Source organism: Ornithodoros turicata, chromosome 1 (genome assembly GCF_037126465.1).
Source record: "Ornithodoros turicata isolate Travis chromosome 1, ASM3712646v1, whole genome shotgun sequence".
Taxonomy (NCBI): Eukaryota; Metazoa; Arthropoda; class Arachnida; order Ixodida; family Argasidae; genus Ornithodoros; species Ornithodoros turicata.
The window spans coordinates 234,718,825-234,790,346 of NC_088201.1; the positions used below are offsets into that span (position 1 = coordinate 234,718,825).

General features: G+C 48.2%; 2 protein-coding genes and 3 long non-coding RNA genes across 7 annotated transcripts; 2 read left to right on the forward strand and 3 right to left on the reverse strand.

Moving 5' to 3' along the window:
• Nucleotides 1–9,960: 9,960 nt before the first annotated feature.
• On the reverse strand, nucleotides 9,961–31,074 carry LOC135377188 (uncharacterized). Of its 3 annotated transcripts, none has more exons than XM_064609467.1 (5): nucleotides 30,911–31,074; nucleotides 25,610–25,675; nucleotides 22,955–23,029; nucleotides 16,275–16,337; nucleotides 9,961–10,139 (listed from the first exon to the last, which is right to left on the reverse strand). In XM_064609467.1, exons 1-5 carry the CDS (start codon nucleotides 30,920–30,922, stop codon nucleotides 10,050–10,052), a joined length of 306 nt encoding a protein of 101 aa, XP_064465537.1. In that variant the 5' UTR covers nucleotides 30,923–31,074; the 3' UTR covers nucleotides 9,961–10,049. The 3 variants fall into 3 exon arrangements, with proteins under 3 accessions (XP_064465537.1, XP_064465538.1, XP_064465539.1); XM_064609468.1 differs by having other exon boundaries at nucleotides 16,267–16,337; XM_064609469.1 differs by lacking the exon at nucleotides 9,961–10,139 and adding an exon at nucleotides 15,390–15,603.
• A 4,600-nt stretch (nucleotides 31,075–35,674) lies between these two features.
• Nucleotides 35,675–36,601, reverse strand: LOC135377189 (uncharacterized). Its single transcript, XR_010418091.1, has 2 exons — nucleotides 36,328–36,601; nucleotides 35,675–35,855 (listed from the first exon to the last, which is right to left on the reverse strand). It is a non-coding gene; the product is annotated as an uncharacterized LOC135377189 (long non-coding RNA).
• Nucleotides 36,602–37,521: 920 nt separating this feature from the next.
• LOC135377190 (uncharacterized) lies at nucleotides 37,522–38,972 on the reverse strand. The gene is made up of 2 exons (XM_064609470.1): nucleotides 37,652–38,972; nucleotides 37,522–37,591 (listed from the first exon to the last, which is right to left on the reverse strand). Exons 1-2 carry the CDS (start codon nucleotides 38,877–38,879, stop codon nucleotides 37,539–37,541), a joined length of 1,281 nt encoding a protein of 426 aa, XP_064465540.1. The 5' UTR covers nucleotides 38,880–38,972; the 3' UTR covers nucleotides 37,522–37,538.
• A 3,189-nt stretch (nucleotides 38,973–42,161) lies between these two features.
• LOC135377191 (uncharacterized) lies at nucleotides 42,162–42,994 on the forward strand. The gene is made up of 3 exons (XR_010418092.1): nucleotides 42,162–42,490; nucleotides 42,545–42,689; nucleotides 42,759–42,994. It is a non-coding gene; the product is annotated as an uncharacterized LOC135377191 (long non-coding RNA).
• Nucleotides 42,995–49,931: 6,937 nt separating this feature from the next.
• On the forward strand, nucleotides 49,932–50,682 carry LOC135377192 (uncharacterized). Its single transcript, XR_010418093.1, has 2 exons — nucleotides 49,932–50,029; nucleotides 50,502–50,682. It is a non-coding gene; the product is annotated as an uncharacterized LOC135377192 (long non-coding RNA).
• The last annotated feature ends 20,840 nt before the right edge of the window (nucleotides 50,683–71,522 follow it).

Sequence of the window (71,522 nt, forward strand, 5' to 3'; positions counted from 1 at the left end):
TAACTCACACCACTTTTTACACCGTATGGTCTGGAACACCCTTTTTAGAGGGTGTATTCTGTGTAAAACACCCTTTGAAGCGGTGCTTTTCCTTCAAAATGCCTTGTTTTGCACCCTTTAACACTCTTACACCCTTTCGAAAGGGTGTAAGCTCCCGCGGCAGCATGCCGAGCCATGCAGTCCGACGTTTTTGCTTGTATGGCAACAACCACCCTAGAGACGGCACAGTTCCAGCCGTGGTTCCACCGCAGAACCTAAACTGGAACGCAGCGCGTCACTGGCAACCCTCATCGTCCTAGCAATACTCTGAGTGAGCAAAAAAATTCAAATGGAATGAAAGCAAAACAGTTGGACAGGCGTAAGGGAAGAGGTGAAGATCGCAACATAGTAACGCCGTCCGTGCTCGTGAAATGAGCGGCGTTATGATGCTGACATCTTTAGACAATGCCACTAATGAGCCCGGGCACCCTCGGTAGCCTAAATTGGCGTACCAGATTGATCATATATTGAAATACAGTTCGTTGGAGTACGCTCGCTAAGCTTAGTGCGGCAAAACTCGTCTGTAACGGTGACGAAAATGTGTCTTTGCAATTGACACGTACGCCTGTAACAAGTCAAAGCTATCAGCGAGCTTCATGACATCAATCCCTGTCAAATATTGCGTTTTCAACTCAAGCTATCGCCTATAATGTGATTACCTAATAAGCGGAGCTGTCATGCCAGTGTAATTTTTCTCTCACGAATGAAAACACCATTTTCAACACCAGGTTATGAAGGGTGTATAAAACGTAATCACCTTTTTCGACACCAGTGTTACTTGGAGAGTGTAAAGACAGGTGTAAACGCATAAAAACACCCTTTTTGATACAGCACTTGGTGTAATAAAGGGCGTATTTTCTTATACACCTTTTTAGCACCCTTTTTGCGGCCTTTGGTTAACTTTGTGGAATTAAAAATGGTGTATTTGCTTAAACACATCTTTTTTTACCCAGAAAGGGTGTTTTTGAATTTACTGTGTGTTCTTTGAACACCCGAAATACCCGATGTTGTTGGGAAGTGATGTTGCCTTCTCGGTGATTTTAGAGCGCCTAACGGTTCGAATCAGTGATACATCCCTGTTTCAGGCATGGCCCTTGCGCTGTTGCAGCGGTTGCTCAGCACCAGACTTGTACGTATTTGGAGTATTCGATTTAAAAAACTGTATTTTAAATAGAATTTGCGGCATTTTGGTACTTTACTCAATACTTTTTGTTATATGTATTTGTACTCTATTTCAAAATACATTTCATGGTATTTTCTACTCAATACTCTAAGTACATATTTTCGATCTCCCTCTCAAACTTTCTGCGTCTCGATCAGTGAAAATTTTATGAGCTCTTCGGATCTGACCCGGACATTGGCCCGTCTTTGAAGTCTCCATTTAGAGATCTTGCCCGGTGTGTACTAATCCATGGAGAGCGAGGGTTCTATTATGTGTGCCATATGGACGCGGCGACTCCGAATTCTGGCCTCGACGAGCAGGGACCTGCTAGAAGTTCGCTTCCTTCTGGGCCACATACAGGGTGTTCAAAATTAAGCTTTCACTAGGACTTTATAAATAGGCAAACAAAAGAAAACTGGTGCTACTTTTTCTGTTCGTTGAGTAAGAAACAAGTGCTACATAATTAGCAGCACCTGTTTCTTACACAAGTAGCGTAAAGTTATTGTCCGGTTTCCTGTCATCGCTGGGTTTGCGTAGCGCTCGTGAAAGCTTAATTTTGAACACCCTGTATACTTAGTGGAGTTATGTGGTATCTCTTTGTCATCTTTTTGGGACTTGTGCTTAGGTGACCCCTATCGCGTTGTTTAGGTGATTCATGTCAGATAGCGGCGACCATTTTGAAATGCAATTGCTCCTGCGCGCAAATAAAGTGTATTCGCTTAGAACGCAGACCGTCTTATTTCCGAGAGGTCTTGAGTATCTTCATTGTATTTCAAATAGTTTTTGAAGTATCTTGTACTCAATCTTAATTACTTTAATTTTATACTCTATCTTAATTACATTCTAACGTTAGTATTTATTATATTATCGTAAATACATTTTTGAGTATCTTGTACATGTCTTTCAGTCAGCACCCCCTTGCTGACGCACAACCTGTTCCTCCAGCTCTCAGATCGATGCAATGACGTTGAGCTCCTGCCCGTTGCCTCTGTCCACCTCTACAGATCCACGGGTCTCAGAATGTGACCTTCTAAGGGGGACTCAGGATGCCGGCTTGAGCAGGCAAGGCTCTTCAGAGTCCCAGCTCCATCGCACGGCACTTTCCCACGTGAGGTCGCATAGAAGCGTCATGGTGTATTTATGCTGAAATCCGAGTGATGGTAACAGAGATTGACGAAACATTTTTTGTTTTTGTATTTCGCATGTGCGCCGTCCGTGGGGTGGTGAAGCTTATTAAGAGGTGGATAATCTGCTGTCATTCTGCGTGAGAGCTCTGTCTGAAAGGCAGGGTGTCGGCGCGAACCGAAAACCGAAAAAAAAAACGTATACATTTTTTTCTCTCTCTCTCTCTCTACGAAGGGGAACCGAAAAAAATTTTTTTTTTGGGTGTGCACAACAATGCAGCTTTGCATAATAAAATTTATGTACTTCAAATACGCAAAAAGGTTTCTGCGTAACTGACAAGCATACTATATCCAATAATATTATGGCTGCACCAGTGCTAACATATGACTCATTTTCATTGAACACATTGCTTATATTTATTTACAATTCAATGTATAACACATTTAGTGCACAGGCAATCAGTCTTGATTTACGTTTTTTTGCATAACTAGTTGAAGTGTAAAATTATTTACAGGTAATAACGGCTACCCGCTCCAGCCCTGGCTCATGGCACCTGTTCGTTCGCCCCCAACGCGTTAAGAACAAAGCTACAACACTGCACACAGCAGGACCCATGTGTGCATTGGGCACTACTTTGGGGTACTGAAGACGCGATTCCGGTGCCTACAGAGGTACTGGCACACTGCACTTCGCTGCTGGCCAGTACTGCAAGATAATCAATGCGTCTGCCGTCCTCCATATCATGGCTTTGTGTACAACACTCTTGAGCCGCTGAATGATGCTGGTGAGGGTGATGAATCAAGGGAGTAACAGGTGGAAGGCGGTGCCACAGGGCAGACTGAGGAGGAGAGAACAGAAGACGTTAAACCTGACCCTGTGTTCGTGAGAAACTGTGCATCACAACTGGGAAGCCAACTTATCAGACAGCGTTTCAGACGTACAGAACAGATGACTCATCTCAGACGCTCATAGGAGAGAGCAGCTGTAAACAATATACAGTGTTACTATGCAGAAACCTTGTTAATTTTTCATCCTTCCACTATAGCCTATGTTCTCTTAGAGCTTATGGACGGGAACGTGTTTGTGGCAAACACCTGTACACTGAACAGAACAAAAAAAAAGAATACATACATTCCGTTACTGGTTGGTGCGAAGTAGCACTTGAAAACTGATATGAACAGTGTATGGGGAAGTTTCTCCTTCATTGTTTGCTTGTTTACTGCTATCACTTGTATGCTCATTCATAAACACAGTGATCATTATAAATAAAGCAACATTACAAGCTTTGATCAAAGCCCGTAGAATGTATTTTACTGTGTAATGGCTGTCTGGTTATTCCAGAAGGGTATATGGCAGACCTCTATTGTTCATGAAAGGGATACTGTTGTGATCAAGCAGTGATCAAACCATCCAGTGTACTGCTGTCAAGATGGGAGGCATTCAATGCAGCGTACAAGCACCTGAAAGAAAAGTGAGAGCTTCCTCTCAGTGAAAGCAAATCAACATGCACATGGTCAGACAGCATCTACTGCATCACACGTCAAAACGGCAAAAACCTTTGTGCGCTTCAGAAGGAAAGTTTTTGCTTATGCACAGTAAGTCATTTTACACCTTTATTCGCTCAAAACAGGTGTATTGTTATAAAAACACCATTTTATATCCCGCTGATTGAAGCAAAAGGTGTAAAAAGAGCATCATTAAAGGTGTAACATCGACATACTCCACATTTTATCTCGTGTCGATCATTAAGAGTGTAAAAAGAGGTGTTGAAAAAGGCGTTAGCGTTCTATACACCCTTTTTACACCCCATTTGATCTGGGAATATGGTGTTGAAAATGGTGTTTTAAGTCGTGAAAGAAAAATTATATGGATTTGATAGCTCCTCTCATTAGGTAATCATATTATAGACGATAACTTGAGTTAAAAACACAATATTTGGCAGGGAGGGATGTCAGGAAGTTAGGTGATACCTTTGACTTTAAGACTTGACTTGACAACTTTAAGAGTGTTTTATGAGGAATACACCTAATTAAAGGGTGTTTCAGAAAACACCCACAGTTCATGGTGTAAAAAAAGGAGTGTGCCATGGGACAAGCATGTGCTTAAAAAAGGTGTAAAATGATTTACTGTTTGGCATGTACAGCACATGCTTCGAGGACTTTTCTGCAGTGCTTTCAGCTTTCCTAATGGTCCCCCGAGCCATCTCGTAAACTGTTTGTAGGCAACTTACTGAGACTTGCTGCATGTACCATGGACAGCGTAAAATCATGATATGTCACTTTACTGATAACAAACCGAAGGCACACATGAATGAACTCACTTGTTCACTTTGCTGTTCCTGGTAAGAGCGTACTCCTCGCTTTCTATGTCGTATCAACTGGAGCAACTCAGTCTTCAGACACAGTATGTCGAAGTACATATTTCTTGTAATGCAACCGCTGCGCTGCTTCATAGTAATGTCTCATTTCGCGGCAACAAAGGCATTCTTCTGCCGTCGGCATCGGCACGCATGTGGCACAAGGACACCTGAACCGAAAGAGCAATGCCATATTTCCGCTGCGAGGTTCTCAACATTTTCGTTACACATGAAGGGTGTTTCCCACGGCGGCTGGGTGACTGCAATGACCGTAATTCATCCTCCGTCGACGATTCCGCGGATGATGTCGTCTCATACTGCGTCTACCGCGTGCACTCGTGTGAACAAACGTTTTGCGGGCGTGACTGCTGCACTATCGCAAGCTCGAGGGCATTCAAGTTCGGAAAAATCAACATCACACGACGTCGTCCTCAAAACAACATTACGGCTTCGCCGCAGACCGGGACGCGACCTACTCTATACTAGAGACCTGGACAGCTGGCGATCCCCTATGGGAGAGACGGGTCATGGGTTAGTTACGTTCCCAATTGAAATTGGCCGACGGCCGACTCTCGGCAGAAAGTCGGGAACCAGTTGGTTGCCAACTAAGTCGGTCAGCTAGTCATGTTCTAATGTCTGGCCAACGTTAACTGCCAACTACGTCGGCGAGGACCTGGCCAATGACGCCGGTCCAACAGCCCGTGCCGACGGGACGCCACCGTAGCTTTCCGTCAGTCGGTTACCGAACTCATCTTCACGTAGTACCAAGGTATGTGGCCAATGATGTCTCTTGATGACGATTTCAATCAGTTCTCGGGGGTGCACATATTACCTAAGATTGAGACAGTCACGAAGACTCTGTTGTAGTCGTTGAAATTGTCACAGAAGAGCGATATACGCCATATGAAAAAAGAGAAAGGGTCCTCTAACCAGGGAAGGGTAACGGTAATGGTAACGGAAACAGAAACGGTATATTACCGAAATTGGAGATGGTAACGATAACAGAAACGGAAACGAATTTATTCTCCAGTATTGAATTCGGGTAATGGCTATTCCAGTTGTACGATGACATCTGAGTGACTTTTCATTTTTTTGTTCTTGTATTTTGATGACTCCATTCCGTGTAATCCTCTAAATACTACACGAGAGCATGGAAAGAAAGCGCAAACTGGATCTTGAGGGTTCATCCTTCACTTACCTCGCCCCAGTCCTCATAACCCCATGACGTCAACACATGACTACACTCCACCATGGTGCGAGGATGCCAGCCTATGATTTTTAGTTACTTATTTTGTACGTTTCTTTTCTTTTCGCTGTTACCATGGCAGTATTATTTACTACTGAGAGCTTCCGCTTACGAATGCGACATTGGATGAAAGTTGCGCCCATCTTGAATTGCTGGACTCCGAGTTATTGAAGACTGAAAACATGTTCCTGCATATACACTTTTTTTTATCTTGGAAGATGTGTGCATCCCAACGACGTAAAATTACTTGTGTAGTATGTACGCGTGGCACCGAAGCAGCACTTGGGCAAACCAGGGTGGTGACAGAGCCGGACGGGCTGTCTTCCCTCAGCTCTGTAACAACCGTTCCATTACCGGAAACAGTAACGGAAACGAAACGGAAACTAAATTGAAAGGCCGGTATCAGAAGCGGATAACAGAAACGAAAATCTAGCAGTAACGAAAATGGAAACGGTAACCAAAATACGTCCGTTGTCGTTCCCTACCTCTAACACCCTCTATATGTTGCATCGTGATAAGCAGAGCGAGGTTTGGCAAGCCGTCGGCCAGGGCAGATCTGTAGCAAGAAACGAGCTCGTTGGCCAAGCACGGCTCGTTTGGCCAGCCAAGCTCTTGCCAAGCTTGGTTCAATCTCGGTATGTTGCCTCGGGGAGAGTGAACGCGGAATGGTGTAGCACTGCATAACTTTCGATTGGCCAAGTGATTGTCACAAACCAAAAGCAGTAAGAAACAGAGACATTATCTTCATGGGGTGCTAATACTACAAGCAATTCCTCATTTCAGTGTTGTTTGTGTACGCATCAAATTAAACTCAGACACCTCACCCTTCATTCTGACTCACACGCGAGCAGGACTCTCGAATTTGTGGAAGCTCGCAAGACAAACCTATGTATAGTATTTGCTGTTCTTCGCAGGAAAGAAATGCAATTTCTTTTCTTTATACTACCCTGTTTGTTTTTTAGTGATCTCAGGCATATTGCGAGCTTTTACGATTCTCCCCCTACGCCGTTACCCTACCCCGCGAGAGAACTGAGTGAGTTAGGTCGTGCATTTTTTTGCAACGGGCCGTGGTTGGCCCATGCACAGGTGTTGCTCCAAGGGCCATTCTGGGGCCCATGGTTAGCAAATCAGTACCCAAGCTTGGTTCCTTATTGGCCAGACATCGGCCCTACATCTGTTCTGTCAGGTCGGCGCTGTACATTGGCCCGAGCTTGTGCCGGCTAAGTCGGCCCGAGCGAGGCCATTGTCAATCCCCAACCTTGGCCCAAGCTTTTGGGTTGAAGACAACTTTTAGGTTGGAAGCAGACGTCGGCCCAGTGTTTCGCCAATATTGCTTTCCCCCCTGGGAAGTAGCGTTGTCATGCAAAATTTCTCACTGGGCCGTGATAGGGCCATATATGGGCCAGCGTTGGCCAGGTTGGTCAGAAAGGTTGCTCCTATGTTGGTGGCCAATGGATGGCCAGTCTCAGGCCATTGTCAATCCCCAAGCTGGGCCCAACCATGTTGTCTTAGCTTGGGCAAAGGTTGGCTAAGTTGGCCAACTCCTCTCAGCCGACCTTGGACCACGCACGTTTTTTCGCTTGGGTTAGTGACCGCTGCAAGCACCACATAGCATTATTGGGGGGAGGGAATCACAATCACTCTGTCATCCTTGCCACCGTCTTTAATCTGCTACACAGGGATACACAGGCTGTTGCTAAGCATGCGCTATTCTCTCTCTTATACTGCTTCGTCGTTGGCAACACAGCCCACCATACATCGCCGCGGTTTCGACAAGTCACGTGCTAACGAATAGTGCGAGCTAGCGCCAAATCCCATAGCCGAGCGGCGATTAGAACTACTACCCCGGTGCTGGGAGCATTGCGGATGTCCGGATCTCTAGTATACAGGGTGTCCCAGAAAACGTGTCATTCAATTATAATAAAAAAACTACGCCACCTAGAATCATGCGGTCAACGGCATTTGTTCTTATTAGGTTTTTGCCACCTTGTAAAGTTAATGTCATGTACCCCAAGTTTAATTATGCAAATATTTGCGAACTGAACTCAGAAATTTGCCAAAGGGAAGATCACTTTTTTACCCCACCAATATGAAGAGCGTGCCGAATTCACCCAAATTCATGATAATTGGCAGTGATATTCACGAGCTATCCCATCGGAAAAAATAGCCGAATATCATGCTTTTCGGAGCACCGGACCATAACGCGCGATGTCTTTCTGAGCGCAATCGCTCGCAGTCCGACGAAAGGAGGTTCCGAAGCCAGCCCACAGAGTGATAGTAGAAAAAGTAACAGTTCCTAAAATTGGAGAGGGAAAGCATTATCCCAGCGAAAGTCGGACGTGATAAGCCATGCCTGCGTTATCTCTTTCTGCGATGCCGGGGTGGGCTAGGTTTCCAACCTCCTTTCGTCGGACTGACACAGATTGCGCTATTCTGTGCGACCTCCGTAGAGCATGATGTTCGGCTATTTTTCCTGATGGGATAGCTCCTGAATATCCCTGTCAATTATCATTAATTTGACTAAATTAGACACGCTCTTCACATTGGTGGGGTAAAAAAGTGACCTTTACTAGGCAAATTTCCGACTTAAGCTCGCAAAAATTTACATAATTAAACTTACGTCACACGACATTCACATGAGGAGGTGGCAAAAACCCAGTAAGAACAAATACCGTTGACCACATGACTCTAGGTGGTGTAGTTTTTTTATTATAATTCAATGACACGTTTTCTGGGACACCCTGTATAGTAGTAGTTCGTGGACCGGGAGACGAATTAGAAAGGCGAAACTAGCCGTAGCCGACACGAGCCAACCCAGTGTTGTGTCTGAGGGAGTAATGAGCTTTGCGCTCGAATGTAATCTTTGAAATTCGATTACTCAAAGAAAGAAAGGATTCATAAAGAAATATTTCGTAACTGAGATGTACTCTTCCTAGGCTTTCATAAAATCATAAGGTAACCCTGGGTTGAAATTCACTTTACAGTTCCTCTAAACGGTAGGAGCAACCTATTTATTTACACGTGGTCACAAGACTTCCGTGCACTTCTTCAGGTTAACCTGAAGAAGTGCAGTCTCTTGCACGAAAGTCTTGTGACCACGTGTAAATAAATAAGTTGCTCCTACCGTTTAATATCACTCTTTTAAAAAAAGACAGTGATTCAGGAAACCTAAGCCTCGTCATGGTCTCTCAGAAATGGCTTCAGCCGAAATGGATCTCAGGAGGGGGGGATGGGGTATATGCATTGGTAGCCCTCCTGTATTGGAAAACCCCAGGAATGTCAGGGGCTGTTGCTAAAAAAAACGGGGAGTGTACATCCCCGCTGGGTGGGGTGTAGGGACGAAATCATTTGCTCTGTGTCCTGGCCGACAGGACCCAGCGTGCAACATACAGATCTATCCTCGGACCGACAATCGGGCGCCGGCGAGCAGTAGCCGAGGTCCAATTTTCTATTTAAAAAAAAGCAACAACAACAACAACAACAACAACAACAACTTTATTTTGAGATGGAGAGTGGGGAGGTTCATCGCCAGAGGCGATACTCTACCCCATTGCTGATGGGGATGTGCGGAATAAAATAACGAGCCCCTTCACAATAACGATCGAAGTCCGATGGCGTCCAGATATGTCAAAAGAGCTTTGAGCGCAGAGCGTTGCTGGGCTGGATTGCGCCGGGGACCAAGCAATTTCGATAGGGAGAAGGGGCGAGAGTCCAGCTGACTAAGAGACTCGGAGAGTGCGGTTCGGGAAGGTTCGTAGTGAGGGCAATGAAGAAGAATGTGCTCCAGATCCTCAAGAGCACCACAGTGGCAGCAGGTGGGAGAGTCAACTTGTCTCAAGCGGTAACGCCACTGAGCTGTAAAGGCGACATCGAGTCGCATCCGGTGGATTAATGCAGCACCTTGACGAGAGGAGTCTCGTGGCATGCGGAAAGCGAGCGTTGGATCAACTCTGCTCGCATGTCGAAGCTAAAACTTCAGTTCTGGGCTCAGCAAATGTACTCGTTTAAATGAAAACAATCAAAAATCATTTCCTAATCCATTTAACCTTTATATCTCTTCCGAGTGGTATAAGGGAATTAGGTGCTCGCAGGTTTATTCGGAGTTACCCGTCATCTATGCTCTAGCGAAAGAATGTGGAACGGAACCAGCGGACAATAGCCAAGGCAATGTTCCCATCCCGAGGCACGAGGTCGTTCTTCAGAAAGCAGACCTGAAACAAGAACATCCGGTGAACCAAGGCGTGTGATCTCTTTTTTTTTAACGGACTGCAACACATAAAGAATATCGAGCGGATATGTATTAAAAAAAAAAAAAAAAAAACACGTGACAATCCACGAGGGCGTGTTTGCGAGGGCAGCTTGCATTTGGGGTACTCAATTACTTCATGCGAATGGTGCCCTCTAAGAACAAAAGGAGTAATTTTACTCCGTTTGGGGACTAAATGCATTGCGACAAAAAATAGTCCCTTTCGGCAGTAAATGCACGGGAGTAAATGAATGTCATAGTGGAGACTGCATTTCACGCTTTGTTCTTAGGGCCTGACTTTTTCGGGTTTTATTTTTGGCCAAATTCGGGGGGTAAATATCGGGTGATATTTTTCATTTGAAAATTCGGGTTAAATCCCGTTACGGCATATTCTGTCGTCAGGAATTCGGGTGTATTCGGGTGATTTTTTTATTTATTTTTTTTGTTTAATAAAAATTTGTCTTAACATGGAACTAATGTTTAGCAATGTTATCAAACTTTATTTTAATGCACGCTTACGAGTGTGCCACGCGACCCGGATGTTTTCGGGTAGATTCGGGTTAAACCCGAATTTTACAGATTTCGTTCGGGGGGTAAATATCGGGCGGGTACGGGTTTAACCCTAAAAAGTCAGGCCCTATTTGTTCTAAGAGTCCCAGATACATAATTCTTGTTCATGCATCAAAATACTTTGAACCAAACCGTCAACCGTGATATATCGAGTGATATAAAATCTTGCGCCATACATAGGGCACAGTTTGCGAGGAAAGATGCGCCAACTGTTCCTTACTCTGTGTGGCTGGAAAATTGCCATGTTGCCTGAGTTATGCAGCCTTATGCCATCAAATTTATCGAGAGCACATATTTTCGTGGACTGTTGCATTCAGGAGACCATTCGCGAAGTTCAGTGACAATTTGCAGTCCTGGGGAGTAAATATCGGGACTAAATATCGGGTTAGGGGACTCAAATGGAGAGTAATTGCAGTCTAGTTACTACTAGCAGTCTAGTCTAATTACTCCCCATTCTACTCCTTTTTTCATAGAGTGTGGGTACGTGCCATAACTGGGTAAATTACTTCTAAAATGTAATTAAATTATATTCCGCATTACTCCTGTTAGAATTAAATTAAATTACATTACTCATTACTGCAACTGAAATGTAATGAAATTACATTACAACTACTACGAACAAGTAACGACACTTCATTATTGGCACACATGTTCCCGAGTTTTGTGGAAGGCATAACCGACAAAAAACACAGAAGTTGACGAAACATGCACTTCCTCGAAACCCGGGGAAATGCATGCTGGCAATGGGCGCGTTAGTTAGGTTCGTGCTCCGGGAACGTTCGCTCTTTCGCGAGATCACTTAACACCTCAAAATTGACTTCCGGCGCACGTTCCCGGGTGCACCCTTTCGGAGCTGGCCAAGAGCGGGGTCAGTTCCGGAGCTTGACGCATGTTCCGGTGCACACTGTAAACTGAAAAACACCCTTATGGGTGTAAATCGCTTGTCCTATAATTGACTCCTCTTTTTACACCGTATGGTCTGGAACACCCTTTTTAGAGGGTGTATCCCGTGTAAAACGCCCTTTGAAAGGGTGCTTTTCCTTGAAAATGCCGTCTTTTGCAGCCTTTATACACCTTTCTAGAAGGGTGTTTAACGATCTTACACCATTCTAAAAGGGTGTTTAAAGGGTGCAAAAGAGGGCATTTTCAAGGAAAAGCGCCCTTTCCAGGGGTGATTTACACGGAATACACCATCTAAAAAGGGTGTTCCAGACCATGTACAGTGTAGAAAGAGGTGTCAGTTATAGGACAAGCCATTTACACCCATAAGGGTGTTTTCCAGTTTACAGTGCACGGACTTTCGAAATGGCGCAACCGTAGCAACACGTTGCAACCGCCCATGCCTTTTCTGTTTCCGGAGTCATTTGGATGTCGGCGGTAAATAGCGGTACGATTCCAGAGGACCGTTATGGTTTACTGCTATGTTTACTTAAAAGCAGACGACTTGAAGAAAGCTCGATAGGTGGCGCGCGCTCAGCGGCTCTGGAGCCCGGCTTTCGGATAGCCTCACAAACTCCATTAAGTGGAGACACCAAGGGTACGTTCCCCTAAGGACCCGGGATATGGCGCTCGGTATCGCCTGCCTAACGCGCCCAATGTAACAGCAGTTAGCTTGTACTCTTCTGTTTGGGGCTTCTACGTGTCAGGCTAGTGTGCCACGTATGACGTACTGTTCCACATCGTAGAGACGAAGGTGACACAATGTATCACGGCAACAGGAAGATTGTCCGGAGGATAGGGTTCGCACACGATCATTCTCCAAGGTCACAAACCGTTGACCTGAAGAACGTTTCTTTTTTTTGTTGAACCCTAACTAAGGCAACTGACTCCTCGAAGGGAACTGACCATTCACATGCCAATTGAGTGCGTCACCGTTCATAGTGGGGCGCTGGAATTCTTTTAACTTGCCAGTCGCCGACTCTCTTTCTGCCAAGTGCCCAACACAGAAGAACACACGCTGGATTCTTGTGTAAAAAGTAACGAGTAATGTCATTCAAATTACTGCCAAATGTAATTAAATTACATTATACGTTACGTAATGTCAAAAGTAACGAATTGCATTACAAATTACGAGAAAAAGTAATTAGTTACTGTAATATCATTACAGTAATGACGTTACTACCCAGGTATGGTAAGTGCGTGCAAATTGCAAAAACAAGAAGAAAAACATACCACGACAAGGATTAACGGGGGTGCGCCTATAGATCAAGAAATAGACCCCGCACGTGTCTATAGACCTCTATAGACACGGTGATACACATTAACGCCACAACTCAGCGGGGTGCCAGAAACTGGGAGGCGAGTATACTGCGTACGTGGGACTAATTGCTGAACATTATTTTTTCTTCTTTTTTGTCGCGTTGACGCGTTTTTAACGTCGTATACTCCCAAAGTCGACTCTAACGAAAAGTTGTCACCTTTAGGGCGCCCATAAATAGCGATGAGCGCGGGAGCGGGTATATCCGCGGGTACCCGCAGTTACCCGCACATCGTCACGATTTGCGGGTAAGAATTCGCGATCACTGCGGGTAGCGGGTAAAATGCGGGCGTACCCGCAGTGCGACCGCGGGTGATGAGGGTCCACCCGCATTACCCTCAATCGATGGCCAGCTAAGTGATCCCTCTCTGTCACACGCGAGCTCATCAGTGCCCTACGTCGTTGGCCGTATAAATCCATGTGCCAGACTGCAGCAGGCAAGTGCTGGCGGGTGAGTTCGATTATTAATGCAGACATATACGGCTCTCTGTTGAATCGCGGCTATATCGGCATATGATCGAAGCCGTTCGAGACACGTAGCCAACACTCAGAATTTCCATTGTTTTAAAATAGAAACAGCAGTAAACTGGGCGAGGAACACTTCCACCTGCGGGTCCCATTGCGGGTATGCGGGTATACAGACAGCACTGCGGGTACGGGCCGCCAACGCGCGGCTACTGTGCGGGTGCGGGTCCAAGTTTGCTTATCCGCACTCACCTCTACCTATAAATGGTCTCCGTGAGATCCTCTCCGGAAGACACGTTTTAAGAATAACTTTTTTTTTTTTTGCGGGTTGTCAGTCGGTGTTGGGTTTTCGCTAATGCGCCGCTTTACTCAGTGCGGTGCTTATATGGCAACCATCGGGTTTTTCGTCAAGTGCCACGGCTGTGGTCCTCGCGTGGACCACGAAGAAATGCGGGAGAAATGTATGAATGTCGAATGTACCCTCATGAATAATGTATCCAGATACATTTACGGGTAGGACCGATGTGAGAGAACTGATGTTCTGAGGCTGGAACAACATAAAAGGACAAACACATACAAGGCCTCAATTGTCTAAGAATGTGACCTGACCTAATAGCGTAACAAAACAATGTAGTAAATATTTTATCGGAAACTGTCGTACTACTTGCCGCCACAGTTTGATATGGTGAAAAATTGGAACCCAAGAAAGGGACAGAGGAAGGACGACAGGACACGTGAGGACGTGTCTTGTCGTCACTCCTCCGTCCCTTTCTCGAGTTCCAATTTTTCTTTATGTACCAGCTGGCCTGCACCCTTGCCCTTTTGCCATTACGGTTTGATATTTTGTGGCGTAAAAACAACCCTGAGCATGACGTTGCTTGTTTCTTTTCTTTTTCTTTTTCTTTTTTTCACGCTTCCATCATATTTAAATCGGGCCTTGAGTCCGCCCCGTGATTATGAGTACGCTTCCACACTAATCAATGGACGATCGACCGAAAATGCTGCCGGTGGTGTAGCAATGTACCGAAGCCTACGTAGTACGACCAGCAGTGGGTCTATGCAGGCTCTAGGCCCGGCTCGCCCATAGGCGATTGCCATAATTACGGCGTATATAGTAGGTTGTGGTTCGCCAACGCACGTCACAGCGATATACTGTAGAAGTGGTTTTTTCGGCGTGGAAAATATTTTCGCGTTTTCGAGCAAAGCTGCTTTGAGGATTGATTCGCGAGAACTTAAATTCGCGACACAGGTTTCCGGGAGTGCTTTGCTCTTGCATATCGTGCCGTCGTCAATACTCGGGCATACTTCGGCACGTACTAAGACATCCGTGGTTCACGTGGATTGCGGCATTCTAGGTCTATTCCTTTCTTCTCCTCACAGAGATTGGAGGAAAGGTCCTGTCAAATGGTCTTTAGGGACCCTGTAGGAGGCCATAGTACTGGCCGTGTGCAAGTTAGCCAGTTTATTTTAGCAGTTCGTATTAAATATCACTCGGGGCACTGACCAGTTCGGTTGAGATGTGGTACTATCATTCAAGCTGGTTTTGAGAATGCGGGGAAGGGCATGTTCTGGCTTCGTGGTATAGTGGTATATTGCATGTATAGTGCAAAGCGTTTATAGGAGTAACAAAAGCATGATGAATTTTCATTTCTTTTCATCTTGCCTGATGGGATAAAACAATGTTCTGCGCTTGCTTGAACTGCCTATACATGGAATAGAAAGTATCAGGTAGTCGCGCTATAGCGTCGAACGCCGGACGATTTTCGCCTTCATATGGCCAGAGTTATTCCCGGGAACTTAAATTCGCGATTTTGGAGGTGTGCGCGAAAAACGCGAAAAATAATCCCGCGCGAAAAAAAAAAAAACACTTCTACAGTACTCGCCTCTTCCTCTATCAATTTCTGCTACCAAAGTCAGCCGCTATAGACATTGCTCGGCCAGTCATGGGAAATTACTGATTTTCACCACCTTCCACTTGCCTCTAGGGTGCCGCACCGAGGTGAAAAATGCACAGCTCGCGTGTTCCGCAAACTTTTGTCAAGGACCCGTACCCAGCTATGACGGGAATCTGTGTATGATCCGTGAAAGTTTTCGTACTCTCTGACCTCCTCGATGCCTACGAGACGGCATCGCATTTCTGAAAGACGTTAGCAGGACCATCCGTCAACATATATGTTCTCATGAAACGTAACAACACACATACTAGGTGCAATTACCAGCAGTTACCTTGCAGCCATACCTGGGTAAATTGCTTCTCAACTGTAATTAAATTACATTACTCATTACTTCAGTTAGAATTTAATTAAATTACATTAGTCATTATTGCAATTGAAATGTAATGATTTTGCATTACAATTACTACGAAAAACTAGTGACATTGCAAAGTCATTACTGCGAGTTTAATCGTAATATTATTGATGACGTGGAAACTCATTGTCAGACAACACTATGCTGTAAAGACGAGATATATTTGATTCCGTGCCGAATGGTGCGTGCACCGTTCATAGGGGGAGGGGGGGGGTTGGAATTCTCTTAACTCGCCAGTCGCAAACTCTCTTTCTGCCAAGTGCCAGCCAAGAACACACACTCGATTCGTTTGTAAAAAAAAGTAACCAGTAATGTCATTAAAATTACTGCCCAAAACTGATTAAATTACATTACACATAACATAATGTCAAATGTAACGCATTACATTAGAAATTACCAGAAAAAGTAATTCATTCACTGTAATTTCGCTACAGTGATAACATTACTACCCAGGTATGGTTGCAGCCAGAGATTGAACGAACCTGATACTCACACACGTACCTCAATGTCGTGTATGCTACTACGGAAATTCTCCATAGTAATGTTTGCACGTTGAAGGTATTTCTGGAAAACGAGAGAAGAAAGATTGCATATAGCAATGTTGCCAAGCTCCTTTCTAGTGACGTCGAGGCCATCATAACGATAACAAGAGGTATTATGGTGTGTCGCTGGATAGCCATATTTATTTATTTATTTATTTATTTATTTATTATACGTCAAAGGCCCGTAGGCATAACATGACGGAGTCGTGGGTTGCATAGTAGCAACGTACAAAGCAAGTTATAGGTTATATAGTTAATTATATTGAGTGCTTACCGGCTAAATTGAGTGCGAATGGCAGAAAAAGGGCTCCCGAATACGATATGCAAAGCTGCTAAAGGTGTCACAACGCTCTCAATGCTATCTGGGGGGGCCGCGAGCGTGGTTCACGCAGCTCTACAACTTATGAAAATATTCTGTTCGCATGCTTCGTTGTCAACACTGCTGGTTTCAGCTTCCCTACACAAACGATGAACACTTGCGGGGATATACAGTGAACCCTCGTTATTATGACCATGGTCGTTGCCAAAGTTTTGGTCATAACGCGGAATTGTCATATTAACGGGGGGGATTTGCAGAGGTTTCACTGCGTTGTTCCACAGGAGTATGGTCGTAAAGCGCGTATGTCAGATTATCGGGGGTCATATTAAAGGGCAACCTCCATGGAGCGAATGTACAGCGAAAAAGCTGCGAACTTCGCTCAGCGTCGGACGCCCTGCGCGAGGCGTCAAAAATGTGAGCGTCCGCCGCCCATCTGCCCATGCCAGATATTTTCGCCCAGCGTCCGCGATTCCGGAAGCGCCCACTGCAGATGAACCAATCAAAGTGCTCTTCCGCTACGAATCTACGCAAGATCGCCTGCACGTGGTCGTCTGCTCTCGTGAATTATCGTCGTCGTCCTCTTCTTGCAACTGGATGCTGTCGTCTGCTCGCTGTTTCGCCAACTGCATCGTTAGAACGTGAGGCATTCTCTGCCAAGAAACATGTTTTCTTTTCGCAGTAGTGAATATGTTTTTCGGTACGTTAGTGGGCGCAACTTTTCAGACAGATGCTGGATTTAGTTGCAAAATTTGTTACATTAAATGCACTTTTTCGAGCAATTGATTTCACTAAGCTTTCACCTTATACCCTGGCAACAGTGACATCACAGCATGACTTCACGACGCCGTCCGCTGGTTTTTCACTCCATGGAGCTGGTGCCGGCGAACAACTGGCGGCAGAACGCGCGTGGCAGTCTGCCGCGCGAACTTCGTTGCAAAAATTCGCTCCATGGAGGTTGCCCTTAACGAGGGTTCACTGTATACCTATGCACCTCAATCGGCCCTGAACCTCAGATGATTATAATCATCTGAGGTTCAGGGCCGATTGACGTGCATGTTGAAGTACTCCATGAAAGCTTGGAATACCATGACGTCGTAGATGTCGACAAACGTTAAGATTCGGAAGAATGCTGAATACATTACCACGACGAATATTGTACTGACTTTTGATGAATCTACGTTACGCGACAAGTTAAGAGTAGGCGGATCCTTTGCACTGCTTCCGTTGGAAGGGATACGGATATGCGGATGATGCATGCCGGGGTGTTCCCTGATGTGCGACATGCAGTCAAGCGGGCCATGACAGTCATGACACCTCCTATTCCTCCAGACATGCAGGTTAACAAAGGTGTGAAAGATCCACCTCCACCCCACCAAACTTCTGTGGCGCCACAGTTCACAACGCCACTTCTGTGCTCACAGTCCATGGAGGTGACATCTCCCAAGCGGAAGAACAAAACTTCCCGTGGTGTGCCTGGGGATGTCTTTTCACGGACATTTGGATTTCCCTCTGAGACAGACATTATTTAGTGGCCACGGTTTGGACGTCCCACATATAATCCGACGTTTTACCTCAGAGGAAGTTACGCGGACTTTGTTGCATATGTGCTCATGCAGGGCCCTGTATTTTCTCATTATTCTTCATACTGTGTTACTGAGCTGCTCCTCAAGTGAACAGATTCTGACTATGGCTGCATCTGCGCTGCAAGCAATTCTGGCATCCGAGGCTCCTCCGCACCGTTGGTTATGGATGTGGTAACCGCTTGCAAACTTGTCTACGAAGCAGGACATAGGCTCGCTCTCCAATGGGTTCCCGCCCATTGCGATGTCGAAGGCAATGAACTAGCGGACAGCGCCGCCAAAGCAGCCCTCTCGTCCAGGGATTTCCCTACCCCCCCCCAGGGGGGCTGTACACCCTCCCTGCATTTTTGCAACACCCCCCCCTGAAATTTCTCAGGTGACCCCACCACCTACCACCAGCTCGGCCACCAACACGTTCTGGTAGTTTGTCCGGCGCAGCGAATTACATCCTGTACTGTCAAACTTGGGCTGTAGGACCACAGTCATGCAAATGATCGTACCATGCATTTCTCCAAAATCACTTGAAAGTGACTGTTCAATGCATATATTGCGCGCATATACGAACAAAAATGCGTGCAGGCACCCAAACTCAATGTGGATCATCAAGAACCATTTGTGCCCAACTCAATTAAGCGAGGTACTCTGCCTTCTTCGTCTAAGGTTTTCACCTATGGTTGCTAGATATTCATTGAGCTTCGTGAGACAAGGTGCTAGTCTTTTTTGTTTGTCAGTCGTGTGAGTATGCATCTTAATGTTGAAATGCCGTTCATAATGTACTGTGTTCTAACGTAATAACATGTACAAGTAAGACGGGAAAGATGTGCAGATGTGTCACCATTGTGCCACGATTCTTACCGTGTCTAAGAAAAATTCCGTAAGTGGTGGAACCTTCACCAAGCATAGCCCCCCCCTTGCAAGCTCGGCACCCCCCCCCCAACAGCGAATTTCTGGCGAAATCACTGCTCTCGTCTCGGACACGGAGGCGTATTGCACTGCTGAGAGGCGATCGGCGGTCCATACTTCGAAGCCTTGTGACTCATATGGCTACCCGCCAAAGAAACCTCCGACATACTACCCCAAGCCGTGCTGAGCAGAGTTGACCCAGCGCTCCCTTTCCGCGTGCCATACTCTTCCCCATTGCAGGAGGTGAAGCGGGGAATGAATGAATGGGTCCCCCCCTACACTCTTAAAAATGAACTTCACCGCATAGCACGCTGCTAGCCAACCATCATCTCGAATGATATCGTTGTCTGCCCTGATTTGTTGAAAACGGGGGGCGTACGCCTTTTTTGTGACAATTATGAACAGCATAAGTGTCACAAAAAGGCGTACGCCCCCCGTTTTCAACAAATCAGGGCAGATAACGATATCATTCGAGGTGATGGTTGGCCAGGAGCGTGCTATGTGGTGAAGTTCATTTGTAAGAGTGAGAGTCGATGAAGAGGGAAGTCCTGTGGCGTACAAAAAGGTGAAGAGAGCCTCGAGGGCAGTGTGTTGGTGAACTGGACGCGTCCAGGGGCCAAGCAATGTTGTGAGGGAGACGGAACGGGAGTCCAGCTCGTCGAGGGAGGCGGAGAGTACGGAGCGGGAAGGGTGGTAGTGTGGGCAAATGGAGAAGAATGTGTTCGGGATCTTCAACAGCACCGCAACGACTGCAGTGGGGAGAGTTCACTTGTCTCAAGCGGTAGCGCCACTGAGCCGTGACTTCCGTGCTTTCGTACGCGTACTTTTGTAACGCTGTGTACGTAGCCGGGGCTGTAGGTTAGGAGCACAACTGCTGCAGCAGAATCCTATATTCGAAAGTACACACTGGTTCGCTGTTTCAATATCGAAAAAAAAGGGTGGTGAATTCCTCTTCGAAATAGCATATCTGTCGAACACAGCCACAACAAGCGGGCGCCACGTTCCCGTCGTATTATATTTCTGTATCCTGTATTCGCTATTCTGGAACGCAAACAGTAGCTACCATCAGCTCCTTGTGAGTTCAATAACGCAGCCCCGGTAACTTGTACTCTTAGCCCGTTCTCGTACGCGCAGAAGTAAAAGATGTAGCTCCAAGAACTACCCTCAAGCTAGCGAGAGAAAAAAATACCTAAGTCACCAACGCCAAAAATTGACAATAATCAGTGGCGACCTACTAGATTAAAACGAATCAGCAACCCCTATCAGAAGCCCGTCCACACGGTCCGCTAGAGGCGCTACTCATCGGCACGCGAGATCCGCACCACGATTGGACGATGGAAATTTCAATTCTGAACGCGCAGAAGCGTACGTACGACTACCGTAGCAGACGACAGCGACAGCTCCTATGAAAACGCGTAGAATGATGATGATTATCAACCTCAGAATGAAACATCTGGGGAATATCCCCCGCTTGTACAGAAATACTAAGGCAAGGTGAAGTACAAAGTATTGTAGAAGTTCAGGAAGCAATAACTGGGACGATGAACAGCGCCACCGCTACCTTCCAAAAATGCGGCGCTGGGAAGGGGTGCTTACGACATGGTCGTTATAATCTAGTAGGTTGTGGTTGCGACTATGGTTCCCGTCGTACACGAAGTGTCTTCACAGGAGAATAGAGCGCGTTCCCTCAACGATGTGCCAGAAAAACATGTGAAAAGTGGAACTGAACTACGGGACCTTCCCTTGTAGTTAGTAGCCATTGTTTGCTGAATTATTTGCAACAAGTAACTAAAACAGGCCACATTTCAATGCGCCAACATGAAGAACGCAATCGACCCACAGATCGGAGAAGTGAACTGAAGCATAGGTCGAGAAGTAACCCGTTACACAAGAACTCGTTACGAGTTAAGTTACTGTGTGAAAAATGTAACTAAGTTAATAACGAAGTTTTTCAGTCCGAAATGCAACTCGCAGTTACGGAGTTACTTAAAAAAAGATTGAGTTACTTCCAAGTTATTTCGGACACAGAATAGCACAACACAGGAGCAGCGCGCTCAAGTAGTTGAGTTCGACCTCTAGTTGCCTGCGGAGGAGTGAAACAAGGTTCGCAGGAGGAGGAGGAGGAGGAGGAGTGTCGTTGGGAGGAACCCGAGAAGTCTGCCTGCCTGATTAGGCGGCATGTTTCTCGGGAAGGGAAAGCTGGTGGAGAGGAGGAGAGGAAAGGGTGAAGTGGAAGACCGAGCGGAATCCGCCCGGGGGGAGGATAGCTGCGTCTATGGGCCGACTTCAGGGGAACTGTGCCAGCATACGCCTATTACACATCTGAGGGAAACCCAGGAAAAACCCTAGACGGCACAGCCGGCCCGCGGATTCGAACCGCGGACCTCCCAGTCTCCAAGCGCACGCGTTACCGCTGCGCCACCGGAGCTGGTCCACACACACACAAGGTTCGCAACAATTCGAACGCTTTGCATTTTGCTCCCTCTGGGCACACAATCGTTAGCAGCTTCATTTCAATAGCAACGGTTCTTACTTCCTGAATAGAGCACCGTCATTGATTGAACATCACGCTTGATGGCATAAAATATCACGAAAGAACCGGAGAGAAAGAAAATAAGTGGACGTGAGAGAAAAGAGAATTACAAGTGACATGGAACACTGAGCTTAAGTTGCTATGGTCAAGTTCCCCAAAGAAGAAACGAGTTCCTCTGTAAGTTACCACGGCGCAAAAGTGCCGAGTTACGTTACAAGTTATCAAGAAAAGGAACTTACAGTGACGAGTTACTCCCAACTCTGAACTGAAGCATCAAAGTGACCAAACAGCAGAAGGAACGACTGGGTACCCATGACGTCAGGTACCGTAGTCACACGTCTCGATTTCCGATCAAGTTTCTGCATAGGGCAGGGGTCGGGAACCTCTACAGTTCCAAAGCCCATATTTCACCACCACCTCCGCGTCGACCCTTTTCCAGGTGCCGCAGATGAGATTCGAACCCATTCTAAAATACGTCTAAATTAGCGTGCCGAAATTATTAATATCTGTTGAATGAAAAGATGACCATTCCACTAGTACACCTAATACTGTAAGCTTGCTTATTGCGCTCACAAAATTATAGTTTACAGAATACGACGAACACTTTTTGGTCAATTTTAAACACGGGAAAGGCAACACAGAGAACGAACTTTTGCTTTAGGAATTCGCCCGGCCAAACACCGGGATTTTCGTGATACGCTCGGTCCCCGCCAGGACGCAACTGTAGCGTAACTGGGCCGCAAGCGGCCCGCGGGTTCCCGACCTCTGACATAGCGTGATCGACAGTAATGCTGACAGGTTATCAATACGGTCGGGTTCAATCCCCGATGCTGTCTGAATTTTCGGACGGCTACCATGTTTCGATAGTGCAATCTCAACAACGCTATATTCTCTGGAAGAAATCAAGAATGTTGAGCTCCTCCTCTCTGCGTTCAAAACATCCAGGAAGGCCTCCGTTCTCATAATTTTCGCTTTTGTTTAGATGCATGGGGTAACTTCGCCGGGGATCCTGGCGCGGATCGTGGTACTTGGAGCGTCCCAATGAAGACTACTGAGGCATGCTCGCATGTCTTCTGTGATGTGTAGTCCAAGAGGACTACCCTAATCCCAGAGCAAGAGGGTTAGGACACCCCTCCCTCTCCTGTGCCAGCATCATCTCTTCCCTCCCTACCTCCCTCTTTCACCCTCCCCGCTTCTCACTCCCCTCGGTGCACCGAGCTGCCACTTAAAGCAGGCTGACCGCACCTCTTCCCCCTCCATCATCTCCACCTCCTTAGCTTTTGTCTATCGCGTGCGACACTCACCTCGCCCATCTTTGCAAACATCAATATTGCGTTCCGTATGCAGTCAGCTAACTGCTTCGAAGAGGCCTCTGTGTCCTTGAAAGGGAAAAAAAATACGAGAGTTAGAAGAACAATGTCGCATTTTCCTCGGTTTCTGTTTATTTTCTAGTAAATCGGTCACATCGGAACCTCCTTCTGGCAGGCAAGCCGCACCACGACCCCAGTTGCAACGGGGACCCGCAGGGAGATCCCGCCTGCTTCACGATGGTCCTCCCCGGCACTTCTCTGGCGACAACCAGCGTCGACGCTCTCGTACGGGTCGCGGTGCTGTCGCCCACTCAGCAACGCATTCAACCCAACAACAATCATCGCTCGGCAGCGGTCACTCAACGCGCTCAGCAACTGGCCAACGCAATCAGCAGCCACTCAGCACTCACGCCTCTCCTCAGGAACCCAGAGCAGCACTCTTGATCCCGCTTGGTCCCGCTGCCACAATCACAAGCCGTATGTCCAGTTGTCCATCACCACGAGTCGTCCTCATTCTCCTCTCCATGATGTCGACGCGGACCTCTACCGCATCCACCGCCTCGTGCTATGCAAGGCCACGACTATCTGCCGACTGGGACATTGCATCATCGCCGTTCGGGATTCATGCAGGCGAACACCATCTCCACTCAGGACCGGCGAGAGCGGGGGTGGGGGGGGGGGGGTGCGAGTACGGCGACCGTCTTGGGCCCCGCACACGAAGGCCTTAAAGTGACAGTCCGGTCGAAAACATAGGTCTGGGAAACACCGCCTTATGATTTCTAATACTCCTCACAACAACTGTGCAAATATTTCAGAAGAAATCGTATCGCACGATTTATAATCGACATTTTTCTATGCCGCAGTTGGTCCCGAGTAAAGGGCGCAGGGAGCTCTCGCGTGACGTGCATAAGAGCAATGCCTGTTTGCGCGATAGTTGATTGTTGCGTGCTAGCATTTGTCCATTATGATGTTTTTGAGTAGCAATCACGCGTTATGTAGACTAAAATGCAGAGTAGCGTCAATGTAAACACAGGTATCACGACGTAGCCTTCTGTTCAGTACACTCATAGACAAAAACACCTCTCTGCATTCCCAGCAACGGCGCAGTCCTCCGCTCCACTTTGTCCATTGGGGACGTCATGCTCACGTGATGGCTGACGTACATAGAGGATCCTAGAGGCAATGAGTATGTGAGGGAGAAAAACGAAACCGGATGTCTTCAGAGGAGTATTTTTTATTCGATATCTCGAAAACCACGCCGTTTTCTGAGCTGAAACTTTCCACCCAGCATGTAAGCTTCCGTGGCAGTTGGAAAAAATCAACTTCCGGTTTTCCCGGACTGTCCCTTTAAAGGTCACACACAGATAGAACTTTATCTCTGGCAGAGTCTGTATGCCTTACTCCACGCACTCCGCACGAAAAGTCCCACCTCCTATTATTTTTTTATGCTACAGAGTTTAAAAATCTCAAATTTTTGAGGCCCCCCCCCCCCCCCGACCGTTGCGCCAAACGGTGCCGGGCAGCTCCATGAAGTTGGCGGGAAGTGACACCTTGACCAGTTGCTCTATGACTGTACGTCATAGCCCTTCCGCTCATTTCTCTTCACCGCGTCCCTGTTTACAGGCGTCGTCGTGAGGACGGGAACTCCGCACTTCCGTGGCGCGCTCGGTACTACGTCATACCGAGATCGGGCGAGGAGGAGGCGAGCCAAGAGTGAAAGGATCTCCTTATATTCGAAGCGCCACAGCTCCGTGGCGCGGGAGCGCAGCGTGAAAGGGTTTTGACGCAGATGTTTCGCACTCATAAATCTACATTTCAAAAGTGATTTTGTGTAATATTTGAATTTGGATTCACAACCCCTACAACCAGGCATTACTTTTTTTGAATATCAAGGATGCACTTAATCGTGTGAAACAGGCCCGGCGATGTGCCTTCGACTCAGGCCCTGCACACCACTAGCGTCGGCCCTGCCTCCACCGCAAGCATCGTTGTTAGCTAATGATGGGTTGGACTTCGAGCCCGATGAGTATCTTTATCGTTATTTCATAACGCGGCAAGAACGGGTCACTTTGCCGTGATTGGTCACGCTCTCCCGCACGAGCACCAATCGCGACGCTTATTCACAATCCCAGCCAACCAGGGGTGACCAGGCAAATCTCTCTCGACGGCCATCTAGAACCAAGCCATGAACGGTCTGCGCAATCTGCCCTGTCACCGCCAACTTAAAAAGTTGCAAAAGCTTATCGCTGTAAAACTATCACCTTTCTTTCTGCAATCAGCTACCTTCTCACATTGTGTCCATCAGTTCAAGACCTCACTTTAAAGCTGGCATTACAGAGTTTTTTTGTTTTTTTTTTAAGTTTGAATCTACAAGTTTCAGTTTGACTGTACACGTATGTTTTATATTTTGACTGTGTATGCTTCTCATGCAGAAGTGCTCTCTGCGTGCTTTGTTGTCTTTTGTGTTGGCCTTCCTTCTTGTTTCATGCCCTCCCACTGATATAATGCACCTTAGGGCGCCTTCAGGTGCAATAAAATGAAATGAAATGAAATGAAAAAAATCGATAAAGTGCGTCATGTGTCCGCTCGGGGTTTCGTAGCAGGTGTGTGTTGTGGGTGTGAAACGAAAAATCCTGGCGCTGAACTCACGTTTAGTTGAAATGGATACTTGTGGTAACAGAGGCGGACTGAGACGCAGCCAATGTGAAGTAGCACCTAAAGAAAAGAGAACGTATCATTTCATACACCAACTGTTTGACGGCCGTTGGAATGCTGGAAAGCGATAAAAAAAAGTGGGCTGTTTGGGGGTACATTCTAAAAGCGATAAATCCCCAGGGAACGCGCAGGGGATAAGTGCAGGGGACATGGAGAGACGACGCACTAACTTGGCAGGTACGCCGCTTAGGTACACCAACAGCACACAGCCGACCCCTAGTGGTCGCCAGGGCCATGATGCTGTAATCACAACAGTTATCACGCGAACATGATTATTGTGATTACAGAATGATGGCCTTGGCTACCACTAGGGGTCGGGAATGTGCAGTTGGTGTACATAAGCGGCGTGCACTGAACGATGTGTACTTGTGGCAATCAAGAAAAGAAAGGCTGGTTGCTTGACCCAAAGCGTTGGCTCGAACCGCGGAGGTAAGAAACTAACGAGGGGTCTATAAACACGGAGTGCCGAGGGATTCCTCTGGACGTCGCTTCTGGCAGTGCCACGCGCATGAGGTTTCCCGGCCACGTGATCCACGCCTCTCTCGGTTATGGTGGTCTGCGCTGTGGCTCCGGAGTTCACACATAGTGTATGGGGCCGGTTGGTACATATCCTTTGGCCCGGCGACGACAGACGAAGAAACGAGACAGCGACGACGCAACTTTCAACCATTTACTAACGATGAAAACAAGTGAAACATCCATTCTAACTGACACTCCCCCCCACATGACGTTATGCCACAGATAACACTTGATGCCAAACACCGATATCACCCAGACCAACAACCTTTCTTTATCACTTCTTGTTCCGGCTCCGGCTCCGGAGTTCATTTGCACAACGGTTCGAAATGTGCGGGGCATTTCAACATTTGCCGCGTAATAAATTGCAGCGAAAGTTCAGCAGAACAGAAGAGAAGCCTGGCAGGCAAAGTCACGGTGACGTACGTACGTCTTCAAACACTTTAGTGATCCGTCGCTTCAACAGTTTCATCGAGAACGATAACTTCTAGCTTCCAAGAGGCTATGAAAGCGGAAGCAAGTTGTTCGGTTGCTGGTCGTCTCCGTATTTTAGGTGAGATACGCCACGGGCATGGAGGGCGCCATCCTTGATGACGCGTTGCGGTGGCGTTTATGGACGACGTGTGAGGGCAACAAACCACAGTGCCATGCGCCGGTCAGCACGCCCGGTTTGCATTGGGAGAGGTCCTTAGGGCATCTCCTCAGTTTCTTCCCTCCAAGGCTCGCGGCACGTATAAAAATAGCAATGTGTGCACACGTAAAGGGTTTGTGCGGAGCAACCGAAGTGACGCACGGGTCTCGTTGTATAGTTGCGAGGCGTACGGCTCACGTCGAGGGGCGGATCCAAGGGGGGGGCCTGGGGGCCCGGGCCCCCCCCCCCCGAGACATACCTCTACCCCCCTTCCGGCAGATTTTCCTGCTACATAGCGACCCCCCGTCTTCTCTCTTCTTTTCAGTGGGGGCACCCCCCGAGGATCTTCCCTGGATCCGCCCCTGCTCACGTCCAAGCTAACTTGAACAGCTTGTCAGAGTTGTACACACTCGAAAAAGGTAATTGATAAACGTAATTCTATACCATTACAAATTACTTCATCAAAAATGTAATTACGTTACCGACTAAAAGTGTAACGCGTTCCTTTTAAGCTGTGGGCCATAGCAAAGCCAACAAGCCTGCATTGAATGTAACCATGCAGCTCTAGTTGCAAATTCTAATATGAGACACCATGATAAGTGAAATTCACAAATACATTTGAAATCGACGTACAAAACACATACACACGTTTACTACATCGGCTTCGTTTTGCTACCATTGTTTTGTTGAGTCCGCACACTTTATAAATACAGTAACCTATTTTACTGTTGCTCCAGTAGGTCGCGGTTGTAAGGGATTGCCATATTATTGTGGTGTACATGGAACACGTGTGTACTAGAGACGGCCGTCACAGTGATCTTTGCGTCGTTACTTCAGTCGAACTCGTGGTGGAACAGAAGAACAGATTGGCTTGTTGGCAAAGGGTTGCCGTTGTTGACAGAAGGTTAAAAAAGTAATCGATTACTCAGTAATGGATTACCGAAAATTTTAATCAGATTACTTGGAAAATTATTTGCTCACAACCTTAATTTATTACGTTAAAAAATACTGAAAAAAATTATTAACTAATGACTTAGTTACATAAGTAGCTTAGTAGCTTAATTACTTAAGTAACTTACTAGTTAGTTACTTAATTACTAGTAACGCGTTACGTACAACTCTGACAGCCCTCCAGTCTGCGAAGGGGGAAGACTGACGGCGAGAGAACAGGCAGAGAACAACGCCTTCATAACGAGGATCACTCCCGTAACTGTAAGAGAGATGACCGAAACACCCTCCACTTCTATTTCCACTAAGCACCACCAGGGTCCAAAGACCGGGATGGCGTTCAGGTTAACCCTTTAGTGCCCCCCGCCCTCCTTTCCAATAAGTCTACAATAACGAGCCGTTTATTATGTGGAGATATACGCAAATATAAATTTGCAAGGCAAAATATGCAGCCGTTGCCCAAATATGGAATGTTCCCAGCTGGGAACAATGGGCTCTCGCAACATCAAAACATTCCAACAGCAAGTCTCACTCCTGGAAAGTTTTGCGCACTGACTGTACAGATGCACTTGACAGACTTCCATTCTCGGTCCTCCATTCTTCTCAGCACTGTCTGCTGCAGCGATATATTCTTTCTGAGTCTTTGAATGCCCTTGTCGTGCTCTTGGTATTGAACAGAGTTCTCCAAGTGGACCTCTTCTTCTGAACGGACCGTCACAAGTGCGAATAGTCCCTCCACAACAAGTCTCATGCAGCGTAGCTGGTCGTGCTTAAGTTGACATCCAAGATCTTGGTGAATGAAGAAAAATAGCATACGCTCTTTGGCTGCACGTTGAACATATGTTTATAAGTCCCAAACGTCGCCACACCAGCATTGGACAGCTGTTTCGGCCTTATTGGGCCTTCATCAGCAATACGTAGGTGGGCAACGTTTGAGCGAGTGGCGTCGGAAGGTCACGTGGAACGTGATGCCCTCCCGTCAGGGTGAGTGACTCACCTCTGAAAGCCCAGTGCGAAGCCAGTAAAGTATTAAATGAAGAAAAATAGCATACGCTCTTTGGCTGCACGTTGAACATATGTTTATAAGTCCCAAACGTCGCCACACCAGCATTGGACAGCTGTTTCGGCCTTATTGGGCCTTCATCAGCAAACGTAGGTGGGTGACGTTTGAGCGAGTGGCGTTGGAAGGTCACGTGGAACGTGATGTCCTCCCGTCAGGGTGAGTGACTCACCTCTGAAAGCCCAGTGCGAAGCCAGTAAAGCATTAAATGAAGAAAAATAGCATACGCTCTTTGGCTGCACGTTGTAAGTCCCAAACGTCCCAAACGTCCCACGTCGCCCAAGTCCCAAACGTCGTCCCAAACGTATAAGTCCCAATATAAGTCCCAAACGTCGCCACACCTGCTTCGCACTGGGCTTTCAGGGGTGAGTCACTCACCCTGATGGGAGGACATCACGTTCCACGTGACCTTCCGACGCCACTCGCTCAAACGTCGCCCACCTACGTGTTGCTGATGAGGGCCCAATAAGGCCGAAACAGCTGTCCAATGCTGGTGTGGCGACGTTTGGGACTTATAAACATATTTTCAACGTGCAGCCAAAGAGCGTATGCTATTTTTCTTCATTTAATACCTTACTGGCTTCGCACTGGGCTTTCAGAAGTGAATCACTCACCCTGACGGGAGGACATCACGTTCCACGTGACCTTCCGACGCCACTCACTCAAACGTCGCCCACCTACGTATTGCTGATGAAGGCCCAATAAGGCCGAAACAGCTGTCCAATGCTGGTGTGGCGACGTTTGGGACTTATAAACATATTTTCAACGTGCAGCCAAAGAGCGTATGCTATTTTTCTTCATTTAATACCTTACTGGCTTCGCACTGGGCTTTCAGAAGTGAATCACTCACCCTGACGGGAGGACATCACGTTCCACGTGACCTTCCGACGCCACTCACTCAAACGTCGCCCACCTACGTATTGCTGACGAAGGCCCAATAAGGCCGAAACAGCTGCCCAATGCTGGTGTGGCGACGTTTGGGACTTATAAACATGAGATCTTGGTGAGGTATCCAGGCTGCGATGCGGCGTTTCTGGTGGATGTGTCTGAGTAGTTGCCTCTCCATTTCTTGCTTGTAACGACAGGACGGTAGTTATTGACAAACCTACCGAAAAATCCAATACAGTCATGAAGCTGAGCTCTCAACTTGCAGAAGAGATGGTGTTACCCTATATGTATTCCTGACTAACTATAATGGACTAGCCCAGCGCGCAGATGTGCTTAGCCTCACCCTGGGACGACGATAGTACCAGTTGAGCTGACTGGCTTGAGCAATGTATTGCGGTAGTTGTGCCGCATTGCCACCACTTACGGGCCAACACAAAGTATTCTTCGTTGTATCGGTACCATCTTGCCCTATATGCGGGGCAAGCGCAAGCAAGGGTAACCAATACACCACATGGAAGCTCGAAGCAACATGGATTTTTGACGAGCCCGTTTCTCAGACTGTGCCGCTAGAACACAGCTGGGCTGTAGTTCGTTACCGGGACCACTGCGTTTTTGTAACCAAAGAAAATAACTAGGTAAATGATATGTTTTTACCTGAAGCAGGAGCAAATTAGGAACGGAATTAAACAGGAATGACCCTCGTATATTGCGTGAAACGTATAAAAATTAAATTTTATCGCCCGTTTCTTGATAGCGCTGCGCCATCATGGCTGAGGACCTTCTCACCTAACCCGAGGCACAGTCTCGCCCGCACCGCCTACTGCGTGTCTGGGGGGGGGGGGGGGGGGCGCCCCCCTCCCCCAATCTGTAGAACCTAACCTAACTAAACCTCACTATAGCGAGGCGATTTAGCCAATTCTCTTGCAAGTTTCGACTCCATTAGGCTTAGCATTCCCGTGTTTCTCCTGTGCTAAAAGCGAATCGGATGGGTTGTTGAAATGCCTATAAAAAAACTTCTAGTCCACAGAATTTTACAATTCGTACATTTTTAGATTCAGTATATGAACTTATTTCACTTCTATGCAATATTTACCTTTCAAACGCTTTCACATTTTTTTAAAAACGAGTGGTCCCGGTAACGAACTACAGCCGCAGGCAGACTCGTGGACTGCCAGGATAGTGCAAACCTTACCGTTTTACCCATTTTGCACCGGCCGTGTTCCTGTTCCTCTTTCTTAGGGGTTCATGACGTGCACTCTGTACATGTGGCGGACGCACAGCACTTCGACAGCACACAGCAATTTCCACTTGTTCCTTCCACATGCCCGCTACATCCCCTGGCAGAGTGTATATGCTCTGGCTCCTTCGTCTTCGTCTTCTTGGTCTTCATAGGTCGCGTTCCTTTCACATTTGGTTGTGCATAGCCCAACACTTCTCGTGTCTGCCGCTGATTCCTAGAACTTCTACTAATGTCCGAGAACGTTTTGAAGATATCTGCAGAGATTCAGAAGCGTTGCCCGCCACGCTGTTCAGTACGGAAAAGTATGTACTTGAACCCATTGTTGCCAAATGGCAACAAATCAGGAAATTTTTGCCTCACACTGGAATATTTGACTAGTGAACTTTTATAACCACACATATATGTTTATTTGTCTCCCTGCAATCACCACTGGCAGTCACATAAACAACGGGAAGGCGATGTACCTGCATTACATGATAGAAACTCAATTGCCAGCAAAAATTGCAACTTTGGTAAATGCGGCAGGCGACCCTCCCTGTCAACTGAAAACACAAACCCCTAAGCGCGATTTCGGGTCATACTTTTGAGTATTGATATCTCGCCATACAATGCAAGCTGATTTGGACATCATATCGGCGTTAATAAAGTTGCAGGATCACTTAGACTAAGGTAATATTTTCGTTTCCAAATGCGAACAATGGTAACAAATGGATTAAATCTGATGCGAGCTGTACGAAGGGTCGCATACAACGAAGCGTTATATTCGCGCTAAAACTGCCGAAAATCTAATAAATTCAACTCACACTGTAAACTGGAAAACACCCTTATGGGTGTAAATCGCTTGTCCTATAATTGACTCCTCTTTTTACACCGAATGGTCTGGAACACCCTTTTTAGAGGGTGTATCCCGTGTAAAACGCCCTTTGAAAGGGTGCTTTTCCTTGAAAATGCCGTCTTTTGCACCCTTTATACACCTTTTTAGGAGGGTGTTTAACGATCTTACACCCTCCTAAAAGGGTGTTTAAAGGGTGCAAAAGAGGGCATTTTCAAAGAAAAGCGCCCTTTCCAGGGGTGATTTACACGGAATACACCCTTTAAAAAGGGTGTTCCAGACCATTTACGGTGTAAAAATAGGTGTCAGTTATAGGACAAGCCATTTACACCCATAAGGGTGTTTTCCAGTTTACATTGCAGGTGCAGCAATGTCAACATAGTGATGCCTATACTTTGGCTATACCAATATGGCACCCCGCCGATCTTTGAAGCGTTGTCTGCACGTGCAGCTTCATTAGCATCGTTGCTGAGCTCGCGTTGCGATTTCTGCAGGTCCCCCAAACTCACCTCGGAAAAGCGTGCAACGAAGAAGGCCGCCACTAGATACCCCACTGTTGCCGTTCCGGATCACTTCAGCGCGCTAAGTTTAGCGGCAAAATGTTTTTGTTGTTTCTGCGAATGAATCTAGTCTTTATATGTCCAAATAAAACGCGTATAACAACTTTCTCTGTCGTGTTTCACTTTTTGGTCCCGTTTTTAAATGTGTTGAGCGATCGGAAGGATCTAGTGCACGGCTGCGTGCATCACATAGCGTACCTGTCGTACCAGGCGCCGCAGGCGCTGCAGTCGTCCATTTCTCCTTCGGTGACTTGGCCTGGCTTGGAGTGTGCTTCAACTGGATCTTTAGCGCGCTACAATCCCCGCAAGCCAACGTCTGGTAACAATGGGGTATCTAAGGGCGGCCTCCGGTATTGCACGCATCGGGATAGGAACAAATACATGGGAAAATGGCGACCTTTGGGGACCTGGATTTCTGGGCCTGTAAGCGCTCCCACCGGCACCTATATAAGATTCATCGGAGACCGCGACATTAAAATCGGACTGCCTATTCTAATGTAACACGAGACTAAACTTGCGCCGCCATATTTTTTTTTGCGACTCCGAGTTCAGTTTACGTGGCTTTTTTTCTATACATTCCGCACTTGTTGTACAGTCAACCCTCGATTTATGAACCTTCGATTTATGAATTCCCTCGTTTTATGAACACGAGCACGGGGAACCAAACTTTTTCCATTCATTTTTCCCTCGTTTTATGTACGTCGATATTCGAATAATGAACGGAATTTCCGGGAACCAACTAGAGTTGCCCAGCGTTTTTGCCCTCAATTTATGAACGGATCGTTCTGAGGTCAACAGAAACCTTCAAAGGGATAATTCCGTGGTCTTATGAATGACGCCTGAACGGACAAAACGTTTTCCAGGTATTGCACTCTCGGTTCATAACCCCTCGAAATCCGAACAACAAACGGGTTTTCTGGGGTCGCACAAGGTGCGACCAAGTGTTCTTTACTTCAGTTGATGAATAAGGTGATCGCTGTCACCTGGAGATTAATAAACGGAGGTTAAAAATCCCGGAGCCGAGACCAGTCCAGTGCGAATGTGGTGACATGTCTTCTTTCCAAGATTGACACAGCGGAAGGCATGATCCAAAGCAAAATTAAACAATTTAGTATTGCATAATAAACAGAGTGTGAATGCGCTAACGTCTGTTCTTTGTGAGATTGATACAGCAGAAGGCATGGTCAAAAGCAAAATTACACAATATATGGCATTATAAACACAATCCCAACTCGGAAATACTGTTCCAGTTGCTCGATAGTACTCAGTTAACTGAATTTTCGATTTATGAATCCCTCGATTTATGAACGATTTTTCGGGGAACCGAGGGTGTTCATAAATCGAGGGTTGACTGTATCCTTCTTTTGTATCTTCTTTCGTTTGGTAAGCGCTGACGTTGTGCGACAGCCAGGGGAGTAATCTTGGCAGTGGGTTTCACGAACAGAAGGAAAAAGCAGCGTAAAGTGCCCGAAAGACACGTTCGTTCACGAAGGTACAGTGGTACCAGTGGTACCGGTCGGTTGTGAGCAACAGGATTGGAGTGGGTTCGCCGAGCTTTCATTTTCAGAACATTGTTCGCTGTAAACTGAAAAGCACCCTTATGAGTGTAAATGGCTTGTCCTATAAAGCACACCACTTTTTACACCGTATGGTCTTGAGTACCCTTTTTAGAGGGTGTATTCTGTGTAAAAGCCCCTTCGATTGCACCTTTTAAACGCCCTTTTCGGAGGGTATAAGATTGTTAAACATCCTCCTAAACGGGTGTTTAAAGGGTGCAAAAGAAGGCATTTTCAACGAGCAGCACCCTTTCACAGGGTGTTTCACACAGAATACACCCTCTAAAAAGGGTGTTCCAGACCATACGGTGTAAAAAGTCGTGTGATTTATTGGACAAGCCATTTACACCCTTAAAGGGACAGTCCGGAAAACCGAAAGTTGATTTTTTCCGACTGCCACGGAGGCTTACATGCTGGGTGGAAAGTTTCAGCTCCCAAAATGGCGTGGTTTTCGAGGTATCGAATAAAAAATACTCCTCTGAAGACATCCGGTTTCGTTTTTCTCCCTCGCATACTCCTTGCCCCAAGGATCCTCTATGTACGTCACCCGTCACGTGAGCATGACGTCCCCAATGGACAAAGCGGAGCGGAGGACTGCGCCGTTGCTGGGAATGCAGAGAGGTGTTTTTTTCTATGAGTGCGCTGAGCAGAAGGCTACGTCGTGATACCTGTGTTTACATTGACGCTACTGTGCATTTTAGTCTACATAACGCGTGATTGCTACTCAAAAACATCATAAAGGCGAGTTCCCACATATGGCGCTTCGCTCTATAGGGCTAGAAAATAGCGCTCGAAACCTAGCGCTGTTTTTCCGTTTGCCGTTCTCACATACAACCGAGCACATAGCGCTATCCTGCTGGGGTCGCTGGACATCTCTTTGCGACATGATGCACCGGTGCTGCCGTGATTGCTTACTGTCGGCGTCGGGTATCCGCAGCATCAAGGGGGATGACACTTTCAATGCTGTGATCGCGATACCACACTACAGTAACCAAGCATCCATGCATTGGCAGATGAAACTCGTGGCCATTTTCACGTCGTCGTCGTCGTCGTCGCATTCCCGTCTTGCTGCTTCGAGTGATCGGAAGCAAAACAAACCCCAGCTTCCGCGACGTCACGACTGAAAGAAGCTCACGATTGGTTAAAGCAGACTCACCGCTCAATATAGCGCTAGAAAAGTTGACCGGGGCTCTACTTCGACAAGAGCGGTTTTATAGCGGTTCGTAGCAATGCGAGGAGGAAAATATAGCGCAATTTTCTTGTGCTATGTAGCGAAGCGCCATATGTGGGAACTCGCCTTAATGGACAAATGCTTGCACGCAACAATCAACTATCGCGCAAACAGGCATGCGCAAGTCACGTGCGGCATTGCTCTTATGCACGTCACGCGAGAGCTCGCTGCGGCCTTTACTCAGGACCAACTGCGGCATAGAAAAAAGTCGATTATAAATCGTGCGATACGATTTCTTCTGAAATATTTTGCACAGTTGTTGTGAGGAGTATTAGAAATCATAAGGCGGTGTTTCGCAGACATATGTTAGTAGTAGGTACTGGACTCTCATGGTGCACAACGCCCAACTGGCCTGAACACGATTTAATTAGCAATTAGAGCTAATTGGGACCCCCCACATTAATCAGCACCCTCCAGGGAGCCACCACACTAATTGGGGAAAGTCTAACTCGTGTCCAGACCAGCTGAGCGTTGTGCACCATGAGAGTCCATAAAAAAGAAAAATAATAGGCAGAAAATAAAATAAAAAGATGAAAATAGAGTGGAGAGAAACAATTTATTCGAAAATCAACGATGCCGCGGCGAAGAAGCAGCTCCGCAACACCCGAGTGACCAGCACCCGCCATGTTGGTAGTTTGCACCCAGCAGTTGCAGAGATCGACGACAGGTGGCCACTTAGTTGCAAGGCATCACACCAGATGGCGCCACCATCATAGCTCTAGACGAGAAAGACAGAACAAGATACTAGCGGCAGGTAAAAATGACAGCACTGCCAAGCAAGTCTAGGCATGCGAGAGAAAAGGTCTAACCGCTACTGCTAAACAGAAAACAGTACACATCGGGGAAATAGGCTTACGGGGACGATCGCTTAGGCCTAACCACAACACTACGCAGCTAACACAAGGCGGGAACCACACATCGCTAAACATGCGAGAAAAGGCTTAACACGAGCGCGGTCACCGCTAAACACGGCAAACATACGAGGAAAGAGGCTTACGGGGGCGATCGCTTAGGCCTATCCTCAACACTACGCAGCTAACACAAGGCGGGAACCACACATCGCTAAACATGCGTCAACAGGCTTGGACACCGCAAAACAAGTCTAAACATGCGAGAAAAGGCTTAACACGAGCGCGGTCACCGCTAAACACGGCAAACATACGAGAAAAGGAGCGCGTCAAATCACTCACCTTTTCCCCCGCGGCAACTTCCAGGCAGAAACTGAGCGAGCGCGGAGAACATACGTCTGCTCTCTACGAGATCCAGCCAGAAAGTGAGCGAGCGCGCGGAGCGCACGTCCGTCTTCCGCGACGGTCCGAGAGAAACTGAGAGAGGCGACGCGCAGCGGACGCTATGGATGCGCGCGCGCCCTCTGCTCCACCCGTCCGCGCATGCGCGCGCGCGCGCTCCTAGCGCCCCCTGCGCCGGCCGCGGGTGTTTTCGGTTTCGGCTCTCTGCTGCTGCGCGCGCGCTCCTAGCGGCGACAGGTGGCTTTTCAGTTTCGCTTTCATTCTCCGTTCTTTGCGCGCGCGCGTTTATCTGTATAAAGGCAGCGCGCACCGCGCTCGCGTCATCACTACGTGAAGATGTTCAGCTACCACTCTTTACAAAATTGTTCCCGCACCCACGCTTCTTGGGAAGAAGTGGAGAAGGAATGTTTCAACGGTGAAAGTCCCCGCAACGAGCTCGTCATCACTGCTTTTCGCTACGTGATAGACATGGTAGGCTTTGGCAATATAGGAGAGATCTCGCCGGGGCCACTGCAGGAGATGGTGCGTCGGATCTACGCCCGTTACAAGAACGTCTGCATAACGGTTCCAGACGGACCCCTGGGACTAATGTGCGAATTTGTGAGCTTGGCCAACGCAGAATTCAACTACATCGCTGCAGACATCGTGGACCTTCTCGCTCGTGCCATCGCTCATATTAAGCACGCCCTGCGGAAGCAGCGACATTTGCAAGCAGTCTACATCGCCAATTTTGTCATTGATTTATTGAAATACCGATTGGTTATTGACATGCAACGCATTAAACAGTCCGAATAACTTTGACGAGACTCTGTGTGTTCTTTCACTGAAACATCTTTATTGAATACATACAAAGGACTTGGTCAATAGATGCCTGCACCCTCCCTCCCTTGTCTGATCTCACGAACGTAGCATTACGAGATGATCAGACGTGCCAGAAAAGGGGAATCTTCATCGCAGCGCCGTCATTGCGCGGGTCACTGCGCCAGCACGATGACGGAATGGTCATTCTTTTCGTACACCCATTCCGCTACCACACTGCCACGATGTCCCGTGCTTCTCCTGTCTGCGAGAGAGAGAGAGAGAGAGAGAAGCATGTCTCGACTAGAACTTTTATTCTCGATTACATGCGCGTGCAGCTCTTTGTTCAACGGTTACTCGATGCCTGACGTCGACGGTCTCGGGCTCTCTTCCGGGTTTTCCGGTGCTGCACAAAGAGGGAGTACTATCGTAATGCGATACGCGTCAAAACACCCGTAAAGCTTACCGTATTCGCAGCTCCCATAAGGGAAGGAGTGTACGGCATCCACGAGATAGCGTTTGTCGTCGTAGGGGACCAAGCTCTTCTTGAGTCTCGAAATGGTGTACATCGTTTGCTTTATACTCTGGATGGTGCACTGCTTCTGAGAGACCGCCTTTTCATTGAACAGAGAATCTCGGTACACTTCGTGCAATAAATGTTTCCGCACCACGTCTTTCTTAACTCCTTTGGCTCTCGCGATCTGTTTGTGTGACCCAGCCAAGAGAATGCTGTACATTTTCGCTCGGATGGCTACGACTTCCTGAATAACTCCGCCCCCCGTCTCGTCTTTGAAGTACCCCATCTGGTTCGCGTGCTCGTCGTTGAAAAGTGGGTGGTCTGGCGGATAGGAAGACAGATCTAACTCACTCTCAATCTTCATCAGCTGCTCTTCCAGGCTTTCACACGTGAGAGAAAAAATTACGCTGTCCGTGTCGCTATAGATCAATTGCACTGGACATGTCAAGCGAGAAAAGAGCGACTCGTAGATGAAGCTGTACATTCGGACTTTGGATATTTCAAGAATGGCAAAGCCCACGTAAAGGGGGTGCGTGCATTTGATGCGGCGTTGTTTCATCTCGTACAAGATGCACTTGTCACTCAGAATGAGAAAATGCTGACTGTCGACGGAGCTAGCCTTTCGTAGTGCACTTTCTTTGTCGTAGGCTATTGCGTACCTTTTCATGCGTCTCACATTTTGTATCGACTTACCGAACGTGCTGTTCGACATGGTTTTGTACAGAAGTCTCTCGAATTTCGTGCTCGCGGCATTCCTCAACGCGACGTTTCTCTGCACGAAGGTTCGCAAAAAGTCGTCTTGGCGGAACGAGAGGATGCTGTGAACACGTTTTATTTTCATGCCCAACCTCACGTACAGAGCGAGCAATGCATAATGAACGACGTAGCGTTCTTTGTCATAGCACGTCAGCAAGAGTTTCTTTGTGGGAGGGGCGTTCAGCGCCAACGCATCTTTCAGGTGTCGCTGGTAGGGGGACAGTTCGTTCTCGTCCACGCACCTGTGTTCGGGTGCCAGGGGAAAATCCCTGGTGAGCGCGTGCAGTTCTTCGGGATACAACAAGTCTACCACATATACGTAACCCACTTCCGAATCGTGAGGAATGTTGAGAAAATCAATCTCGCTCCACCTCGAAGGATCGACCCACTCAAAACCACCTGTCGGGAGATGGAAAGTCATCGCGTACGGGTACAAACTATTCACGTCGAGGTACTGGATAAAAGTCTTTTCTTGCTGGGGATCGTAATCGTCGCACCCCTCGTGATTAGCCCGACAGTATCTGTGGAAACTGTTACAAATGCCTCCCCTGATTCCCTTCTCGATCGTTTCGTACATCTCGCGATCGCTCATGAGCTCGAGTTTGACTTTGGTGAGCTTCAGAGCGCTACCCCACGCGTAGCTGGCGAGGGACACGGTGCGTAGGATATCCATCCCATCCGTCTCTAGCGCGATCTTCCTGAAATACAGCACGACGTCGCAGAGCTGACAGGCGTCGAGCGTGACGTAGAGACGCGTGTAACCACCGAGGTTCTTACATTCGAACAATTCGAAAATCTCTAGGGCGTACTGATAGTCCTCGTCCGTGATCTCTTGGTCGTTCAGGTCACTTTTGAAAGCTTCCTTTGGCGGTAGTGCGGGCAAATTGTACGCTTCGAAACTGTCGACGAAGGTGTACGGGTAAATGCCCTTCCTGAGGAGGCGCCGGAAACGGTCACCATACATTTGGCGGGTACAATGAAACGCGCTCTCGCCACCGCTCGCGAGCAGGGTTTCCACCAGGTTCGCCAAGGACAGGTTGAAAAACTGCGTGGTATCGCGGAAATGGAGATCGCCAATGTTGAACCCTCTTATCTTTTCCGTACTCGAAGCTAAGATCCACGGCTCGCCCAGATTTAGAACGTGCATGTGGCGGAGAAGGGAGCTCAAATCGTATTGCAGGTTGTGCACGCACACGACGAGTTCTTTGGTATTACGACACGTAAGGTTACACGTATCACACAGCGTCGCGACAAAATTCGAAGAACCGGGCTCTACGAAGCAGGTGTGGTCGTGATGCGATACCTTCCGCGTATGTCGGTTAAATTCGATTCCACAAAATTCGCAGTGCGTAGCGCTCGCGTGCCGAAAGTGGTCTTCCATACTCATGACCAACGGCGCGGGACAACTGTTCAACCTATCGATTTGATCGCTAAATCTCTTGAGCGAGAGCAAGCATTTCTCTGCCGCGTTGGGTCCCAAATAGCCATCTAGGCCTAGTATTTTTCCGTCCCAACTTCTCACTACAACGATGCAGTACGAGCTCATCCTGTGCACACTCACAGCGTCCTTAACGAGTGCGTCCTTTTCCAAGACGCTCTCCGTGTCCAACACCGCGAAATAGGGATAGGGATGCATGTACTGTATCTTGTTGAAGGAGACACACTCCCCCGCTTTTGGCATTTCGAGAATCACTTCGTTTACGTCGCGACACAGACGTTCGTGTTGCTGCAATGCCTCTCTCGTCCCGTAACCGGACGTGCATTTCTCGCAATAAAAGTAGTCACTTCGTCCCATGAAAGTGCTAAATTTTCTGATTCCATAGAAATGCTCTCTAACCTCGAGCAAGTGGACTTTATCTTTATAGAGCGTACAGGGAACCCGTCCGGTAGATATCGAACTCGTCTGCTCGTCGAACACGTAGATGTACACGGAGATTTTGTTTTTTCTCTCCCACAGGGAAATGTCTTCGTAAGTGACTGGGAAGCAGGGCGGCCAGTACGTTACGCGCGTCTCCGGATTCGAAGGATTCATGTACTTGCGGTATCTAACATAATCGTTTGGGTTGTTTCTCAACGGATGCAAGAGTGCCAGCACGCTATACTTGAAACACTCGTTTTCGTGATTCGGCGGAAGTTTGACGTTTGTGAGAGTCTTTCGTTTTCTTTTTAGCAGCTCGGGAAGCTCGATCGTGCACCCAATCCGCTTCGGTTTTAAGCGCGTTAGTTTTAAGTCGACACATTGGACGTCGTTCGAGGTGAAACCAGACCCTTCTGTCACATAGTTTTCTACGCGTTGCGAGGACTCTGCGATGGCAGCATTTATCGCGCCTTCGATTTCTTGGCGGTTATGCACCACTCTCAAGTGAAGGTTCACGTGGAGGAGATGAGAAGTCAACCCATCGGCTCCGTCCTTAATCATGAGCACCTTCGAGCACAGACAAAATTTGAAAGGCATGGGATAAGCTTCGAGGACGCGCGTGATTACTGGAGCTATGCTCGGTAGATAAAGTCGCAAATCGTCGACGTTGTCGTCGTGTGGGGAACAGAGAAGCGTGTACCTAGTAGCCGTTCCGTCAAATGCCTCATCTGTGACAAAAAAAGGAAGGAATCGTCTCTCCGTGACGGAGGGATGATTCTCTACGACGTGTTCTCGCAATTCAACGATTCTACGTCCCTCGACAGGCTCAGCTTCGTTTTGAAATTCTGGGCTTGCATCTGGTGATTCATCTCTAACCCTACCAGACAGAGGAATGAAATCTGCATACGACTGATCCCCTTCCCACATGAGCAATTCGTCTGCATTGTCATGTCCATCTAGGGGTTCGTCGTCGTCGTCCGTTTCAGGTATTACGAAAGGCGGACTACTGACTCTGTCGTCGTCGTCGTCGTCGTCGTCATCTGAAAGGACGACTGGGCTATTACCGAGATTCTCTATTCTAGCTTCGTGCTCTCTTTCTACGGCCACGAGCATGGCATCGATGGGGTCGTACTGACATACGAGACAGCGTGGCACTGCGGTCAAACAAAATCAGTACGAGATTTCCTCTCACGAAACAATGCTCACTTTTCCCCTTCAGTTGAGGAACGCTTGAGATTGATGATGAGAGAGGATGGGGTGAGTTCCTGTGTTCAGTGTCATGCGGTGACAGCGGCTATTGGTTCCTGAAAAAACAATGCTATACATAGAATACACTCTCACAGCAGAGACGGTCGACTTACATTTTGGTCCACGAAACGCCTCGTGTCGTGGATGGGTGCCCCTCGTGGGCTTTCGATCAATCGTCGTAGAACCAGCGCACCTTTTATAGTCGCTACACCGCTCTCCTCCTCCTCGCATTGCAACGGTGTCGTCTGTACTTTGACCACCCCGCCTTCCGTCTTTCGCGCCTTTTTGCGATGTCGCATATGACAATGATAATACCATCGACGTTGAATAAAACATTACACTATTTTCTAGCTAACACTCGGGGCCGACTTGTATATGACGACGAGAAGACCCAGAGTGGGATTCGAACCCAGGATCCTTCTACACTGGACGCGACACACTAACCACGAGTCTAATTCGTACTGCGTGACGTTTTTCGTATTGCGGGGTTCGTGTCTACACACGTCACAACATGTTCAAACACGTCCAAACATGTTCAGACACGTTCAATGACGTCATAGAGCGGAAGAGAGAGGAACGAGTGTGTCCAGGGGCGACTTCGCCGCCCGTGTCTGAACACGTCCAAACATGTTCAAACACGTCTTAACATGTTCAAACACGTTCAATGACGTCATAGAGAGTGAGAGGCAAAGCTTTACTATAAATGTCGAAGCGAATGGTCGATCGTCATTCCATCATGATCAGCTTGGTAGATCCTCGTAAGTAATACCCATGACGTCATCATCGCCGAAATGTTTGAAGAGTTTCGTTTCCAGTGTACAACACTTTTGCTGCGCGTGAAGTCGGTTTTTTCCCGCCTCACATATTTCGGGAGATTGGCAGCGCCCGCTTCTTCTGTACCAATTGTGGTGGATTGTGGTCCAAAGGTACGCTTCCTCGTTATTTTTTAATACGTTCTATAATCGTTCACATTTTTTCAGAGCAAAAGCATTGGACGGACCGATTGATTCGCCCGTTTCTCGGCTGTCGGACGGTACCGTTCGACGTACGTTGCGAAGGACTTCGACTATTGAAGGAAGATGGAGAAGATGGACCATCAGTGTCACTCTGTGACTGAAGAAGATTGTACGTGCGTGTGTTTGAGTTAAAAAAAAAACAAAAAAACACGCGTTTCTCACACTCCTTTCGTTGCAGATTACGAATGGCTACTGACGGGAGATCTACCCCTGGTCCTAACCTTCAAGCCTCCTCCAAAGACCTTCTTTTTGCGAATCGGCGATCAACTGACTACCTGTCGTTGCGGTGGACTCTGGTCGAGAAACCCCAGCCATTGGTTAGACTCGAGCCTTCGTCCGTATTTGGGCTGCCTTCCCGGCTACGAAACCAAAGCTGGAGCCTAATTCATGTGTAACGAGAAATAAAAAAAGGTTGTCTACTCTCATTCTGTCTCAGTCATGATGACGCCCGAGCAGAGGTTTGCCACCTTTGTGCAAACACGAATGTATCGGGACTTGCTGCGATTACGCGATTATATTCACGGCGATAGCTGCGAGGGAGACTTTCGCTCGATTCTCAAGACGATACCCTTACGTCTGTTCACCGTCAGCGGGAAGATTGCAAAGAAAATGAAGCGTTTCGTAGATTACAAGCTCGAGCTGCTGGAGAAGTATAGACGAGGAGAGACAGTCGACCCGTGTCTCATCAACGCGGGTTTCAACCGACCTATCGTCCGTCGCTACTGGCTTCTCCACGCATCCCTCGACGTCACGGTGCAGACCGGCGACGACGGCGAGCGTCGGGTCAGCACGTTGGAAGATCGTCTCGCAAGGGTCTTGTGTATGTCGTGAATAAATATACTATTTTTTACGAAACGAGTTCGCTCACGAGGAGACGTTTTATTGTTTTGTCATTCTCTTCGAGGTTACAGGAAAACATGGATACACAACTTTTCAAGCTGTAGCGTTTCGACATGCACGTGGCTACGTAGATACAAAAAAGCCCGCAGTAAGGCGAAAAAGGCGATTGAATACACTTGTCGTTATACTCGTCCACTACAGGTAAAGTCTTTCGAAGGTTTGCTTCGATGGGGGGAAGTCCGTAGCTGTCGAAAAACACGGCAGACCCGTCGTAGTTTTTCAGGTAGAGCACCCAGTGCTGCCCGCGCCTTCTTCGCTCTTCGGTATTGATGATTAAATAGCCGGGCTTGCGTAAAACGAAGGCTTCGTCGGAAGCGCAAATGCCTCTCAGCATGGAGGAAGCGAGGGGGTTCAGGGACACGAGTTCCAAGATGTCGCTCTCGTACATCTTTTCTTATGGGAAGGTGACCGTACGGTCCTTGTCGACGTACATGAGCTTGGGACACTCGGAAATCAAGAGGACGGTGACCGCGTGTGGAAGGGCTTTAGCGAAGCGTAATTGCAGGCGAACGTTTCCTTTTCGCCACTCGTTCAAATGCGAAGGAGAAGAACACTTGTCCACGTCCAAGTTGAAGTAGAGAAGGAACCCGTTCGTTTTAAATCGCTCGTAGCTATACTTGAAATGTTTCTCTCCCAGTTCTTGCAAGAAGTTAAAGTAGGGAATTTTGACGAGGTCGTTCTGAAAGTCGTACTCGGCTCGCACTTGCTGGCCGTCCACGGAGAGCATCGAATGAGACAGGTCGTAATGACGGAATTTGTAGGGGTTCGATTGGATGTCGCCGAGAAAGTCGGACGTGGCGAGCAGGGCGACGCATAATTTGGAAGGTACCCTTTCTGGGTAAACGTTTTCAAAGTGAGCGTCCAAGCTCCCGGCACTCAAGCTCCGCACCTTGGTTTCCAATCCGCGTAACACGTAGATGGCCGGCGTGGTCTGAAGCCGCCGCTCGTATTCCAAAAATAGGGAAGGTGCCAGCGTCACCTTTTTCAAGTGTAACGTCATTTCTTTAATGTCCACCTCGTAATTGTACGTTTTCTTGTCTTTGGGGACCGATACGAGTTTAAATTCGTCGTTGTTTAACAGGAAAACGACGCGAATTTCGACGGCAGGTACCATCAGGCGCGGCTGTTGAAACAGGTCGGTATTGATCTGTCCGACCAGGTTAAAGTATTTTCCACCCTTCGTCGCTTCGTAACGTTGTTTCGGACCGCGAGAAGAGACGTCGTAATCGTCCTTTAAATGTTCGTCGTCCTCGACATAGAGTCCAGCCGCGTGCACTGTTTCTTGAGCCATGGGCGTGGAATGAAGCACGACGTCCAAAATACTCCTGTAGGCGTACAACTCGTTGGAACTGACGAGCTTGTTGTTCGCGTAAACGGTGACCGTCTTAAACATGCCGCTCAACAGGTGGTTTATTGGGAAAACGACATCTTTCTCGTCCATTTCTTCCCCGTCGTCGCGAACAATGCGCACGGTCAAAGACACGAAACTGCCGTAGAGATCCAAGTGTGCCCTTTGCAAATTTTGAATACAAAACTCGATCACAGAATTATTTACCCCGTTGACCGGATAAAAGAGTTGGTACGAAGTATCTTCCACGCCGTATTGAATGGAGGGGGGTTCGAATATCATCACGTCACTCGTAAGACAATGCGGTGACCGTTGCGTCTGTATTTTTGCTTTCGTTGACGTCATGATGGACGGAGCGCGCACAGCGGATGTGTGACCTTCACGGCGTACCAAAGATATCTGCAGGTGCGTCGTGTGTCGGCGCCTTTTGTTGTCTTTTGCGGCGTTTCTTTCCATTGTTGTTGTTGTTTCCAGAGCCCTCCATGGAATCCAGCACGTCTCTCCCCGTTGCTATGGCCGTCTTTTTTACTGCGCGCGATATTCCTTCGCCATCGGCCAAATTCCGCGCCAAGCGCTTCAACGTTCTCTTGGCGATCGGTTTTATTTGCTGCCAGATGGGAACGATAAACTTGGATATGTTGCTCAACACACCGCCCCCTCGTTGGAAAAGGGGGTCCCGTGTACACGGGAATTATTTTGGGGGAATTACGGTACATATTTGAAATGCAACGTTAGATTGGTTCTGCCTTTGGACCGCAACGGCAAACGTCTTCCCGTTTCGTCCGCGAGAACGATCGTCACTGAGGGAATTTCGAATTGAGACAGGTTAAAATACAGGATGTTATCCAACGTGTAGGTGACGACGTGCTTGTCTTTCTCGTAATAAAAGGGTAGTATTTTTAATATCGGTTTTTTCCCGCTCCCCACGTACGTGGGTTCCACGATATCTGTGTAGACGATTATGTTGTGAAACGGGGGTTCCAGGAGTACCTCGACGGAGCTCGTGGCATCCTCATCCCCCGTGAACACGGTACGCGATTCGAAGCCCAAAAGCACGGCCAGGTACTCGGAAAGTCTTAGGGTGGAGGTGCCCTCGGAAAGTCGAATTTTACATTTCTGTTCGGTTCCGTCGAAGCTGAAGCGCGCGCGTTCGCCTACGCGCTGATTAATCGCATTTAGAAGTGCTTGCGGCGTCGCATAATAGCCGGGAGGCACATGTACTTGCAAAGATCGAGGAATTTTCGTCTTGATCGTGAAAGAAAATTGGCGCGCTACGGGGAGAGAGACGCGTAGCGTTTCTTCGTGTCCCTCGACGGCTGTGAGATGTAGCAGCTTGACAAAGGGCTCCGGTACGTGCAACCCTTTCGGTGTTTTCAGAGAGTACACGTTATCCGCGAATTCTAGCGAGGCGTCCAGCTTGTGCGTCTGGAAATACTTGTTGAGTGTGTTCCGTAGGGACGTGGTTTCCGAATTCAGAGTGACGTCGCCGAAAGCGACGGGTGCGGCGTGCTCCAATAAGATGGAGGTGGCTTCGCGTTCGCTCAATTTGGGGGGTTTCACCGCACGACCTGCTTCGCGGGACGCTAGCGAGGCGTCGAGCGCTTGCGCGAGCCGAGGGTCCAATTCCACGGCTTTCACGTCCACGGGTAAGACGAAGTCGTATCGCGATTTATTGTACGCGAAAGAAACGTCGAATTCCGAAAGGGCTTTTCCCAAATCCCTCTCGAGATCCGAGGTGACACGAAAAGTTCTGCCGGCTTCCACCGTATCCTCGAAAGAAACCTCGATTTTCGCATCTTGCCTTTCGTAGCCGATATTTAAAAAATCGTTACTTATGCTGAGATCCATCAGACCGACTTTATACCGATTCGAGAGCTGAAGCGGACTATCGAAAGCTACCGTGAAGGCGTTGAGTTTATTCGAGGGAAACTTATCCATGCTGGCGTTCGAGAGCAGGTGGACGTAGATGTCCGACATCATTTCCCAATCTTGACCACGTCGCTGCTCGGAACCCAACTGTCGTGTTCTTTGTCGTAACCGAACCAGCGAACCAAGGAGAAGCTCCGACCGTTCACCTGCTTCTTCCTCAGCACTTTCGTTACTGGCCAAGGCTGATTGGCGTCTCGGGTTACGACGAGTACCTCCTCCGGGTAGAAAGATCCGTCCACTTCCTTACCCCGGTAATCTTCCAGGTGTACGACGGGAGGAGAGGTGTCTCTCAGGCGGGAGACGGTGAAAATCTGAGGCGACCAACTCCCTTCCGAGCTCTTATGAAAACCTTTTCTGTGAAGTAGGACCCTCACTTTATCCCCCAGTTTGAGCTTCTTTTTCACGGAGGGTACGACGGGCTTCCCATTTATCTTATTGAACAGCTCCAATTCGTTTTCGGGCGTGACTTCGGACGGGCTGATGCCCAAAGTCCTGTGTTTGGTGGTGTTGTAGTCGCGCACGATCTTGGGAAGCGCGGAAACGAAGTGGTATTTTCCCGTTACTCTAAAATAACGGAATATTCTGTCGCGTAAAGTGCGTATGACGCGCTCTGCCTGCGACGCTTTGATTACTGGAGAGAAGGTAGAATACATCTGTACCTTCTTTCGTGAGAGATACTCCTTGACGGTCTTGTTGTAGAATTCCCCGCCTCTGTCGCAAAAGATGCGTGTAGGTACGTTACCTCCCCGAAAAAGTCTTATCATGGCCCTTTTCATTTCGGCGGGGCGCTTCGTCTTTAGCGGGAGGGTGCGCAGAAAGCGGGAGAGGGAATCGATTGCCACGAGAATGTAGCGGTAGCCACCGTTGAATCTCTTGTATTTTGAAAAATCGGCGAGGTCCATTTGCCACACGTCGTTGATCTTGAGTGCGATGATGCGTCTCCTATTAAACTTTCTTCTGACCGGATGGTGAAGCGTGTAGGCATCCAGCTTTCTGAGAATGGCAAGAGCCTTCTTTTTGCTCAAGTGATGCGCTTTTCTATAGCGTTCCACACCCCCCAAACCACCCTCTGGTTTCTCATATCCCTCCATAAGTCGTCCACGCAATGGAGGCCTGCTGCTGCTGCTGCTGTTGAGGCTCGCGAGATTTGGGTAGAGAAATCAGACGCAATAGTTTCGAGACTTTGGGGAACCAGGAAGGTTTCTTTCCCGTCTTACGTTGCAACAAATAATTGACGAGTTCGTAAACGGAGGAGTGTCTGATGGGCTTGCCCGACACGGAGACACAACCCTCGCGATCCCAGGAAAGAACCTTCTTTAATTCCGAGACGACCCTTTCCGCTTCCTCTTCGTCCACCTCTGGAGAGAGGAGCGAATAGTCAAAGTCATTTGTAGCGTCGGACGCCTTGTTTTTATTGTCGTAGGGGTCAAATCCGTACTGCTTGAGTATACGATACAGTGCTTGCAGTATGAGTTTCACTTTGACGTCGTCACTCTCCTTCGAGGAAAGAATGTTTCCGATGGAGGTGGTCACTTCAATTCTCTTGGCCATTGGCGAAAAGGTTCAACACGGCGGAAAGCAGGAGAGGAACCACCGACGAAAGAACGCCCTGTCCTCGCTGCTGAGACAGATAGCGCTTCAAACGTTGCGGATTCTTGTGAATCTTTTTGTAGGCGAGCCGTCGTAAAAAGCGTTTGTGCTTCTTCAAACGCGCGAACGTATCTGGAGCTAGAGCCACCTTTCCGTTCAATACATTGAGGCAAATTTCGGAGAGGTGTTTCATGTCGGACGAGGACGAACGTCTCAAGACGTCGCGGCGGCGTGGAGGGGGTAGAGTGGAGAGTACTTTGAGTAAAGTGAGGTGAGGGCGGAGATTCATTTCGGAGCGTAGATATATTGACGTTCTCCCGGAAAGATATTGCTACGCAACCTGTGATCCTCGTGCGTATAGTTGTGAAGATCCACGAGTAAATATGCGTGGGGCGACGACATTGCTTGTTTATATGCGTCCAGAAAATACTCCAATCTTTTTCTGCCAAATAGCTGTTGGCCGAAATGTTCCATCTGGTGCACGCTGCGCACGGTGCGCCACAGGACGACGTAACTGGCGTTGTAGGATATTGTTCTAAAATGGCTACTGTCGAAAAAGATGTTTTGAACGAGTAAGAAGATCGACGCGTTGGCGTGGTGAGAACCCCGAATGAAAAGATCGGTCACCTCCTTCAAGGAACCGGCGTCGGTCATGTGATCGTCGACGACGATCAGCGTAGCGCGCGACGTGTCCCACTCTCGCGGTAGCTCCTTGGTAAATTTTACGGAGTCCCCGAATTCGTCCTGCATGCTCGGCGAAGCATATTTCTGCACGTAGAATATTTGTGACGGGGGCTTGTCCACCACGTCGTTCAGGTTCCTCAACACGTTAGCAACGAACGTAGATTTGCCGCACATGGAGGGGCCGCTTAAGATACAGCGAAAGGGATGACGGAAACGAAAAGGTTCGGGGGAAGACATGTTGCGTGCGTACACGTTGCACGAAGAGAAAGAAGAGACTGAGACTCGAAGAGAAATGCATCGCTTTTTATTTACACATCCTCGTCGTCGTCGTCCTCTACATCGGAACTGCGTTCCCAATACAGATTGTCCAGGCTAAAGTTGGACTTCTTTTTCGCCAGTCTGTCCGCCGCTAAGATGCGGTCGAGCGTCTTCATCTTGTCCTGACACATTTCTTGACGTGCTTGCAACCATTCCAGACGGTGGACTTGAAAGGCTTCCTCCACGATGCCGCGTATAAATTCGCGAAGTTCTTCGTTTTTTGTCTTTTCCTTGCGACGACGAGAAACGCAGGAGAATAAACCACACATGGCGTTTTCCACGTATCGGTCAGAATGATGACGCGAGCGCGGTGCGCGCTGCCTTTATACAGATAAACGCGCGCGCGCAAAGAACGGAGAATGAAAGCGAAACTGAAAAGCCACCCGTCGCCGCTAGGAGCGCGCGCGCAGCAGCAGAGAGCCGAAACCGAAAACACCCGCGGCCGGCGCAGGGGGCGCTAGGAGCGCGCGCGCGCGCATGCGCGGACGGGTGGAGCAGAGGGCGCGCGCGCATCCATAGCGTCCGCTGCGCGTCGCCTCTCTCAGTTTCTCTCGGACCGTCGCGGAAGACGGACGCGCGCTCCGCGCGCTCGCTCACTTTCTGGCTGGATCTCGTAGAGAGCAGACGTATGTTCTCCGCGCTCGCTCAGTTTCTGCCTGGAAGTTGCCGCGGGGGAAAAGGTGAGTGATTTGACGCGCTCCTTTTCTCGTATGTTTGCCGTGTTTAGCGGTGACCGCGCTCGTGTTAAGCCTTTTCTCGCATGTTTAGACTTGTTTTGCGGTGTCCAAGCCTGTTGACGCATGTTTAGCGATGTGTGGTTCCCGCCTTGTGTTAGCTGCGTAGTGTTGAGGATAGGCCTAAGCGATCGCCCCCGTAAGCCTCTTTCCTCGTATGTTTGCCGTGTTTAGCGGTGACCGCGCTCGTGTTAAGCCTTTTCTCGCATGTTTAGCGATGTGTGGTTCCCGCCTTGTGTTAGCTGCGTAGTGTTGTGGTTAGGCCTAAGCGATCGTCCCCGTAAGCCTATTTCCCCGATGTGTACTGTTTTCTGTTTAGCAGTAGCGGTTAGACCTTTTCTCTCGCATGCCTAGACTTGCTTGGCAGTGCTGTCATTTTTACCTGCCGCTAGTATCTTGTTCTGTCTTTCTCGTCTAGAGCTATGATGGTGGCGCCATCTGGTGTGATGCCTTGCAACTAAGTGGCCACCTGTCGTCGATCTCTGCAACTGCTGGGTGCAAACTACCAACATGGCGGGTGCTGGTCACTCGGGTGTTGCGGAGCTGCTTCTTCGCCGCGGCATCGTTGATTTTCGAATAAATTGTTTCTCTCCACTCTATTTTCATCTTTTTATTTTATTTTCTGCCTATTATTTTTCTTTTTTATGGACTCTCATGGTGCACAACGCTCAGCTGGTCTGGACACGAGTTAGACTTTCCCCAATTAGTGTGGTGGCTCCCTGGAGGGTGCTGATTAATGTGGGGGGTCCCAATTAGCTCTAATTGCTAATTAAATCGTGTTCAGGACAGTTGGGCGTTGTGCACCATGAGAGTCCAGTACCTACTACTTATGTTTTCGACCGGACTGTCACTTTAAGGGTATTTTTACAGTTTACTGCGTTTGTACCGTGGTAAGGCTTATATGTTGTGATTTGATAAGCGTTCCGTCAGACTCCGCGATTTATGTCGCTCACCTAAGACCCACGCGTTCAATGAGACGAGCTCTTACTTGCCCTTTGTATGAAGAATACATCATAAGAGTAGCGCAACATGATATCCTTCATGCAGCTTTCAAATAGCCTGGTTGCCAAGAAAGTGGCCTTAGCATTTGTGATGACGCCTACAAAAACAAAGAGAAAAAAACATTGAGTTCAGTCGACCCGTAGTAGAGATTCATGAAGGGTCCAGATTGAAGCAAAACCCTCAGGTCAGGATATCCAATATAAACAAAGACCAGTCTTCTAAGATGCACCATCCTCAATGAGAATTGACAAATGACAAAAACTGAGAAATGAAAAATGGCAGAGCTAGGGGGGCCTGTAACCACAGATATTGCTTTTCGAGTAGAACTGTTAGGGGCAGTAACAGTTCTTAAAAGAATTTCACTGCACTAGTTGGAAACTGATAGTTACAGTTTTCGGAATATAGGAGGTCTACTTCAAAGGTGGAACAATTGTACCATTTTCGGCGTCCAAAACTCTGTCCTTGTGGCCCAATGAGAATGCTACAAAAAGTTCGTTTTTTTTTACATCAACGTACTTCCTACTTCATTTTAACATCCCTGGACACGCTTCGGGTACAGACCTCAAAATAGTTATCCTTGAATCGGGTTATAACAGTGACATGAAGAGGAAAAATCGCGAATCCTTTTTAATTGCAAAATTCCAGTCTCTGAATCCGCACGGTTTGAACGTCCACGCAGGCCCACTTCAATTATTTAACCCGTAAATATCATTTCTCGCATAAAATAACACACAATAACACAATGATGATAAACACGCACACATGCAAACTGCAAAAACAACTCTCCATTTCTCTTTCCATATTCTCTTCGCTTCACTCTCTCCTGAGACCACCTCTGTCTTCGCGTTCTCGTGGTCCGCTGGTCACCTTTGTACTCCGCACCTATGTCCTCATTCCGTCGCCATAACCCCTCCCCCCCCTTTTAACCTTAATTCCTGGAACGTCACCTGCATGTGTTCTGGTTTTCTGTGTTGAGTTTGAGTTTGATCATAGAAAAAAAACGGAAGATATTGAATTCGTCACAGACGAATTCTGCTACTCCCTCAAAGCAAATGAAATGAATGAAAGGAGAAAGAAAACTGCAAAGATGAAAAGGTAAAAATAGAAAGACATCACCCCTCCCAGTCACCGAACTGTACGTGCACATGCGTAGCTACATCCCCTAGAAGTGAGCTGAAGTGAGCTAAGAAACTAACAGGAACGGGGAACTCGACGACACATGCCTAGAATGCGGTCCTAAAATACAGATACCATCTCACTGCTCACTATGAAGTTGACAAGCGCTGACAACGCCGCATCTCTCTTCCCGGGTTCCCATACACCCAGCACCTTGACTATATAGAATGTTCTATTGTCCAAGCGGTCTAGAGCAAACTTCAATGTAGCCCTTTGGGATGCATATCTTGTACAGTGCATAACGATCTGTTCCGTGTTTTCCACAGATGCACACACTGGACAGTTTGCTGAACTAGCCCTACCGACTTTATGGAGAAACTGTTGACCATACGGAACGTTAAGGCGAAACCGATGCAAAAGTGTTTGTATAGGTCGCGGTATGCTGGACGGAACACGGAATTTCAGCTCCGGGTCAATCTGATGAAGCAAGGATGGCCGCCTGTCGACTTTATGTCATTTTCATTATTTCCTGTATGTGTATCCTTTCCATCACCCTGTTACGCTCTCGTACCAAAACTCCCCCGTCAATTGTGTATAAGTTCCTGTACCATGTTCATATTTTTGTAACCTGAATAAGTGCAGTCTCGTGCACGAAAGTCTCGCCCCCCCCCACACACACACACATGTGTAACTAACTAAGTTGCTCCTACAGTTTAATATCACTCTTTGATCTACTCATCACCGGCAACTTGACAACGCTAGTTTTCTGCCTTCATATCTTCTAGATAAGGTTTAGTAATGTTAGTCCTAGTCGTCGTACCTCATACGAGGTGACAATAGGTAAGGTAAAATACATAAACACGATAATGCTTAGAGGTGTATATGAACTTACTGAACTTCTGCCCACAAACCATGAATGGATCTATGCCTGGCTTCGCTGACTCTCCGAGTAGACCGTAGAGCAGGAACGGAAGAAAATTCGCTACTGCGGTCATGTCGATTACGAGACAAGCACAGAACTGAAGAACGCATTTCCGGAAATCTACTGCCGTATCTTTATGGGAACACTATCAACCAGTAGCTCTGTTTAAACATCTGCTGCTCACTTTAGCCGAACTCGCCACCAGGATTTCCTGCACCTTGTACTAAATAAATACAAAGGGAGCATGCAAAGCAATGATTCATGGGTCTCGAAGTTTGCACAGACACTATAGGTATGACTTCAAGGCTTCTCATGGGTGTCGCAGACTCTCAGCGGGAAGAAAAAACGAGGAAAGAGTTTAACCAGTAAAGCGCGGACCCCATAACAAGCGACACGCGACGCGCTGCAGAATTTGTCGCTGTCGCGTCTGGTCATGGCGCGACTTCCTGGTCCATTTGAGCAGCGACATTTCGTCACCGAGAAATGATGTTTTTGGAGAAGCAATGCTTATTTTATTCGAGCTAAGCTCTAAATTGCCATAAATATACCAAAAATAGTATTTCATTCGTCCAAACGAGGAGAAATTGTAATGAAGTTGCTATGTAATATTCGCCGTAACGCAGTGGCGCTCCGGTTGAAGTACCCAACGCCCCGCCCACTTCTTCGTCTGCTAGTTTTGTTGGTTGCCCTCTCCACCCTCTCCCTTGCCCACGCGTTCAGTTCTTGTTTCACGCCGCCAAATCTAGCTGGTTTTGTCAAACAACAGGCAACGAACTCAGCGACATGCTACAAATATCTACTGGGAGTAGATGCAGAAATATTGAGCCGCGACAAAGCTTTTTTGACGCTCGTGTGGCGGCAGTGACGTCGATTTTGTCGCTTCTCGCGTGTATCTGCCGCGTGTCGCTTGTTATGGGATTCGGGCTTAAGGCGTACGCGATGCCACGTCCCGCCTTGTACAGGCAACTTTTTGAGGAAGTTCCATGAACTGAAATTTTCCTGGTTAGAGATGCGAAGCCCCGGAAAAAAAAAATAGAAAATTTTGGAAAAAAGTTTTTTTCCCCCCTCGCTTCCGGAAAATAGCACAAAATTTCGAGGCGACACAATTCAAAAATGTAAATTTTCTTGCCTTCGATGCGGTCCAACCCGCCAACTTGCAGCTCCGTCTGGCTGCTCCAAGCGATCGCCATCGCGTCCACATAATGGCGGACTTCCGGTCTGGACGGGTTGTTCGCTAGGTAGCATGGAGGAAGGAAAATAAGGAGGGAGTGTGACGTCATTTTGCACGATTCCGGAAGTTTGGGTGAGGAGAAGCAACTGGGACAAACAATTCTCCTCTCCCAGCTCTCTAGCATCTCGCCGGGCGCCACGAAACGCCATCCACGCCGGCAGCTGCCCCAGTTTGTTTGTCCCAGTTGTGGCGAAGTCTCGCCGCAGATTGGCTGCCTCCAGTCACCTGATCGATATGACGTCCTCGTGATGCGTACTAGATGTCGTCACTTCCACTACATTTTTGTGATTCGGAAAGAAACGGTCGTGCTCCCTCCTTAGTTTTCCTTCCTCCAAGCTTAGTAGACAGCAGTCTCATGGGATGCTCTCCTCTGCATTTTTGCCTAGAGGGTGAACACTCCTAAAGTTTCTAGCTCATTGTATGCTGTGGCTTGGCCGGCAATCCTTCCACTCAGCAGTAACCGCGTTTGTTTCCCTTTTTCCACTTTTGGGAAAAACAAACAAACAATTCAAAATTTCCGGAAACTTTGCGTCTGTAGTCCTGGTACAAATCAATATCGATCGTTCACATTCTAGGCTCGTTATGCACGCCCCAATGAAAGGCACCTAAGCTGTGTGCTCTGAGATTTAAAGGGGCCATGGCATGCGGGAATGTGTACGTAAGAGACCAGTGCGGCAATGATCGTCGCCTCTGCACGGTCAACTTGGCGAAGTTTGTCTTCCAAAAACAGCTGCCATGTTAAATAGGCAAGTTTTAAAGAACGGCACTTTCTCCGCAGCTAACACCATCATGACGTACGCCAGGCACACTAAAGGGCGAAACGCATTGGACGTTTTCTCAGCGTCAAAACGTCGCGCGTATGCGATGGCCTCGCACACGCGGTGAAGAAACGCCAGCGAGGCGACCACCCGAAACGCATGGGACGCGTACGGAGCGAGTGACGCGCGCCACGGTTGCTATATTCGTCGACCACAAATATTTGTTAGAACGTGCAGATGCTCTTCTTTCCTGTTGTTCCTGCGTTCCTTCATTCCAGATACCATTAAAATGTTCACGTAAATTTAGTGTGATGAATAATGTCCCAAAAATTTATGCGAGCTGCTCATACGCCACCTTGTCTGCCGCACGACGGCCATGGTTGTGTCTACTTCTCGGAAAACGCGCCCAGACGCGCGCGAATATCTGTAGTCGACAGATTCCAGCGTACGCCCTCCGCCCGCGTTGAAAAACTAGTTTTTACGAGGTCACACGCACGCCGAGCGCGCGCGCGTCCTGAAAACGTCGGAAAAACGCTCCATGCGTTTAGCCCTTAATAGGATCGTAGCGCACGGCGATTCTCTCCAAGGTCGTCTGCTGGAGGTTTGCATGGCGATATACTAAGCGAAAAAAAAAAAACTCGGTTAGTACGCAGACTTCCGCTTACCAGTGTAAGTTCTGACGTCATCATGTTGCGTGCAACACGGCGTGGCGCTCCTGGCTGTACGGACACGTCCGACGCTAACCAGAAACAACATTCCACAAGCCGATCACGGACTCCCGGCGACCTGCACAAGCTGTCCCCTCGCATTCTGGATTGCCCTCCCGTCTGTCGGTCGGTCGACTGTCAATGCTACCACGGTTCCTCTAGCCGCTCCCTGATTGGTCTTTTACGTGCCAAGGGGCATTCAGTGATTGGCCTTGTCCGGGTGAGGTCTCCAGAGGGGCAATTCCGGAATACCCTCAATATGCATAGTCTGCTCTTGAGCACAGTCTCGACAGCTCAGAGATAAACGATTGATTATGATAGTGTGGTGATTATGAAGGATGGGATAAGCATCTGACAGATGCAGGATGATATCGGCTCGTTGTGAAGGCAAGTTACTCCAATCAAGGGCCCTCCTGCAGAAGAACAATTTAGCAAAGGCGTCTGTGTTAGAATCGAGGCGGTTGACTTTGCACTGATGATCGCGACAGGGAAAGATGGTTGAGGAATGAGATATGACAGTTATGTGCGAGGAGATAACGTGAAAGAACCTATGAAAAAGTGATAACCTTGAAAAAAAAAAGGCGACTATTTGCTAATGAAGGAATTGTCCTTGATGCATGAGGTAGAGCAAGAACGAGAGTAGTTGCCGACAGTAAACATAGCTGCACAGTTCGAAACAGATTACGTTGCTGGAGATAAGTATTGTCGATAGGGATCCCACAGTGAGGAAGGGGTACTGCAGTTTAGGTCGTACCAAGCTGGAGTAGGAGACCTTTCGAAGGCGTTGTGGCGCCCTTCTCAGGTTACGTCTGATGAAACAGAAGGAAGCTGTTAGCATTGCCTATAATGAATTCAATATGTATGGTTCCAAGATAAGTCGGTAGAAATACAGAGCCGGAGGTATTTGTATGAATCAGCATAAAAGAGAGAGAAAGAGAGAGAGAGCATTGTTATCCAGAGTCTAAGGGAAATGAAGAAGACTGGTTGGGTTACGGGAAGAAAATGCAGCGCAAGGTTCCTACATGTTAAGCATGGATTCGGGAAGTTAGAGCCATAAGGTCGGATAGACTCTTATCACAAAAGACAAACAAAGACCTGTACGACGGAGCCTAACTCGCGTATCCAACTGAAAAAAAAAATGGGTCGAGGTTTAGTATAGACAACTTTTTGAGGAGGTACTCGTGGGGCACCTTGTTAAAGGCCTTTCGGGAGTCTAGAAATATCACGTCGGTCTGGTGTAAAATAGAGTTAGTAAATAAGCTTCGCTTCAGAGTACCGACACTGAGTTCCAAGAGCGAGCACGCACCACATTGTTTCCACTCGCGATCTTGTTTCCACACCACGGTAGCGACGCGCACTTCAGGCGCATTTTAGCGGACGATGCCATCTATCGTGCGCGGGTGAAATGTTCCTTTCCCTTGCAAGAAGCTCATCAATGCTGAGGGCATTCAGCTGACCTTGTACATCCTCTGGAAGGTCTGGTGGACAATACTTGGATTATCGCGCAATACGTGGATTATCGCGCATCAAACATACACGCCTCTCTATCCCACAGCGAGCATTACGTTAGCTGTCTTCGATCCTCAACTGGGGATGGTACCGGTGTGGTGGGGAAACAAAATGGCGCTCCTGCTCTCCCTTGAACCTCAGTGTCGATACTCTGAAAACGCGGTGTCAGTAAAATCTTAACAGCTACATTCGGATCATTAGCAGAGTGAACGGCACAAAAGACATGGGTTCAGCGTGTTACCGCCCTCGTTGACCACGTGGTTTTGTTGCATTGGTTGTGTTGAGTACTATCATTTTTTAAGGCTTCGTTTATCCTGTTGACTCGTTCTTTCACCGTTACGCTTTCATGCATCCATCTATCTATGTATCGACTTTTGCGCTGCCACACTCAGGAGATGCGTCAAAATTGTTCTTTGTGTCCTTAGGTATTGCTTCATCACAGTACGCCATAGTCTGGCGAGTTATAGCTTGAGCAGTCCTAGCATCACCATAGTCAACATTTATTTCAGTTTTCTGAACAGAAACGTCGTTTTCATTGCGTACCGCTAAGGAGCGCGAGAGGCGAGCGCTTTCATTCCTAGCACTTTCGCCCCACCGGCAAACTTGGATAACTAGCGCTGGTGATATGTCGCAGTGATCTGTCTTCAATCGCGGTTTTGCAGCGATGGACATATAACACTTTGTTGTTGAGGCGAGACGTGCGCGTGAGGGTCGGCAGCTAATGCAGCATCTACGGCAGGTGCTATCTATACTGCGCCATCCGGGGTCTAGGAGCCCTGGAAATGACGAGGCCATACAGGAAGTCCTGCGAAGGATTTCTGCCTTGCAAATGCAGGCCTGGGATCGCTTTGCCTCGCTCCAGTCAGTTGAGCGTTGGTCACGGGAATCATGCTGTTCCCGCCTCCTCCTTGGCCGTTACTATCGCCGCCCTCAGAGTGTCATTGGGGAGCTGTCGGCGTCTGACGGGTCTGTCTGTGGGCAGCCCGATGGCATTAGGTCGCTCTTTCGAGAACATTTTGCGACCCTATACGACGCTGCGATCCTGCCCACTGAGGAGGCCCGCTCTTTCTTGCCTTGTGCAAAGCACTTTGCTCTCAGTGCCGACCCTTTTACGCGAGCTGAATACTCGGCTGCAGTCAAGGCCCTGCACACTGGGAAGTCTCCCGGCTCTGATGGACTTCCTGCCGAATTTTATAAATGCTTCTGGTCGACTTTGTCCCGTCCTTTGACAATCCTTTTCAATAGCTGCTTGGCGGGCGGTCTCTTGTGTCCTTCCATGCGCGACAGCGTTATTATCTTGCTCTGCAAAGACGAGTCTCGCAGGCTCGATCGGAACGCTTATAGGCCCGTGTCTCTATTGAATACGGACTATAAGATTATTTCTAACGCGCTATTGCAACGAATTTCTCCTGTTTTGGGCCTTGTTATTCCTCCTTGGCAGGCCTGCGCTGTCCCCGGACGGTCCCTCCAGCTCCACGCTTCTGCGTTGCGTGATGCCCTTTATTGGGCTCATAGTCGCATCCAACCTGCAGTTTTGGCCTCTTTTGACCAAGAGAAGGCTTTCGACAGGGTGCACCACGGGTACATGTACCAGGTCCTGCACGCTTTTGGTTTCCCTGTTACGGTTATTGACTGGGTCAGAACTCTGTACGCCGGAGCTTCAGCTACGATTGGGCTAAATGGGGCTCTGTCTGACCGTTTTCCAATAAAGTCCGGTGTGCGGCAAGGTTGCTCTTTGTCTCCTGCTCTCTACGCCATGGTCTTTAGTCCACTTTTGGAGTCTCTTGCAACTTTCCTCCCTTCACGTATGCTCAAACTACCTGGCTCTACAGCTCTTCCGCTTTTTGCGTACGCGGATGATCTATCTCTAATACTTAGAGATGAAGCTTCTGTTGCCGCTGTCCTAGGTGTTCTAGATGCCTATGGCAACGTATCAAATGCGCGCATTAATCGGGTGAAGAGTGTTTTGCTCTTCCTTAATGCTACCCCTTCGTGCCCTGCGCCCTTTGGCATTCCTGTTAAAGACGATGTTCGCATACTAGGATATAACTTTAATAGTTGCGGACTGTCGCCGTCCTCATGGCTGAGGGTGCACCAGCGCAGTGTCCCCGTTCTTGCTGATCTCAGAGGTTTGGTGCTCCCTATCACGTGTCGAGCCCGTCTTGCCGCCTCATGGTTTTTCAGTAAGTACTGGTACCATGGCAGTGTCGTTATTCCCCCTCGTCAGATCTTGGTAGCTGCTACTCGCACAGCTTTTCGTTTCATCTGGGGTGGCAGCGTGGAATGGGTGTCACGCGCCCGCATGTGCCTGCAGCGGGAGTTAGGTGGCCTATGGGTTCCACATAAGAAGACCAAGTGTCTCGCCCTTGGTCTTAAAGGTATTTTTGATGCGCTCATGGAGCCGTGCCACCCTGCCCATGATCTGTTACAGTTCCTCCTGGGTCCTGATGTCAGGTTTTTTTCGGCTTTTTCGCTGAGTAGGCCTCGGTCTGAGTTTGTTGCACCTCACCTCAGGGAGTATGCCTCCTCCATGCGGCGCCTGCGCGAGTCCTACCCAGGTGAACGCATTTCTACCTGGACTGTGAAGCGACTGTACAAATCTCTCTTGGAGCTTCTTGCCATGCCTCCGCCGGCTGTGGGCCTTGGTGTGCCCCGGCAGGTTGCTTGGCGTCTTGTCACCGCGGGCTGGTTCGACGCACGTCGGGCTAGCCTGCAATGGCGCTTGGCACACGGCGTTTTACCGCTTCGGGACCGTCTGGCTCGGTACGGAGTCACCACTCCTTTCTGTCCATTCTGTGCTTGTCACGAAACTGCGGAACACGCGTTTCATCAGTGCCTTGTGCCCGATACTCTATGGCACAAAGTTGAAGTCCTGTTCGGTGTGTCACACATTCGGTGGGCTGTCATTCAAACGCTCTTTCAGCCTCCCGTCCCGCATCGCGATAGGAAACAGTTCCTCCTTCTGGCAGTTGAGATTAACTACCAGGTGTGGATTTCTCGCTGCATTGCAGCACAGGGTGGCCGCATCCGTAGTGTAGCAGAAGTGCTAAATCTTGTTCGAGCAGGGGTTCGTCGCGCTCTTCGTAGAGAGAGAGCTGTGCTGGGAGCTGTGCACTTTGCAAGACGGTGGCAGACATCTTCGGTCCTCTTTGAAGATGATAGAGGTACGTATGTGCTTCACTTTTAGGTGGCCAAGTACAGTGTGCCGTTGTCACGTTCGCAGCTTTCCGCGAGTCTTCGTTCGTTGCATGGTGACGTCCAGCACACATATTAATCTAGAGATCATATTGCTCTAGAGTTGGCATCTACGTAGCCTTAGTTTAGTCCGTGTGAAACGTTAGAGGGAGCCAGTCTGTGTGGCTGGTCTTCCGCTCCGATGCCAATACAGAGAGGAAACTCCCAGGAAACTACAGTTGTGTTGAATTCCAATGGCAGAGTCGGAGCAAGTGGCACACTCCGCAGTGGAGCGGCTTGATCTGGCTTAGAGCAAGGGATCCGAATCTGCGACTGGAACACTTGCGTCCAACTTGGAGTTTAGCCCTGGCCAATCTTCCTTGGTGGATGGCGGCCAGAGACGGAGGAAGAAGAAGAAGAAGCTTGTACTCATGTTCCGATACAACGCCATGTTTTGCAACATCAAGGTCCTCCTAATCTCCTAACGTTGCCCTGGTGATGATTGGCTTATTGATTTCTTCAAGACACAAAATTGCTAACGTACGACGCGAAATACTAGTCACGGCGAAGACGCGTCGGGAAGCGGCCATGTTGCCGAAGCAGAGACAGGAAATAGGAAGCACGAGAGACAAGTGACACGTCACGTAGAGTTCCGGTTGAATCTGCCTATTTTGGCGGAGCAGTCTGGGTTGCTCCATGGAGCGACCTTGGCTCGAATGCCGCTCTGAAGCTCCCATTGGAAGACTCCAGAACTGTTCCCAATCTGCCAATCGAACAGACTTACTCTCGGCGCAGCAACGAAACTTGCTCTGGAAGCGCTCCGAATCTGCCATTGGAATTCAACATTGGCAATACGAAACTCCCATCCGGCGTTGTGTGCGAGGGGATAACGTGAAAGAACCTATGTAAAAGTGATAACATTGACAATTTGAATTTGTTTTAGTGTCGTTTGATCAAAAGAAGGCTTTTGATCGTGTGCTTCATGAATACATGTACCGTGTGTTGGAGGCGAGTGGGTTTGATCGCGAGATCATATCGTGGTTCCGAGCACTGTATGCTGGTGAGTCAGCTCCCATTGGTGTCAATGGGGGTACCTCTGCTAACTTCCCCATAAAGGCGGGTGTCCGCCAGGCCTACCCCCTGTCACCGACACTGTATGCCCTAGTGTTTACCCCGCTTTTAGAGTCCCTCGCTTCCTCGGTTGCATCCCGGATGCTTGCCCTTCCGGGCACGTCCGCGTTACTGCTTTTTGCGTACCAGGAAGCTATCGGGAATGTTCTCCAGGTAACTGAAAGCTACGGTAGGGTTTCTAATGCACAGATCAATAGATATAAAAGCGCACTACTTTTCGTCAACCTCATCCCGTCGTGCTCCGCACTCTTTGCCATTCCTGTGAAGAATGCCCTGCGCGTTCGGTTCTTGGGTATGATTTCCTGCCTTCAGGAATATCTCCCAGTACCTGGGCACCATATGCGCAGTATTCCTGTCCTCCGGGATTTGTGTGGGCACGGCACTGTCAACAACATGCTACGCTACAATGTTCTTATCGGACCAGTGTCAAGGCAATAGTGAGTTCTAGTGTATCGTACGCTATTACCTTTACGTACGTAAAGGATACCGTTGGTGCTTCTGCGCACTGAGCGAAGCTCTCTTTCTGTTTTGCGCGTGCGCATAAACACAAACGCTATCGCTTACGTGCGCAAAAGTGATAGCGTACGATGTGCTAAAACTCTCTAATGCCTCATGCGTAACACTCCGCGCCCCTTGGAAGGATTCAATGGCTCCCATCGTATTGATGGCGCACGTTATCTCATGGATTTCCAACTCGATCGGCCCAACCTGCTGTCATCAGCCACGATATCGACGCCTGTAGCGCCGCTCACCCTATTTAAGGACATGTGGCCCCCATCTGTCTTCAGTTGTGGGCACGGCACTGTCAACAACATGCCATGCTACAATGTTCTTGTTTACATATTTCAGATCTACATGCTGTACCTTTCCGACTTATCGGATCAGTGTCAAGGCAACGCCTCATGCGTAACACTCCTCGCGCAATTGGAAGGATTCAATGGCTCCCACCGTATCGATGGCACACGTTATCTCATGAATTTCCAACTCGATCGGCCCAACCTGCTGTCATCAGCTACCATATCGACGCCTGTAGCGCCGCTCACCCTATTTAAGGACCTGTTGTAGCCGTCTTTCTTCAGTTGTGGGCACGGCACTGTCAACAACATGCCACGTTACAATGTTCTTGTTTACATAGTGCAGATCTACATGCTGTACCTTTCCGAATTATAGGATCCGTGTCAAGGCAACGCCTCATGCGTAACACTCCTCGCGCCCTTGGAAGGATTCAATGGCTCCCACCGTATCGATGGCACACGTTATCTCATGGATTTCCAACTCGATCGGTCCAACCTGCTGTCATCAGCCACCATATCGACGCCTGCAGCGCCGCTCACCCTATTTAAGGACCTGTTGTCGCCATCTGTCTTCAGTTGTGGGCACGGCACTGTCAACAACATGCCACGCTACAATGTTCTTGTTTACATGTTGCAGATCTACATGCTGTACCTTTCCGACTTATCGGATCAGTGTCAAGGCAATGCCTCATGCGTAACACTCCTCACGCCATTGGAAGGATTCAATGGCTCCCACCGTATCGATGCCACACGTTATCTCATGGATTTCCATCTCGATCGGCCCAACCTGCTGTCATCAGCCACGATATCGACGCCTGTAGCGCCGCTCACCCTATTTAAGGACATGTGGCCCCCATCTGTCTTCAGTTGTGGGCACGGCACTGTCAACAACATGCCATGCTACAATGTTCTTGTTTACATATTTCAGATCTACATGCTGTACCTTTCCGACTTATCGGATCAGTGTCAAGGCAACGCCTCATGCGTAACACTCCTCGCGCAATTGGAAGGATTCAATGGCTCCCACCGTATCGATGGCACACGTTATCTCATGAATTTCCAACTCGATCGGCCCAACCTGCTGTCATCAGCTACCATATCGACGCCTGTAGCGCCGCTCACCCTATTTAAGGACCTGTTGTAGCCGTCTTTCTTCAGTTGTGGGCACGGCACTGTCAACAACATGCCACGTTACAATGTTCTTGTTTACATATTTCAGATCTACATGCTGTACCTTTCCGACTTATCGGATCAGTGTCAAGGCAATGCCTCATGCGTAACACTCCTCGCGCCATTGGAAGGATTCAATGGCTCCCACCGTATCGATGGCACACGTTATCTCATGGATTTCCAACTCGATCGGTCCAACCTGCTGTCATCAGCCACCATATCGACGCCTGTAGCGCCGCTCACCCTATTTAAGGACCTGTTGCCGCCATCTGTCTTCAGTTGTGGGCACGGCACTGTCAACAACATGCCACGCTACATTGTTCTTGTTTACATATTTCAGATCTACATGCTGTACCTTTCCGACTTATCGGATCAGTGTCAAGGCAATGCCTCATGCGTAACACTCCTCGCGCCATTGGAAGGATTCAATGGCTCCCACCGTATCGATGGCACAGGTTATCTCATGGATTTCCAACTCGATCGGCCCAACCTGCTGTCATCAGCCACCATATCGACGCCTGTAGCGCCGCTCACCCTATTTAAGGACCTGTTGTCGCCATCTGTCTTCAGTTGTGGGCACGGCACTGTCAACAACATGCCACCCTACAATGTTCTTGTTTACATATTTCAGATCTACATGCTGTATCTTTCCAACTTATCGGATCAGTGTCAAGGCAATGCCTCATGCGTAACACTCCTCACGCCATTGGAAGGATTCAATGGCTCCCACCGTATCGATGCCACACGTTATCTCATGGATTTCCATCTCGATCGGCCCAACCTGCTGTCATCAGCTACCATATCGACGCCTGTAGCGCCGCTCACCCTATTTAAGGACCTGTTGTAGCCGTCGTTCTTCAGTTGTGGGCACGGCACTGTCAACAACATGCCACGTTACAATGTTCTTGTTTACATATTTCAGATCTACATGCTGTACCTTTCCGACTTATCGGATCAGTGTCAAGGCAATGCCTCATGCGTAACACTCCTCGCGCCATTGGAAGGATTCAATGGCTCCCACCGTATCGATGGCACACGTTATCTCATGGATTTCCAACTCGATCGGTCCAACCTGCTGTCATCAGCCACCATATCGACGCCTGTAGCGCCGCTCACCCTATTTAAGGACCTGTTGCCGCCATCTGTCTTCAGTTGTGGGCACGGCACTGTCAACAACATGCCACGCTACATTGTTCTTGTTTACATATTTCAGATCTACATGCTGTACCTTTCCGACTTATCGGATCAGTGTCAAGGCAATGCCTCATGCGTAACACTCCTCGCGCCATTGGAAGGATTCAATGGCTCCCACCGTATCGATGGCACAGGTTATCTCATGGATTTCCAACTCGATCGGCCCAACCTGCTGTCATCAGCCACCATATCGACGCCTGTAGCGCCGCTCACCCTATTTAAGGACCTGTTGTCGCCATCTGTCTTCAGTTGTGGGCACGGCACTGTCAACAACATGCCACCCTACAATGTTCTTGTTTACATATTTCAGATCTACATGCTGTATCTTTCCAACTTATCGGATCAGTGTCAAGGCAATGCCTCATGCGTAACACTCCTCGCGCCATTGGAAGGATTCAATGGCTCCCACCGTATCGATGGCACACGTTATCTTGTGGATTTCCAACTCGATCGGCCCAACCTGCTGTCATCAGCTACCATATCGACGCCTGTAGCGCCGCAAGACCTATTTAAGGACCTGTTGTAGCCGTCTTTCTTCAGTTGTGCGCACGGCACTGTCCACAACATGCCACGTTACAATGTTCTTGTTTACATATTGCAGATCTACATGCTGTACCTTTCCGATTTATAGGATCAGTGTCAAGGCAATGCCTCATGCGTAACACTCCGCGCGCCCTTGGAAGGATTCAATGGCTCCCACCGTATCGATGGCACACGTTATCTTGTGGGTTTCCAACTCGATCGGCCCAACCTGCTGTCATCAGCTACCATATCGACGCCTGTAGCTCCGCTCGACCTATTTAAGGACCTGTTGTAGCCGTCTTTCTTCAGTTGTGGGCACGGCACTGTCCACAACAGGCCACGTTACAATGTTCTTGTTTACATATTGCAGATCTACATGCTGTACCTTTCCGATTTATAGGATCAGTGTCAAGGCAATGCCTCATGCGTAACACTCCGCGCGCCCTTGGAAGGATTCAATGGCTCCCACCGTATCGATGGCACACGTTATCTTGTGGGTTTCCAACTCGATCGGCCCAACCTGCTGTCATCAGCTACCATATCGACGCCTGTAGCGCCGCTCACCCTATTTAAGGACCTGTTGTAGCCGTCTTTCTTCAGTTGTGGGCATTTCACTGTCAACAACATGCCACGTTACAATGTTCTTGTTTACATATTGCAGATCTACATGCTGTACCTTTCCGATTTATAGGATCAGTGTCAAGGCAATGCCTCATGCGTAACACTCCGCGCGCCCTTGGAAGGATTCAATGGCTCCCACCGTATCGATGGCACACGTTATCTTGTGGATTTCCAACTCGATCGGCCCAACCTGCTGTCATCAGCTACCATATCGACGCCTGTAGCGCCGCTCGACCTATTTAAGGACCTGTTGTAGCCGTCTTTCTTCAGTTGTGCGCACGGCACTGTCCACAACATGCCACGTTACAATGTTCTTGTTTACATATTGCAGATCTACATGCTGTACCTTTCCGATTTATAGGATCAGTGTCAAGGCAATGCCTCATGCGTAACACTCCGCGCGCCCTTGGAAGGATTCAATGGCTCCCACCGTATCGATGGCACACGTTATCTTGTGGGTTTCCAACTCGATCGGCCCAACCTGCTGTCATCAGCTACCATATCGACGCCTGTAGCGCCGCTCGACCTATTTAAGGACCTGTTGTAGCCGTCTTTCTTCAGTTGTGGGCACGGCACTGTCCACAACATGCCACGTTACAATGTTCTTGTTTACATATTGCAGATCTACATGCTGTACCTTTCCGATTTATAGGATCAGTGTCAAGGCAATGCCTCATGCGTAACACTCCGCGCGCCCTTGGAAGGATTCAATGGCTCCCACCGTATCGATGGCACACGTTATCTTGTGGGTTTCCAACTCGATCGGCCCAACCTGCTGTCATCAGCTACCATATCGACGCCTGTAGCGCCGCTCACCCTATTTAAGGACCTGTTATAGCCGTCTTTCTTCAGGTGTGGGCATTTCACTGTCAACAACATGCCACGTTACAATGTTCTTGTTTACATATTGCAGATCTACATGCTGTACCTTTCCGAATTATAGGATCAGTGTCAAGGCAATGCCTCATGCGTAACACTCCGCGCGCCCTTGGAAGGATTCAATGGCTCCCACCGTATCGATGGCACACGTTATCTTGTGGATTTCCAACTCGATCGGCCCAACCTGCTGTCATCAGCTACCATATCGACGCCTGTAGCGCCGCTCACCCTATTTAAGGACCTGTTATAGCCGTCTTTCTTCAGGTGTGGGCATTTCACTGTCAACAACATGCCACGTTACAATGTTCTTGTTTACATATTGCAGATCTACATGCTGTACCTTTCCGAATTATAGGATCAGTGTCAAGGCAATGCCTCATGCGTAACACTCCGCGCGCCCTTGGAAGGATTCAATGGCTCCCACCGTATCGATGGCACACGTTATCTTGTGGATTTCCAACTCGATCGGCCCAACCTGCTGTCATCAGCTACCATATCGACGCCTGTAGCGCCGCTCACCCTATTTAAGGACCTGTTATAGCCGTCTTTCTTCAGGTGTGGGCATTTCACTGTCAACAACATGCCACGTTACAATGTTCTTGTTTACATATTGCAGATCTACATGCTGTACCTTTCCGATTTATCGGATCAGTGTCAAGGCAATGCCTCATGCGTAACACTCCGCGCGCCCTTGGAAGGATTCAATGGCTCCCACCGTATCGATAGCACACGTTATGTTGTGGATTTCCAACTCGATCGGCCCAACCTGCTTTCATCAGCTACCATATCGACGCCTGTAGCGCCGCTCACCCTATTTAAGGACCTGTTGTCGCCATCTGTCTTCAGTTGTGGGCACGGCACTGTCAACAACATGCCACGCTACAATGTTCTTGTTTACATGTTGCAGATCTACATGCAGTACCTTTCCGACTTATCGGATCAGTGGAATGCCTCATGCCTCAATGCCAGGCAATGCCTCATGCGTAACACTCCTCGCGCCCTTGGAAGGATTCAATGGCTCCCACCGTATCGATGGCACACGTTATCTAGTGGATTCCCAACTCGATCGGCCCAACCTGCTGTCATCAGCTACCATATCGACGCCTGTAGCGCCGCTCACCCTATTTAAGGACCTGTTGTCACCGTCTTTCTTCAGTTGTGGGCACGGCACTGTCAACAACATGCCACGCTACAATGTTCTTGTTTACATGTTGCAGATCTACATGCTGTACATTTCCGACTTATTGGATCAGTGCAATGCCTCATGCGTAACACTCCTCGCGCCCTTGGAAGGATTCAATGTCTCCCACCGAACCGATGGCACACGTTATCTCGTGGATTTCCAACTCGATCGGCCCAACCTGCTGTCATCAGCTACCATATCGACGCCTGTAGCGCCGCTCACCCTATTTAAGGACCTGTTGTCGCCGTCTTTCTTCAGTTGTGGGCACGGCACTGTCAACAACATGCCACGCTACAATGTTCTTGTTTACATGTTGCAGATCTACATTCTGTACCTTTCCGACTTATCGGATCAGTGCAATGCCTCATGCGTAACACTCCTCGCGCCCTTGGAAGGATTCAATGGCTCCCACCGTATTGATGGCACACGTTATCTCATGGATTTCCAACTCGATCGGCCCAACCTGCTGTCATCAGCTACCATATCGACGCCTGTAGCGCCGCTCACCCTATTTAAGGACCTGTTGTCGCCGTCTTTCTTACAGTTGTGGGCACGGCACTGTCAACAACATGCCACGCTACAATGTTCTTGTTTACATGTTGCAGGTTAGTTATGCAAAACCTTATACTTCTTTTAGAAGTAACGACGTATGGTTACTGATTCTGCCGTGCCCACAAACAGCACTGATGTTCATGTCCGATTGTGGTGACATGTTTCGTGCTCTGCTTTTGCTCTCGGGAGATGTTGAGACAAACCAAGGCCCCACCGCTGACGAACTTCTAGCTACGCTCTTGACGAACCAGACATCCGATCGCATGATCTTGCACCCTATGAGAGAGAGCCAGAACGAAACCGAAAAATCAATAATTGAGCTTAGAAAGAGGGTCCAGGTGATAGAAACCGATGTGAGTCCTATCAAGTCAAGTCGAGAAGCTCGAGTCTCGTTCCCGACGGAACAACTTGTTGATCTTTGGTGTAAATGAACCAGCCGCAGACTCACAAGGTGACCTCCTTTCTTTCGTGAAGAATAAAGTCTTCCACGATTGTTTGAATGTTAATCCCACGAGTATTGAGCGTGTCCACAGACTAGGAAAGAAGCAGCATGGGAAAACCCGCCCCGTTATTTTGAAACTTTTCAACTACACAGAGAAGGTTGAAATACTTAAGAACTGTTGGAAGCTGAGGGGGACTAGTTACTCTATTAGTGATGATTTTCCCCTGCGAGTCCGACTCGCTCGGAGGAACTTAATGGCCAGCCCCCATGAAGAAAAAGCACAGGACAAACGACTACGCTTGATTTATGATAAACTTTTTTTGATGACAAAGCTTGCACTTGGCACGAACAAACCACGAGCGACAGCGACTAATCGGTCTGCGCTCCGCACCGGTACCCGTGGTAGTCCTGGTCGTCCAGCAGCAACGCCACTGGTAATCCGCCGCCTGTCTCACCTTCCGTTCCCCCTGTCACCCGATCTCAAACCCGTCTTTCCACAACCTCTAGCCAGTGACGTCATAGGTCCGACATCTCGATCTTGTACGGCAATATTCGTAGTGTTGTTAATAAAGTTGACGAACTGCTATCTTTAGTAGATAATACTAATTCCCACATTGTCGCGTTGACAGAAACATGGCTTGGTCCTATGACCCGCGACGATGTGGTCCTTCCTAGTTATACTATTTCCCGACGAGACTGTATTGAACGGAGACGTGGTGGTGTACTGTTAGCCTTTAGCAGAACTCTTTCCCCTCAATCGTTAAGTATTCCCTGTAATCTTGAAGCAAGTTGGGCTGTTCAACGTCACGTATCTCGCAATGTTATCTTCGGTGTTTGCTATCGTCCCCTGACCTTCTCGACTTTGTGGATAATTTTCATATAACCCTTAACCACATTGTTTCCAATTATCCATCCCATGACCTGCTCATTTTCGGTGACTTTAATTTTCCTAACATCACTTGGGATGAAGGGGTACAATCACATTGCTCCCCAGAAGAGCGTAAATTTGCTGACTTGTGTTTCACTTTCCACCTTCAGCAATTGGTCACAGAACCTACCCGGATTTCAGGTAATTCCTCGAACATACTCGATCTTGTTCTAACCACACTAAGCGGTGCTAGGCCTTCTTTATCGGTTTTTCATGGTCCGAGTGGCCACAGTTTGATTCACCTTACGCTTCCTATGAATGTTGTGCGTCCCAGTTCCCGTCGGAAAATTATTAAAAATTACAAGAAAGGAAATTATGACGCAATAAACGCAGAACTCTCCGTGTTATGTGAAGAGTTCGCTTGTTCATTTCAGTCTAGAACTGTTGAAGAGAATTGGTGTCTTTTCAAAGATAAGCTAGCTGAACTAGAGGATACGCACGTTCCGAGGCTGTCTGTTAGAGAGACTCATTCTGTTCCTTGATTCAATGATTCTTTAAGACGTCTTCGGAACAAGAAAAAGATGTTGTACAGGAAAGCTATGACATCGAATAATGAACGCTCGTGGAGTAACTACTATGTGGCGGAGTCTGAATTCCGGAACCATTTCAAGTCAAGCAAACACTTGTTTTACCAGCACACACTACCCTCCATGTTACGCGATAACCCCAGAGAATTTTGACATGCTTTACGCCCCGCACAGAACCATACCCTTCGTAGTGAGAGCCCTACCGGCACCGAAGTCCAACCTCAAGACTGCGCTACTGTACTAAATACCCATTTCGCATCTGTTTTCTCTGACATCTCTGTCGAGATTGTGCCCCCAATCCGAGAACCTGGTTTCAGGTTTTAGGTTTTATTTACTCTTTCTGAGTTTCAGTGAATTACAAATGGGGCTGTGAGGGCGTGCCCTGTGTAACAGTTCCTGCAGTAGATACACAGACGTACATGAATATAACAAGCCTTGTGGGAAAGAAAGAAAAAAAGACATCGACAAACAATTGACAAAAATGCATTGACAAGGAAAGTGAAACATTATGGTGCAACCTATAGTAAGCAAAGAGCATTACCGATACAGGTAAAACAATTACATAAGTCATATCAAGGGCGTCTTATGCCAAGAAAGAAAGGAGGAGATCATTACTAAATCATACAGCTTTCGTGTCCCACTACCATTGTGATAGATATAAACGGGAATATCTCTTAAATTTAAAAAAAAGGAGGACAGGGTTCTGATATGCAACGGTAGGGAATTCCATACCTTGGAACCAAAGAAAGACATTGAAAATATTCCATAATTTGTACGTGAAGAAGGAGGTTGAAGCATGTCAGGCTGATGACGTAGGTTGTACAATGTATGAACACGATTGAGAGAGATCAAGTGGTCCGTGATCGTCCGCCCCATGGATCAACTTGTACATGAAAAGTGCGATTTTATGCTTAACAAGAGAATAAACATCTTGTACTGACAAACACTGAAAGGCAAACGCTATTGATTCGCAGGGGGGTATATGAACGACATTATCCTCAGGGCCCTCCTTTGGGAGTGTAAAATAGGAAGAAGGGTGGAGGGATAGGTCAGCCCATAGACCTGCAGAGCGCACGA

Excerpts from the sequence above, each read along its gene's own strand:
- LOC135377190 (XM_064609470.1), bottom strand. The coding sequence starts at position 38,879 with ATGACTTTCCATCTCCCGACAGGTGGTTTTGAGTGGGTCGATCCTTCG. Across the intron at positions 37,592-37,651 it reads TTATGGGAGCTGCGAATACG|CACCGGAAAACCCGGAAGAG; the intron begins GTAAGCTTTACG and ends CTCTTTGTGCAG.
- LOC135377188 (XM_064609467.1), bottom strand. Across the intron at positions 16,338-22,954 it reads TGTTTGCAAAGATGGGCGAG|AAATACCTTCAACGTGCAAA; the intron begins GTGAGTGTCGCA and ends CTCGTTTTCCAG. Across the intron at positions 10,140-16,274 it reads GTAGCATACACGACATTGAG|GTCTGCTTTCTGAAGAACGA; the intron begins GTACGTGTGTGA and ends TTCTTGTTTCAG.